The sequence below is a fragment of the Bos grunniens genome, chromosome 21 (assembly GCF_055505025.1).
Source record: "Bos grunniens cultivar Pamir isolate PY7600 chromosome 21, Bosgru_T2T1.0, whole genome shotgun sequence".
NCBI lineage: Eukaryota > Metazoa > Chordata > Mammalia > Artiodactyla > Bovidae > Bos > Bos grunniens.
The window spans coordinates 51,706,755-51,778,843 of NC_141185.1; positions in this window are offsets into that span (position 1 = coordinate 51,706,755).

Below are 72,089 nucleotides of genomic sequence, written 5' to 3' on the forward strand. Positions count from 1 at the left end.
CTAAAGGAAATAAGTTCTGAATATTCATTGGAAGGACTGATGCCAAAGCTGAAACTTCAATACTTTGGCCACCTGATGTGAAGAACTGACTCATTTGAAGAGACCCTGATGCTGGGAAAGACTGAAGGCAGAAGGAGAAGCGGACAACAGAGGATGAGATGGTTGGATGGCATCACTGACTCGATGGACATGAGTTTGAGCAAGCTCTGGACAGGGAAGCCTGGTGTGCTACAGCCCATGGGGTCACAAAGAGTTGGACATGACTGAGTGACTGAACTGAACTGTCGCCCTTCTCTTTGGCCAATTTCACATCTTGAAAGCACAGCGTGCACGCGCGTGCACACACACACACACACACACACTCACACACACACACAAACTTGAAAATCTGAAAACTCACTAGGAATCACTAGTTTATCACTGGCCTACCCTCCACGTAGCAGCACAGACACCCCTTCTCTAGTTCTTTCCCACCATGAATATTAGTTCCTCCCTAGTCCCTCTTCTGGGATCTTGTAGACATCTTCATGATGGCTTGAACAATCATGTCATCAATCCTCATAGACATAATAGGGGGACTAGTGTCCTGGAAAGTGCTTGGGATGAAACCTCTACTGGATAACCTCAAGCAACCACTTCTTCTCTCCTTAGTTTCCTAATCTATGAAATTACCGGTTGGTAAAGAACCCACCTGACAATGCAAGAGACATAAGAGACATGGGTTTGATCACTGGGTCAGGGAGATCCCCAGGAGGAGGGCATGGCAACCCACTCCAGTATTCTTGCCTGGAGAATCCCATGGACAGAGGAGCCTTGCGGGCTATAGTCCAGGGGGTCACAAAAGGTTCAGAGGAGCCTAGTCAGCGACAGTCCATGGGATCGCAAAGAATCAAACACTGACGGAAGTGACTGCACACATGCATACAGAGATGAGACTGATTCACCTGTGTTCTGTGTTAGTCAGGGAAGGCTGGTCTGTGCTGTGTAACAAATAGCCACCGATTCTAAGTGACTTAACACAGCAAAAATTCATTTCATACTCAGGCTTTAACATTAGTGGGTAGGAGGGCTCTTCTCTCTATAGCCTCCTAGGGTCCCGGGCTCCACAGAATGGAACAGGAAATTGGAATTCAAGCAAGTGCCACTAAATATGTTCACCTGAAAGTGATATGTACATTCACATCTCATGGGCATCCGCCAGTCACAGGGCCACGCCTCAACTCATGCAGGCGGAAAAGAGCAGTCCTACCATGTGTCCAAGAATTGGGGAATCAGAGTATTAATAAATGCTCCCATGGTTATTCACCCCACCCTCAACTTATTTCTAATTTAAAATTTTACAGTGAAAGTGTCATTTTCTTCCTCCCCATCCCCACCCTCAAATGAACTCTAATGGAGAATACGACATAAAGTGGGTCGAACTGAAGCTGATCTGGTTGAAATGGAAGTTGGTGACTTAGACCTTCATACTTTGGTAGCAATGTGATTTGTTTTAGGAAGATCATTTGATAATTTTGAAGATGACAGATTGAGTTTGGAGATACAGGGAAGACCAGTTAAGTGGCTATTTAGAATTTTCTAGGCAAGGAAAATGATGGAGAAGGCAATGGCACCCCACTCCAGTACTCTTGCCTGGAAAATCCCATGGATGGAGGAGCCTGGTGGGCTGCAGTCCATGGGGTCGCTAAGAGTTTTGGACACGACTGAGCGACTTCACTTTCACTTCTCACTTTCATGCATTGGAGAAGGAAATGGCAACCCATGAAAGCTGTACAGAGGATAGAATGGGAGGGTTGTATTTGTTATATATGTTGCATAAAAATTACCCTGAAATGAGTGGCTTGGAACAATACATGTAAAGATAGCATCTCACAGTTTTTAGGGGTCAGGATGTGGTTGAACTTGGTCTTTTACATCAGAGTCTCTCACAGGCTGTAGTTTAGATATTAACCAGGCTACTGTCATCTTGAAGTTCAGCTGGGGTGAGATCCCCTTTCAAGGTCTCTTGGTGGTTGATGGCAAGATTCAATTCCTCCTGAGCTATTGGACTGGGAAACCGCCCTTCTTTGCTGGCTGTTGTCTGGAGATCACCCTCAGTTCCTTACCCCTACTTCTCTCCAACAGAAGACCAAGGGAGACAGGATGTGTGAACAAGATGCAAGTCATAGTCTTTCAAAGCCTAATGACAGAAGTACATCGTATTCCCTTTGGCATATTCTGCTGGTTAGAAATCTCGAGGTCCAGTTCACACTCAAGGGGTTTGGATTACAAAAGGATGTTGAACACAGGAGGCAGGGAATCATGGGATCCAGGTTACAAGCTGCCTGTTATAGGGGGATTTGGGAGAAGTTGAGAAGCCTGAACCTCCCTGAAGGAGAGTAATGAGGTATGGGTTAAAGAGATGAAGAAGGAGCAAGTGATGCCTTCAGAACTTTGGTTTGGATAAGAATGATGCCATTATTTGAAATGGGCAAAGCAGAATCAGGCTTGGGCATTAAATGCCAACCTGGGCAGAGGTCAGGCTGGGTCCCTAGGTTCTCAGAAACCCAGTAAAAAGGGTTTCTTAACTCCCGACTGGGCACCCACCCACATCCATCCTGCTCTATTCTCTGTTACTCCTTGCTCTCCCTTCAAACTTGAGCAGACTAAAGGAATTCGGGGTGAAATTTATAGCAAGTAGAGGTGATTGAAGTGGCTTTAATGTTCCAGTCTTTTCTATGTAAATTATCAGGCTCTGACTCTTGCTTGGGCACCCCCCCCCCCATTTTCAGTTAGAACTGAGTGAGGAAAGGGCTCACGGAGTGGGATTTGCATGAGGCTTTAAGAGAAAATGAGAGAGACACAAGGGTTATACGGTCAAATCTGCCAGGCTTGGCTCTCTTCGAGACATAGGCAAGTGGCTTATTTAACTTTTTTTTCATGTGTGTGTACATTTCCTAAAAGGTTGACCCAAATGAGTTATTACCAAATCTGATAGCCCAGGACAATGGAATAATCCTTTTTAATAGGATTACAGGCTATGCTAAAAGAGGCTGGCGGCTTTCAGACTCCGCATTGTAACATGTGCTTCAAGAAAGCAGAGGAACACTGAGACAGAAAGCAGGTTTCCTTTGTGCTTTCACACCCTCTAAATGATTCCTGTCTCCAGCTCACTGTATCCTTGGCTACCCAAACAGAGCACATCTGGGATCCTCTTCTGGAATTGTCTCTAGTCCTGGGTCCTTGGGTTTCTCTGGGCCATTGTGAAAGGTGACATTGAACTAATGGATCCCTCAAGGTCAATCATGCGCTAGTGGGAAAGAATCTGCCTGCAATGAATGGGACACAAGAGACACAGTTTCTGTCACTGGGTTGGAAAGATCCCCTGGAGGAGGAAAGGGCAACCCACTCCAGCACTCTTGTATGGAGACTCCCATGGACAGAGGAGCGTGGCAGGCTACAGTTCATGGGGTCGCAAATGTCATGACTGAGCAACTGAAAGTCAATTGCAGTAACATGAACCTGATTTCTTCAGTCTATCTTTATTCAAGTTCTCTTCCAGTCTCTTATCATTTCAGGTTCTTCATTCTGTGGGATATCAGGAACAGACTGTAGACCCAATTCCAGAAGTCTCAAGATGAGGCATTGTGTTTTGGACAAGGGCTTTACATCGGACTGATGACCCCAGGCTTGGGTGTTTAATGATAATTCTCTGCAGCCTTTGGAGAAGGGATGTGTAAAGGGTTCCCCTAGCTCAAAACACCCGTGTGAATGCTTCTCTTAGGTTTGAAGAGAGAGACATGCAGGAGAACCTGATGGCAATACTGAAGCAGCTTCCTTCTAGAATAACATGTTCTGCAAACGGCAAGACTGATCAAGAAGGGAAAAAAATTAAATTCCATCCTCACAAAGGCAGGTGAGACACATGTCAGATCAGTAGCAAACATTAATTAAGAAAATATTCTAAAAAAGTGACCATAGTCACAATGAGTGAATTAAAAAATATTTAGTCAAAATTTCATCCAGTTACAGAAACACAAAGAGGCTATTTTATTAATCACCAGTCTAAATGTTTTGTAAGTGTTTTTAATACATTTTTAAAATTCTCAGTCAAGCACTTCGTCTATCTATCCAGTCCATTAGGATACAATCTACTTGTTTGAAGGTTTTTTGTTGTTTTGTTTTGTAGGTTGTTGTTCAGTCGCTTAGAGGTGTCTGATGTTCGCGACCATAGGAACGGCAGCACTCCAGGCTTTTCTGTCCTTCATTATCTCCTGAAGCTTGTTCAGACTTACCACTGAGCTGATGACGTCATCCAACCATCTCATCCTCAGCTTCCCCCTTCTCCTCTGCCTGCAATCTTTCCCAACATCAGGGTCTTTTCCAATGGGTCGGCTCCTCACATCAGGTGGCCAAAATATTGGAGCTTCAGCTTCAACATCAGTCCTTCCAATGACTATTCAGGGTTGATATTTTGTACATGGACCTCACTTACATTGAAGACTTCTCTCATTTGCTGTTGTCTGGCTTACATGTTAGGTTTTCTGGCCTTGTCCTGAGTGTGGCACTCAGACTGCTTTGCCCGCCATGACTCAAGATCAAAGATGGAAGGAGATAGTGAGATTGTAAGTGGAATCCGAGGCTGGTGGCAGGCATGGTTTGGGGAACACAGTCAACCAATTAACCAATGAGCTCTTATGATTAAGTACTTGCTGTGTGCATAGGGATACAGAAGAAGCCAGAACCAGTATATACCTGAACCTCAACTGACTTTTAGAGAAGGCAGTATTGGTGATCAACCCCCGAAGAGCAGGAATTTTGCCTGTGTTATTTGTGGCTATAAATCCAGTGCCTTGAATGATACATAGATTAAAGAAAAAAGTTATTCAAAAGATGAAATGCAAAACGATAAGAATGTAAAAAGTGTTCAGAAAAAGGAGACAATTGGTTTGGGTTCAGTAGATAGAGCATGCCCAGCACATCCATCCCTGTTTCTGGAGTCGTCCTGATTCCTGCTCACCATGGATGTGTCCTCCCTGCTTTTGTTTGTCTACCAAATTCATCCAGCACTTCAAACATCCTTTGGCACTTTATCCAAGTTATTTTCTTTGATCCTGAAGCCCAAAGAGATTGCCTGCTCCTTCAAACTCTCATAAAGCATTTATGAGGCCTTTGTTGTACACTTCATGTGGGAAGGTGGCAAAAAATGAGCCAAGGTCTTTTTGAAAGCACCTCATTTAATCTATAAAATAAACCCAGGAACAAATTATATTATTTTCTCTTTTTTTTTTTCTCAACGGTGGTGACTACCAGCACAAGGCTAAAAAATTTATTGAAGACCCCAGGGCTGTTTAGACAGGGATCTGGAATGATGTTCATGTCTTCCGAGCTTCAAATCCCATCTCACTTGCAGCCGGTCATGCTGCTTTCTCCCTTTTTCTCATTTATCCCTACAATGCTTCCCCTGGTATAGGCTTGGTTGACTCACATCTTGCCTCGTAAGTAGATTTCAGACTTGAGAAGGACCGTGAGCTTTGTGTGACCCATTCTGGATGTTGGTTACTTTTCACAAGACAGTTACTCAAACTTGTCTGCTAGATCAATATCGAATGACAGGAATTCCCTGATGGTCCATTGCCTAAGAATCCACACTCCCAATGCAAGGGACCTGGGTTCAATCCCTGGTCAGGGAGCTAGATGCCACATGCTTCAACTAAGACCCAGCACAATGTAAGTAAGTAAGTAAATACATATTTTAAAGAACAATGAATGAGATCAATCACATGTCCACAAAGTCTGTGTATGAGCCCTGATTGGACGACTTCCCTGCTTCCATTGTCCAAATGAGGTCCCCCGCTTCCTCCCCTTCTTGCCAATCATACCAGTTTGAGCTGGAAAGGCATGGGACTTCATAAAGCTAGGGCTTCGAGTATGACAGACTCACTCTGTTTAATAAGCCCACTGTTATATATATTTTAGAATTCCAAATTTAAATCCAACATATATTTGCTGAGCACTGTCGGCAGAGATATGAAAAGATTAAACGAGAGGGTGAGAGGAAATGAAAAAGAAGATTCTGTGACTTCCTGGAAGATGGGAAGGGGATAAAAGTGATTCAGAAATAAGGCTGGGTCAGACGGCTCCTGGAGACCAATTTAGCACTGGGACCCATGTTTCCTGGGCTCCAGACCATGTTACGTGGGAAGCTGTCAGTGCAGAAGCTGATATAGGCTTGCTGGGGTTCCCACCCAGTGGCCTGAACTTCCTCTTGCCTAGGAGGTGCATTTAGGCACGTTTGAGAAACAGCCTGTCAGTGGCCACAGGGCAGATGACAGCGCCTGAACTGGTGAAGTCGACCTTCAGGTCTTAGCCTCGTTGGGGCTGTGCCCGGACCATGAGGCTCTAGCTATAGAATGTAACTCTGCCCCTTTAACAGCCCAAAAGGTGAGCCCAAGAGTTGATTTAGATGAACATCACATTCATTTTCACAGGTGGCACAGTGGTAAAGAATCCTCCTGCCAATGCAGGAGATGCACAAAATGCAGGTTTGATCCCTGGGTCAGGAAGATCCCCTGCAGGAGGATATGGCAACCCACTCCAGTATTCTTGCCTGGAAAATCCCATGGACAGAGGAGCCAGGTGGGCTACAGTCCACAGGGCAGCAAAGAGTCGGACACGAGTAAGCACACACACACACATATTCCTTGATTCTGTCCTTGTACAGACTCAGTGGGTCTCCAGGTGGACAGTGGGCCAGATGTCCAAAACATCCATTCTTGGTTTGTTTTGGCTTTTGCTTCAAATTTCAGTGTTGTTGCTTTGGTTTCTGTGTGATTTCTAATCCACTCTGTCCTTCCCCCATGGTTGACTTTGTCTCCTGGTTGGAAGAGTCACTCTTTGACCTTCTAGCCATGTTTTCTTGTTATACTTCAGCTCTGGACTCCAAACCATGGGCTCAGCCTAAGCTTTTGTGTTTTGGGAACGAAGCCAGCAGGGGACTTCCCTGGTCGTCCAGTGGCTAAGACTCCTTGCTCCCAAGGCAGGGGACCATGGGTTCAATTCCTGGTCAAGGAACTAGATCCCACATGCCGCAACTAAGACCTGACACAGCCAAATAATAAATAAAAATAAACAAATATTAAAACGAATAAATAAAGCCTAGTGGTCCTGTTCCAGATCAGTTGCAGCTTCTGTAATTACAGCCTCTTTCTAAATCTCCCTTCCTGGGTGCCCACAGACCTTTGTGAGCCAGGCCAACCTCCCCTCCAGCCCAGCTTGCTGCCAAGCCCACTCTGCCCTTGAACTGTTTTGCTTGGGTCATCAAGAAAGAAACCTTTGGTGCATTTCAGTTCTCTAAGTCAAGTTTGCCGAGATGCTGCCGGGCTCCTCCTTGGTGATGATTTATGCATGGTAAGTGGAAAAGCATGCTGTTTTCATTCCTTTTAAAACCAAGTAATGACCTGGGGGGAGAACATTATATCTATATCTGTGTCAGTTCCTTCCCCTGTATATGTGTCTCTTTCTATATCTAAATCTGTGTAGCTGCATCTATATTTGTATGGGTAGGGATCCGGTGACGTGAATTTAGGAGTCCAGCAGAGCCTTGCCACAGCATTGTCTATAATTTATATTTGACCTAGTAGAAGTTGACACTTATTTGCAATGCAAAGATGCAGAGTTGCATCATACCCTTCAAGAAAGATCTGTGTAAATACAGGCCAACCCTTTCAAGTGAAGTAAAAATATAGGATGTTTGTCTTTGTGCTACAGAGATGAAGATATTCAAATCGCCTCGGGATAATTCTCACTGGGGAAAATGAGAAGAGCCGCTAACGGAATGACCTTGGGCATGTCCTTCAAGCATTTAGGACCTCAGATTCTTCAACAGGGAAAAAACAAAAAGATTTAGACCAGATGACCTTTAAGGGAAACCTATGACAAAGAAGCTTCTGATTTTTGGCTGGCATTTAAAAAAATATATTTATTTTTATTTGAAGGATAATTGCTTTACAATATGCTGTTGGTTTTAGCCATACATCAACATGAATCCGCCATAAGTATACATATTTGTCCTCCCTCTTGAACTTCCCTCCCGCCTCCTACCCCGTGACTGGTGTTTTTTGATAAGTCATTTTTAGTCCAGATCTAGTCTTACAGATTCTGCTTTGGAAATTACAACTGCAGGTTGAAGAACAGGGTCTTCCGGTTCTGGGTTGTGTGACGGTCAAGGTCTAGCTAGGAAACCCACGCAAGGTGGTTTAACAAAGGAGTGTTGATACAAGGAACCAGTGTGTTGGAAGCACTGCAGAGCCAAATGGGGTGGTGAGGAAATCCCCAAATTGGCAATAGCAGGGATTCACCACCATCTTTGGGCTGCAAGCACCGAGCGCGGTGGGGGTTTTGCCCGAGCACAAGATCCAGGGCTTCCAGGGGGAGATGGGACCACTGAGTGAGTGACACGCTGGCAAGAGCTGAGGGCACTTCAGGACAGAGTTGCTGCCACCAGTGCCACTCAAAGCCAAGGAGAGAGAAGTAGAAAGGGTCTGGCTGCTTTTTGCCTCTCAGTCGCCAGTTGATCTCGGATACTCATAGAAGCCAGACCTTGAGGGAGTCTGGGATGCATTGTTTGCAGGATCCCTGGGGCTTCTTAGGTGGCACCATGGTAAAAGAATCTGCCTGCCATTGCAGGAGATGCGAGAGTTGCGAGTTAGATCCCTGGGTCAGGGAGATCTCCTGGAGTAGGAAATGGCAACTCACTCTAGTATTTTTGCCTGGGAAATCACATGGACATAGGAGCCTGGTAGGTCACAGTCTATGGGGTGGCAAAGAGTTGGACACAACTAAGCGACTGAGCGGAGAAGGCAATGGCACCCCACTCCAGTACTCTTGCCTGGAAAATCCCATGGATGGAGGAGTCTGGCAGGCTGCAGTCCATGGGGTCGAGAAGAGTCAGACATGACTGAGCGACTTCACTTTCACTTTTCACTTTCATGCATTGGAGAAGGAAATGGCAACCCACTCCAGTGTTCTTGCCTGGAGAATCCCAGGGACGGCGGAGCCTGGTGGGCTGCCGTCCATGGGGTTGCACAGAGTCGGACACGACTGAAGTGACTTAGCAGCAGCAGCAGCAGCAGTCACGTACTGTGTTTGGTTTTTGGTAAGCGACTGAGCATGCACAAGCAAAGGTGGGGGGAGGATGGGGCCTAGGGAGGCAAGCAGTTGACTGATACAGGCAAGGATGCTATGCTATGCTAAGTCACTTCAGTCGTGTCCGACTCTGTGCGACCCCATAGACGGCAGCCCACCAGGCTCCCCGGTCCCTGGGATTCTCCAGGCAAGAACACTGGAGTGGGTTGCCATTTCCTTCTCCAATGCATGAAAGTGAAAAGTGAAAGTGAAGTCGCTCAGTCATGTCCGACTCTAGCGACCCCATGGACTGCAGCCTACCAGGCTCCTCTGTCCATGGGATTTTCCAAGCAAGAGTACTGGAATGGGGTGCCATTGCCTTCTCTGACAGGCAAGGAGGGATGCACACAAATATACAGTTGTGTATTATACTTATACACACACACACACACGGCTGAGCCAGGTGTTCGTTGCAGCATGCTGGATCTTTCGTTTTGGCAGGCGAACTCTTAGTTGCAGCATATGGAATCAGGTTTCCCGACCAGGGATCAAATCCGGGCCCTCTGCATTGGAAGTGTGAAGTCTTAGCCACTGGACCACCAGGGAAGTCCCAGAAGCTCCTTTTAAAGCATTTAAGACTGCCGTCCTAGCCTGGCTTTCCAGTGACCTGGCTGCCTGAGATGCGGCTCAGAGATGGAAAGATGTTTCAAGGCCTTTCCAACCCCTATCACTCACATTCAGATTGCTCTGAGAAACAACTTCTAGATTCTCAAACAATTTTGTGATATTTTCTATCAGTAATTACAAGTTCTGATTACTTGCCCTGCGCTGAGCAGTCTATAGGTGATATCTCTTTCTATCCTTTGACTAATCTGCTTGAAAGATATAAACACCCCTGTTTTATAGGTGAAGAAAAAAGGTCAGCGAGAAGGAGTCTTGCGCCCAAGGGCTCCGGCTGGCTGCGTAGGAGGCAGGATTGAACCCAGGGCATTGTGTCTCTAAAGGTCCCTGTCAAACAGCAGCAAGGTCAAGTCTAGTGGAACTCACTGTTTTATAAGGACCGTCAGTTTGATTTCTGGAAACGAAAGCTTTAAAATGACAAGAAGCTGTGGCAACAGCAAACTCTCAGGCAGGGAATAGCCACAGGGCTTCCAACCTTCTGAGAGGCATTGACTAGGAGGACAGCTCCCCTCCCTGCCAGCCTCTCCCATCCTGGGGTCTTCAAGGCTTCTTTTACCCACCCTCCCATTAAAAATTTTTTTAAACTTTTAATTTTATATTGGAGTATAGCTGATTAACAGTGCTGTGATTGTTAGTTTCCGGTGGACAACAGAAAGACTCAGTCATACATATACATGTATCCATTCTCCCCTAAACTCCCCTCCCATCCAGGCTGCCACATCACTGAGCAGAGTTCCCTGTGCTAGACAGTAGGTCCTTGTTGGTTATCCACTTTAAAAATAGCAGTGTGTACATGTCCATCTCAAATTCCCTGTCTCTTGGGGGCTTCAGGGCTTCTAATTCTTCCTGGCAGCTTTGTTGGACTCATGCACTTCTTGGTCCCTATAACCAGATTTTTTTTATTTACAAAATCACACTCGGTTTGTGAATGTGGCTGTGAAAAGTAGGATATTACAGATGCTATTTGAAAGCAGTTGCTGAGTAAGGCCATTACAGCCCAGAGTAAAAATGAGGTGGGGGAGATAAGTGGATTGTTTTTCTCTTTCTGAAGAGACAAAAGGCTGGTGGCAACGTCAGGAAAGAACAGTAGTTTCAAGCCATCAGGGTAAAGCAGGGTCCAGATGGAAGTGGAATATTACTGATTGGGAGACACATGGCAGACAGATGAGCCCCAGCAGCTGGTGGTTCAAGAGATGAAGACAAGAGGCAAGTGGACAGCTGCCTGGAATTTGAAAAACCCAGGCTCCATGGGCACCTGCCCGCTTCACGCCACAACATAAACTTGTTGGGATGAAGATGATGGCAATACGGATCAGGGATGAGCTTGGAGGAAGCATCCACACATATTTGGGAAGACTTGGGAAGCGTTCAGGAATTTGACCAGGGTTCAAAGCTTATGCATAGGCTTCCCCTGGTAGCTCAGAGGTAAATAATGTGCCTGTAATGCAGGAGCCACAGGAGTCATGGGTTCGATCCTTGAGTTGGGAAGATGCCCTGGAGGAGGGCATGGCAATCCACACCAGTATTCTTGCTTGAAGAATCCCATGGACAGAGGAGCCTGGCTGGCTACAGTCCATAGGGTCGCAAAGAATCAGACACAACTGAAGTGACTCAGCGTGTACACGTGCAACACTTATTCGTAGGGCCCCTATAAAGAGGATGCTTTACCTCCCTCATTCTTTTTAAAATTGATTAATGGTGTTAATAATACTTATCTAATAGGGTAGAGGTGAGGATTAAGTGAGGTAACTGACAGAAAATTGCTATATTAATTGATCAGAAACTTTGAACGGTTATTGCTGAATGTCTCCTCTGTGTGCTCAGCTGCTAAGTCATATCCAACTCTCTGGGATTCTGTGGCCTGTCCATGGGATTTCCCAGGCAAGAATGCTGGAGTGGGTTGCCATTTTCTCCTCCAGGGGATCTTCCCGACCCAGAAACTGAAGCTGAGTCTCCTGTGTCTCCTGCATTGGCAGGTAGATTGTTTTCTACTGAGTCATGTGGGAAGCCTCATGTCTCCTCTGCATGGGCCCTAAAATCACATCTCTTAAAGGTGTTTAGAATGTGAGGGATGACATATTTTCCCCTGCCAGTCAGACCCAAACCAGCCCTTGATTCAATTTTACAGGAAATGTAACCAAGCAAGAGGATGCCCCCAGATGCATTGGTGAGCCCATAGTAGCTGGGGACAAGAAGACCAGGGGCATGAAAGACCATATGTAGGACATCATTTAGGGCCATGTGTAGGATGTCAGAGTAGAGAGCTTTGTGGGATTAAAATTGCTGCTGCTGCTGCTGCTAAGTTGCTTCAGTCGTGTCCGACTCTGTGCAACCCCATAGACGGCAGCCCACCAGGCTCCCCTGTCCCTGGGATTCTCCAGGCAAGAACACTGGAGTGGGTTGCCATTTCCTTCTCCAATGCATGAAAGTGAAAAGTGAAAGTGAAGTCGCTCAGTCATGTCCGACTCTAGCGACCCCATGGACTGCAGCCTACCAGGCTCCTCTGTCCATGGGATTTTCTAGGCAAAAGTACTGGAGTGGGGTGCCATTGGGCACAGTTATTACCAATTCTTAGGCATTTAGGAAAGGTAGACTCCAGTACAATCAAAAAGAAGACTTACTAATAATTTGAGTTATCTGATGGTTGGACAGAGTGCCTTGTGAGGTAGTGAGTTCCCCATCATTGGGGGTATGCAAACTGAGGTTGAATATTATGGCAGAGAGACTAGGCACTAAGAGTTCTGGATGGTGCTGGGGACCTCTCAACAGCATCTTACTGTGATTTTTGGGGGACTCTGCCTCAAAATGACTTGCTTCTCAGTAAAGATTCACTTTGATGGTAGGAAGTGACCCAGATAAAGAGGGACCCCCAAAGAGGGTCTGACTCCCTGGTGGCTCAGTGGTAAAGAATCCGCCTGCCAGTGCAGGAGACACGGGTTTGATCCCTGGTATGGGAAGATCCCACATGCCTCGGAGCAACCAAGCCTGTGCGCCGCAACCGTGAGCCTGTGCTCTAGAACCTGGGAGCCTCAACTAGTGAGCCCACACGTGGCAGCTACTGAAGCCCACGCACCTAGAGCCCATGGCAGCCGCAAGAGAAGCCACTGCGATGAGAAGCCCGTGAGCCTTGCGTGGTTCCAGTACATGGGGTGTGGGTTCAAACTCTGGTGGGAGAGCTGAGATCCCACGTGCCTCATGGCCAAAAAAGCTAAACATAAAACAGAAGTTTTGTCTAGAACCACACCTAGAGAGTAGCCTCTGCTTGCAACTAGAGAGAAGCCTGTGAAGCAATCAAGACCCAGCACAGCCAAATAAACACATTTTAAAAAAGAAAAAAAAAAACCACCTAGAGCTCTTGACTTCGAGGCAAAGCTAGTGACAGGGGCGTCCTTGGCTTCTGGGACTAGTGAGAGCTTTCCAAGCTTTTTGATGCAACACACCTACCCCCCCACCCCACACCCTGCAGTGGTTTTGATGTCTATCATAGCTTATCCTTACAAACATCCTACGAAATAGAGTAGGCAGATAGTCATATTCCCATCTAACAAGTGGTCAACCAAGGAAGAAAAAATAAAATGTATGACTTCACAAACTGCAGGTTGGGACTGGGTGGGATCTGAGGAGATCGGTTGTGCCAAACCTCCATTCTACAGATGGGAAAACTGAGGCCCTGAGATGCAGCCCCTTGCCCAAATTCACATTGGGTCAAATCATTCTTTGCACAATATCCCACAGTTATCACTGTAGATTTGTGGGATGGATCTGATACGTCTCTCACTGGGAGAGAAGAGATTGTGGATCAAGAAGAGATTGTGGGGGACTTCCCTGGCGGTCCACTGGTTAGGACTTGGCCTAGGGTGCGGTTCAAACCCTGGTGGGAGACCTAAGATCCCACATGCCTCGCAGCCAAAAAACTAAACATAAAACAGAAGCAATATTGTAACAAATTCAAAAAAGTCTTTAAATATGGTCCACTTGAAAAAAAAGATTGTGAACCCTCGTTCTCTGACTGATGGGAAAGTGTTTTGAGCCTTTGTGGGAAAAGATTCCAGATAAATGGAGAATTTCTGGAATCCAGAAGAATTAGAGGTCTGATGGAGAAGCAACCACAGAGGACTAGGGTGATCCCTGGCCAGGTCAAAGATGCTCTCCTGTACTCTGGAGAACTAGAGGTAGAAACCTTGGAGGAAGCCTGGAGCAGCAGAGGGGTAATGCAGGCAGCGGCGAAGCAGCTGACTGGGGACAGTCTGCCACTCGACACAGCGTTATCGATGTAATTACACAAAGGACAAGTTTTCTATTTGAAAAAAGAGCCAGAGTACAGGAGGCAGCTCCCGCCAAAACAACAGCCGTGTTGGCAGCACCAGTCACTCCTGCTGCTGCTGTTGGTGTCCAGGCATCCTGGCATGAGCTGGCTTTATGGATCCCAGCTGGGCAGAATGAATGAGAAGCCTGCCCCTCTACTGACCCCAGGGAAGTACACAAGAGGTAGGTTTTCTTTAATCACTTTCCAGCCTGATCAGAAAGCGAGACAGAGACAGCTCAGAGGTTTAGAGGACCTGGCAAGACGGTAAAATGAACAAGGCAGTATTTTTATCCTGAGACTGTGATATGAAGGAGACAAAAAGATGTTTTATATATACATGTATTTTTGGTCATGCTGAGTGGCACGCGTGTGTGCTAAGTTGCTTCAGCTGTGTCCAACTCTTTATGACCCTGTGGACTTTAGCTTCCAGGCTCCTCTGTCCATGAGATTCTCCAAGGCAAGAATGCTGGAGTAGGCTGCCATTCCCTTCTTCAGGGGATTTTTCCAACTCAGAGATCAAACCCGGGTCTCCTGCATTGCAGGCAGATTCTTTACCATCTGAGCCATCAGGGAAGCCCTATTAATATATGACACGCAAAATATTTTTCAGAGTGTGTACACAGTGTGTAAGCATAATAAAAGATGTAAAACTATGTTATCTAAGTTTCCTTCTATCAAGTGAATGTAACGCAGTTCACAGAACTTCAGCATGTATTAAGAACCCAACGTGTGTAAATCATCTTGCTTTGTCCTGTATAACAGTTCCGGTGGAAACAAGCACACAAACTAGAAGGGCTTGGTCCTTCTCTTGAGAGGCTGAACACTCAGTGGAGGATGTGAGGGGGGTGTGTAGACACATTCATAGGTGACCATCACAGGAGGCAGAAGGTAGACTTAGGCATAATAGCCATATACACAAAAAAGTATGGGAGAGGTGAGGAAGAGAATCCAAAATGGTGGGGTGAGGAAGACTGGATGGACAGGGAGTTACCTGAACTGGCTTTGAAGGCTGCGTATAATAAAGTGCAGGCTCACAGCTGGAAAGAGTTACCTGGGCAACGAGAAGGGGCAGGGCCACAGCCCAAGGTGCGTGCAGCCTGTGCTTCTGGGGGGCGGGGTGGGGAGAGTGGAAGGCGTGGGAAGGAAAGAGGAACCTTTCCTGCATCTCCAGTCTCTCCCTCAACACCGTGGTGGCTTCTCTCCAGCTCTCCTGACCACGTGTAAGCGTTGAGGTTGAGGGCTTGCTGCTGCCCTGAGGCATTTGAGACCTAACCAGGTCTCAAATGAGATTCTGGCTGAGGCCCTGAACTTTGGGTTTTGTACCCTGTCTCTTTCGACCCTTTGACTCCAGGACTCAGTTTCCTCTCCTGCCACCCACACCTCGTAGTACCTGTTGCAGTCATTACATACATTAAACACAAGCACACACATTAAAAAAAAAAAAAAGAAAGAAGTGAAGCATAAATATTACTTCTCTTTGAGAAGACCAAACATGCACGTGTGAATTGTGTCCCAAAGAACCATTGTTTCCAGTTAGAATTCAGGCTTCTTTTCTACTAAAAGGGGAGGCGATGATGTGTTTGGTTGCTGCAAACTTCTTGGTACCAGAATCACTTGTTCTCTGTGTAAATCTAGTCACAGTGTTCCTATCAACCTCGGGCAAGACAAATGGTATTCTCTGTTTTGCAACTTTGTATGTCTGTAAGAACGGAGAAGTGTTATACCCTCAAAGGTCAGAGCCTAGGGAATGGGCTCTCTTGTATTTCAGGGTACAGGCAACATTCTTAACTTGCAGCGAAAGCAATAGATAAGATGGTTAAAGTAAAATAAACAGATTCAGTATGGAGTCAGGTTTATTCTTCTCTATCACAAAACTCTCGCAGAGTGCACTGAACCAGCAGCGAAGCTGGGCCAGGGTATTATCAGGAAGGTACCCCAGGCTCTTTATTGCTCACCTAGGAATTTTCTTTGCTGTATGTTGAGGATCTACCTTTCAGTTTACAGAGAAGCCATTCAGGAGGTGCAGTTATTTGCAAAATTAATTTTGAGCACTTGAACTTTTTGCCAAGGATGATATACATGGGGAGGTTGTTTTTTTTCTCTTGTGATGTTTTGGGGACAATTTGTAATGGATGAACATTTTATTAAAAAGGGAGCAGTTACTTTTCTCTCATCCACAAACTCTGCATAGGTAGCAAAATGTAACTCCGGTCTGATATGCAAACACGGCAGATATCTTGCTCTAGAATTCCATACACGTCAAGCTCATCTCATGAATTGTCCTTACTAACTCTGAAACAGGGAATAAAGAGGATCTCAAACTGCCTCCTGGATCCTGTCCAAGATATTTCAAATATTTGATATGACATAATACAAATGGAGTGTTTTATTCCCCCAGAGGTCAGAGGAGGGAAGTTCCTGACCGTATAATTATATTCTGACCTCCTGAAATTTACCATGCTGAAATTTACCCTCTTGAAATTTTCTTGTACTGTGCGTGGGTAATGCCCTGCTTTCCCTTCTGAGTGGGAGCCTTGTGCTGGATGGAAGAGAAAAGGAGATTTCTCATTTTATCCACACACCACTGGCCAAGGTAGATAGTTTCTACTCTAACAATGGTGGTCCTCTGTGTCTTTTGAGGATTTAGGGCAGCTTCTGTATCTGCTGTTAAATGAATGTAACCAATGGTAATGGAGCAAACAATAACACCCCAGTGATAAAAGAGCAGTCTTGCATGCCTGAAACACAGGCTGTGAATCAGGACCCCAATGTACATGTCGCCGCCGGCCCAACTTGTTCAGATGTAACCGTTGCAATTTCTAGAGTCAAATACCAACTGGGCTGGAAAAAAACGAGAGAGGTGGAATTCAGTTAAGTAAAGGGTTAACTGCTCTTGCATTTGCCTGAATAGATCTTGTTCTTAAAATAACTGCACAGTTGAGTTTGAATTGTATTCTTGTGTGTGTTTGGTTTTGTTTACATTTGTGGACTTTTTTTTTTCAAGTAGGGCTTTCAAAGGGTAATTTATGTCTGTAATTGCATCCTTAACAAAACTGCTTAATCACCAATTAAAACAAACATTTCAAAAATAGGTAAAGTGAAAAATAGGTTGTTTTCATTACCACCTCAGACCGTTTCAGTGAATACACCTATGGCCTCCTTAAGGCAGACTTACTCTTCCAGGTGGATGAAGAGTCCGCAGAAACAGAAAGCGCAGACACACAGAACCCCATCCAGCCATGGTTTTGGAGTCCACAAATTCTTCACTTTAGAGGGCTCATTTTTTAGGAGACTATTTCTCTGATGTTTTTAAGTTTGTAATATGCTCATATATACAAGACATTTTAAGAATAAAGTTGCCTTCCCTTAACTTCTCTAATCAGATTCCCCTTCATAGGGGAAACGACTGTGGTCAGTTTAAAGACTATCCTTCCAAACTTTAACAGATGTATAAATATTAAATCTGTTGAACTGTACCTATTGCACAACTCGCTTTTTTTAATTTAATGATGTAGGTAGGAGTTCTTTCCATGACAAAACAGGTAAGGCTTACCTCCTTTAAAAAAAAAAAAAGTACATTGAGTTCCATGATATAAATAAGACCCTAGCTTATCATGTCATTTTCTTACTGATGACACAGATGATCTTTTAAACTTTTTCCTACTATAATTATGCAATACAGATCCTTGTCTCTGCCAGTTTGCATTGATGACAAGCATTTTTCTATGTTAGGTACCTAGAAGTGAAATTTCTGGGTTGAAGGATATGCATATTTTAAATTTTAATAGAAGCTGCCAAACTCATCTCTAAAAATGTTGTACCAATTTATACTTCCATCAACAGTATTTGAGGACCTGTTTCTGTACACCTGAGCCAATACTTGCTATTATTCCTATTTTAATATTTTATAAACTGATGAGCGAAAGTGATATTTCATTGTTCTTTTAACTTGCTTTTTAATTCGGTTACTGATGAGAGTGAGCAGCTTTGCATTTGCCACAATCTTTCTGAAGCTGAATTTTTAAATTATATTTTATTTTACTCAATGAGTGCAAGTCCATAGTATAAAAAGGCAAATAACACTAAAAGAGTTATAACAAAAAGAAAATATCAGCCCTCTGGTTCCCTTTTTCTCTTGTTTCTCCCTGCAAAGACAAAACCTTTCAAATCTTATGATTACTTCTGCTGCTTTTTGCTTCCATATTTCTAACTAATGTGCATGTATTGCTGTCTTTTGATTCTTCATTTTTACCCATTATTCAATTTTACTTCTGAGGCCAGTTTTCTAGCCTAAATTTATTCTACTTTTCTTGCTTTGCATTCAATTCAGTTCAGTTCAGTCGCTCAGTCAGGTCTGACTCTTTGCGACCCCATGAATCGAAGCACGCCAGGCCTCCCTGTCCATCACCAACTCCCGGAGTTCACTCAGACTCACATCCATTGAGTCGGTGATGCCATCCAGCCATCTCATCCTCTGTCGTCCCCTTCTCCTCCTGCCCCCAATCCCTCCCAGCATCAGTCTTTTCCAATGAGTCAACTCTTCGCATGAGGTGGCCAAAGTACTGGAGTTTCAGCTTTAGCATCATTCCTTCCAAAGAAATCCCAGGGCTGATCTCCTTCAGAATGGACTGGTTGGATCTCCTTGCAGTCCAAGGGACTCTCAAGAGTCTTCTCCAACACCACAGTTCAAAAGCATCAATTCTTCGGCGCTCAGCTTTCTTCACAGTCCAACTCTCACATCCATACGTGACCACTGGAAAAACCAGAGCCTTGACTAGATGGACCTTTGTTGGCAAAGTAATGTCTCTGCATTAGGCACTATATAATAGGGGCTGGTGTTTCCAGGTAAAGAACCAGCCTTTCCTGCTTCCCTTATAGGGTAGTTGATTATTTGCATGTGGCAATCATTTAAGGGGAAGTAAGTAAGTAAGGAGATCCAACCTGTCCATTCTAAAGGAGATCGGTCCTGGGTGTCCTTTGGAAGGAATGATGCTAAAGCTGAAACTCCAGTACTTTGACCACCTTATGCGAAGAGTTGACTCATTGGAAAAGACTCTGATGCTGGGAGGGATTGAAGGTAGGAGGAGAAGGGGATGACAGAGGATGAGATGGCTGGATGGCATCACCGACTCGATGGACGTGAGTTTGAGTGAACTCCGGGAGTTGGTGATGGACAGGGAGGCCTGGTGTGCTGTGATTCATGGGGTCGCAAAAAGTCGGACACAACTGAGTGACTGAACTGAACTGAACTGAAGTAGGTAAGTAAGTGTTGGTCGCTCAGTCATGCCCAACTCTTTGCGACCCAATGAACTGCAGCCCACAGGGTTCCTCTGTCAGTGACATTTTCCAGGCAAGGATACTCGAGTGGGTTGCCATTTCCTTCTCCAGGGGAGCTTCCCAACCCAGGGATCGAATCCAGGTCTCCTGCACTGCAGGCAGATTCTTTACCTACTAAGCTACAAGGGGAGCCCCATTTAAGGGGAAACGCTCTTTAAAGGGTGATAACATATAAGTGAATTTTGACTTTCTCCCTTTCCTTCTCCTTCTTGCTTGGAACACAGATGTAATGGCTGGTGCTTGAGCAATTATCTTGTGATCATAATAGTCACACAACAAGTAATAGAATAGAAAAGTGCAAAAAATCCAAGCAAACTTTCCATAGAAATTCTCCATCTACTTAATTTTGACTTCCTTAAATTCTGCTAATCACTTATTATTTTTTCATCTGCATTTTGATTTTGTGTATTATGCTCACATTTAAAGATGTTCCCTAGTTTCATGGAAAATGGAGGTTTTGTTCCTGTTGCATTTTCTTCATGTAGTTTTATGGTTATTTTTAGAGGCTAAAAGACAAAATACCTTTTCTGTGTTACCGTAAAACTAGAATTTTGGTATATTTTTAGTGTCCTTATGTGTACTGTAATTTGATTTCTACCAAGATTATATACCCTTTCACATTACCAGCAGATTTGTATTAACATATCTATCTTAACTAATGCAGTCAACATTAAATATCATCATATTAAAAAATGTTTGCTCTTTTCATAAGCTAAAGTGGCATCTTTTAAAAATTATTATTTTATTAGTGAGATTTAAGCTTTTTAAGGGCTTCCCTCATAGCTCAGTTGGTAAAGAATCTGCCTGCAATGTGGGAGACCTGGGTTCAATCCCTGGGTTGGGAAGATCCCCTGGAGAAGGGAAAGGCTACCCACTCCATTCTGGCCTGGAGAACTCCATGGACTGTATATGGGGTCGCAAAGAGTTGGACACTACTGAGCGACTTTCATTTTCAAGCTTTTTTAAAAAAAATCTCATTATTAATCTTATATTTCTTCTTTTGTGAATTTTATTTTTATCTCATTTGTCTTCTTTTACTATTTTATCTTTAATATTTTTCTCATTGCTTTTTAAGAACTGTTTACATATTTTCATTAGCCTTTGTATTATTCAACTTTTATAAATATTTCTTTCCAATATTTCTTCATTTTTTTTTTCATTTTATTATTTTTGGTCTATGCAAGCTTACATTTTTATACAGTTTTTAGTATATTATCTGTCTTTTCTTCTATTGCTTTTTTGTTTAGAAGGTATTTTTATCATTTAGAGAGCTAGATATTTACCTGTTTTCTTCTAGAAGTTTTTACATTTAACTCTTTAATATACCTAGAATACATTTTAATGTGCATACTAGGATTTTGTTTTTTAAATAGTTTACTATTTTTGTTACATCTTCTATTGACTTTTGAAACACTTTTGCATTTCCTTATTGTACCCCCTTTTATAATTAGTAACTTTTCACTTATTCAGGGGCTATTAATTTAGTTTCACTGGACTGTTTCTTGGTTGTTTGGCCGGTGTCATGGTTATTAAATGACCACAGCTTTATAAGATATTTGTGAGGGCAAGTGAATACTTCATTTCCCCCCAAATATAGCTATTGCTTTTCTGTTTGTTTCTAGAACATCTTAAAATAACTTTGGTAAATATTCAAAATATCTACATGAAATTTTGATTTAGATGATTAATCTTGTTCTTTATTTTTATGAAATGTTAACATATTGGAAAAATTATGTCTTCCCATCCAGAAACATTATTTACTCAAATCTCTTTTCTGTTTCCAATTTTACTATTTCCTATATATAGAGTTCTCACACAACTTTTAGGTCTTTTTTTGTAGGTAGTTGATATTTTTTGCTTACTATCATAAATATAATCTTATCTTTCAAATTATTATTGTTGGCATATAGGAAATATGATTTTTTTTGCATTTTTATATTTCTTAATACCACTAACCAAAATCTAATAAATTCTGGGAGCTTTTAGATTGGTTCTATAGTGTATACTGGGATAAAATCAGGTTTTAAATCTGGCTATCTTTTAGCTTATAATAATTTTATTAATTGCTCCTGAACTATGTATCTTAATCTCTTTTATACTTTCATACCATTATGGAGGGTGGGGGCTATGGGGCAGTCTTCAATGAACCCCTCACAGGGGGAGAGGCTAGGATTAAGTCTTAGAAGAAGATTAAAATGCTGTCAAGATGAATAGAAAGCATTAGTCGCTCAGTCATGCCCGACCCTTTGCAACCCTTTGGACTGTAGCCCCCCAGGCTCTTCTGTCCACGGGATTCTCCAGGCAAGAATATTGGAGTGGGTTGCCATTCCCTTCTCCAGGGGATCTTCCCAACCCAGGGATCAAACCCTTGTCTCCTGGATTGCAAGTGGATTCTTTACCAGATATGTTAAGGAGATGGTCAATAGTTTGGTATGACTGGATATAGGGATTATGAATCAGATTCACATTCTTGGTGTGATCTGTTGTTCCTGACCTTGCTTTCCCTTTTCACTCTGATCCCATCTACCCCAAGTTCTCAGTATATAATCCAGGAACTGGCCACAGTATGCTTCCTGCTCTTCAGATTATCTTTCCTGATCACATTCATGTTGCAAACTCTTACTCTACCTTGAATGCTCTACGCAGTAGGTTTCTGGGTCCCTAGGGATAAATAAAGCAATGATTAATCCTATGGTAACATATTTTTTATACATTAAAAAATCTATTTATTGGGGGTACAGTTGCTTTACAATGTTGTTAGTTTCTGTTGTATAACAAAGTGAGTCAGCTATATGTATACATACACCCTCTCCCTCTTGAACTTTAGTTCTCCCTCCCATCCCATACCTCTAGGTCATCACAGAGCACTGAGCTGAGCTCCCTGTGCTATATACAGCTTCTCACTAGCTAGTTTACATGGCATATATGTGAATACATGGTAGTGTATATATGTGAATCCTAATCTCCCAATTCATCCCACCACCCTTCCCCTGCCTTGTTCAAATGTCTGTTCTTTGTGTGTGCATCTCTATTCCTGACCTGCAAATAGGTCCATCTGTACCGTTTTTCTAGATTCTGTATATATGCATTAATACATGATATTTGCTTTTATCTTTCTGAGTTATGCATGCTGTGTAACAAGACTCCAGCTCCATTGACGTCTCTACAAATGATCCACCTTCCTTCCTTTTAATGGCTGAGTAATATTCCGTTGTATACATGTACTGCATCTTTATCCACTCACATCTCTCTCTCTTGTCCTGACCTGTGTGCAAAAACTGTCTTACTTATCTTCTTTTAGTATCTAGCAAATGTTTAAGCACATGAAAAGCAGATGAATTTAGGATTACTACAATTAGATATTCCAATTGCCTGTTTTATGCTCATGGTATTTCTTTTCTTGATTTAGTTATTCTGATGGACACCCAACATTTTGTTACTTTTTGTTATTCTTCTGTAGTTTTCTCCTCAGAATCATATTTTTTATTTGTTGTTGTTGTTCAGTTGCTCAGTTGTGTCCAGCTCTTTTTGACCCCACGGACTGCAGCATGCCAGCCTTCCCTGTCCTTCACCATCTCCCAGAGCTTGCTCAGAACTCATGTCCATTAAGTCAGTGATGCCATCCAACCATCTCATCCTCTGTCGTCCCTTTATGTTGTTTATAGCATTCTCCGTTGTTTACCAGGCACAGCTTCTGAAATACTGTTTCTAGCCTTAAGGTAGAAGGAACCAGAAAAAGTTCTTATTATTTTTCTAAATATGAGAGACACAGACGCGTGTATTAGGAGAGTCAGAGAGGAACAGTTAATCAAGTGTCTGTGCCTAGCATCTAGGGCAGTGCATTAAAGAGCACTAGTAAAACTAAAGGGCTTGGACTTATGATTTAAAAAAAAAATGTTTGCTTTTAGAAAGGAGTTCAGCTTTGTTTAAGTAACCAGAGGGATGGTCATATGTAAAATAAAGACTCAAAGTTATTTTACTGAGGATTTCTTTAAGGAGAGTTATTTCTAATGAGCTACTAATGACATGTACTCTTGAAATCCTACAATGGCATCTCTACAGATTTATGGGAGGGAATGAATCTGAAAGATCTAGCTAAATCAAGGGCATACCTATATCTACACCATCTTTTTAAAGACAATACTGGCATTATGTGTTCATGTGTGCTAAGTCACTTCAGTTGTGTCCAACTTTTTGCAATTCCATGGACTGCAGCCCATCAGGCTCCTCTATCCTTGGGATCTCCCAGGCAAGAATACTGGAGTGGGTTGCCATTTCCTTCTCCAGAGCATCTTCCCCATCCATGGATTGAACCCGTGTCTCCTGTATGTCTGCACTGCAAGCGGATTCTTTATCACTGAGCCACTGAGGAATCCCATTGGCATTATAGATGTCTTTAAATAAAATAATATAGATTGGGTCAAAATAGATAAATTAAATCAAATGATTAGCTCCATCCAGTGCTAGCGAACAGTTGGGTTGGATATTGGATTGAGTCTGACATCTGGTTTGGAGTTCATCCAGAGAGATCTGGTTTGATTCTGATGGTTAATTTTTCCTCCTGAGAGGCAAGGCAGGACCAAGAGGTCGCTGGCTCCATGTGGCTCGCTGTGGGAGACAGAGGAGTGAAGTGGTACCTGGGGTGACCGGATGCAGGTGGAGCTGGAGCCTAAGGGCAGAATCACATCCATGAAGGAATGCAGTCGGACCCAAGGCACAGTCAGACAGTGATGGGGGAGGAGTATGTTGTGGGAAGAGACAAGGACCAGGGCTTCTCCTGGGGCCCCCAACACCTTCTTGATGATCACAGGCTCTGGAGGGGGGGCAGTGGTGAGGAAAGACTTTGAACAAGTAAATGCTGCTTGATCCCTGGGCAGACTGATAGGCATGATCTTAATTCTTCAACCAGCCCCTTGATGAAGATATTAAATCTTATCAGCCTTGCAAGCCCACTATGAGGGACATGATTCTATTTAAACTGGATGATAGGTACTTTGGTTGATTGTACTTTGGGTGAATGTTTACCCAGCTGCTTTATGTTAATTAAGTGAACTAAAGAAGGCAAGAAGGGACTAATGTGGGTTCAATTTCGTACCTGCTTATGCTTGGGTGTGTGTGCTCAGTTGTGTCCAGCTCTGTGACCCCATGGACTGTAGCCTGCCAGGCTCCTCTGTCCATGGGAGCAAGAATACTGGAGTGATCTTCCTGGGGGTCTTCCCGATCCAAGGATCCAACCTACCTCTCCTGCGTCTCCTGCACTTACCACTGAGCCACCGGGAAAGCCCTATTAATACTCAGTGTTATCAAGTACAACCATCTGGATCCCACTACTGAAAGGTGGACTGGCTATTAGTTATGAGTTTGAAGAGTGAGGATGGATTGTGTTATGATCACAGCATAAGTCCAGGAGTTAACCTCACAGAGGAGAGAGACCTGAGCTACTATGAAAGGAAGACACATGTTCCTACGAGAGTGTCCTACGACGTGGAGAAGAAACAGGCAGCTTCAAAGCCTGTCATGATATCATTCTATGACCTCACCTGTCATTTATGAATAACAATGAGAACTGGAAACACTTTTTGGATGCTTATTATATTTTGCATGTGTAAACTGTTAGTCTTAACAACATCCCTCTGAGTTAGTGCCTGTGATTTCATGCTACAGGAAAGGAGGTGCAGGGAGGCTAAGCAGCATGTCCAAGGTCACACAGCTGGTAAAAGACTGAGCTAGAATCAGACTCTGTGCTGAAAGCTTTTATCTGACTCTCTGCTACCCTATGGACTCTAGCCTGCCAGGCTCCCCTGTCCACGCGTTTCTCCAGGCAAGAACACTAGAGTGGGTTACCATGTCCTCCTCCAGGGGATCTTCCAACTCAGGGATCAAACCCACGTCTCCTACATCGGCAGGCAGGCTCTTTACCACTAGCATCGTCACTTGGGAAGCCCAAAAGCTTTTGCACATTCTTTTATTTAAGCATTTCCTGAGAGAGATAGTAGTGCTACCCTCCATTTATAAATTTGGAAATCAAGGTTTGGAGAGGCAAAGGAAGCTGCCAGAACTCACATGGTAGATGGTAGATGGTGAATTTAGGTGAAAGGCATTTGAGTGTTCATTGTACTACTCTCCCAGGTTTCCTGTACGTTGGGATTTTACAGAGTATAAAAGTTGGGGGAAATATTTATGTCTGATTCCCTGACTCCACTGCTTGACCTCTGCTCTCTGCAAAACTCAGTGCTGATCATCTGAGCCCCCTTAGAAAGATGGATCATGACCACCTCTGACGATGATGGGCATCACTTCACATTTACTGTGTATTCAATCAGCAAATGTCTTCTTGATCATGTACTATCTATCAAGCATCTCTCTAGGGCCCGAAGATAAAATAGCGCTCAAAGTCCCTGACTTTGTGGAAATGGGGAAACCAGCCAAACAGACAGAAAAATAAATATTTCAGTGAATAAATGTTTCATAGTATTTCAGTTGGAGATAAAGCAGGATGGACCTCAGAAAAGTGATGGAAAAAGATGTAGGCTGTTTAGATAAGTGTGATCAGGAAGGCGTCTCTGAAGAGGTGGTTTGGGGGCTGAAACTTGAATGAGATGAAGGAGTGAGCCTGGGGCAGGCGTGGAAGAGAAGTGTATTTCAAGGAGCTGACAGAGAGCATCCCAGGTACTTCACATCTCATTTAATCTTGCTATTATCTTTCTGTGTTTTTGCTCCATTTTGTTTATTTTTCAAAATGTGTAATCTGCTTTAGCAGCATTCCCTTAGAAAGAGAATATAATGACACTTTTTCTTTAAAGTGCAATATTTTGTTTTTCAGAAAATGTAGGCTAAGAAAAAGATGTACTATTGAAAGACGTTCAGGTGCAAGGAAATGTCATATTTCTTTCCCATTTGACTAAAGCTAATAGATTTTTCCTCTCAGAAGAGAAATAGTTCCAATCCCCTTTTCTGGAGTTGCTCTAGTTGACTGGATCCTATACAAGTCTGGAGATTCACGTGCTGTGGGCCACTTGGGGAGGTGACTCTGAATTTGTGTCACCTCTTGTCTGCTGAAGGGCTTCCCTGGGGGCCTTTCTTTAGTGATGTGGCAGGCAATATTTTTCATTCACATTACTAGTTTGGAAGAGTACTCTATACACTACGCTGATCAGTTTTACTTGATGTTGAGTTGGCCAAACAGTTCATTCATATATTTTCATCTGCTCTTACAGAATGAGCTTTCTGGCCAACCCAGTGCAAACAAATATTCTCCCTAATCCATCCCTGGTCATTCAGCTTTGTCTGTCGTGACAATTTCTACATGTATTGTTTTGATTTGTATGCCCTCAAGTCTACCACCCTTTTGTTTTTTGACTATAGCCTTTGACAACCTCCTTTTAAGGTCACAGAAGTAATTACTTCTGCTTTTTAAAAAGTAATTTTTATAGTTTATTACAGTTAAATCTTAATTTTTTTTTTATAATTCATGTTGATACATGGTAAGAGACAGGGATCTAATTTTATTTTACTTCCAAAACCTCACAAAGTTTGTTGAGGATCAAGAAAGATAATACAGAGAAATAGAATTTTTATAGTTTAGGCTTCTTGGTCATAAATGCCATATTCACAACAAAATCTTATATAAGAAGAATTTGTGGTAGTATAATTCATGTTTAAATACATAAGGCCTTTTCAAGGAAATAAAGCTTGAGGCCTGTAGTCATGAGTGAACTACTAACAAGACAGAAATAATTTTCTTTTCTTGAAAACAAAGCAGTAAAGTCGAGAGCCCTAAGTGAGACAATCAGTGACATTTTACCCTATTAACAAGTAATAGAAGACAGTCAATTTTCCCTTACTCACCTTTGTTGCCTAGAAACTTTTCAAGACTTCATTCTTTGCAAATTTACTAAGGTGTTTATAATTTTCTAAAACCATTTAAATGTTATGCAGGGTATGAGACGTTATTTTATGAAGCTGGTCCTACACTGAAAATTTCAAAATATTTTCTCTTTTATTTAAAAAATGTTTTACTTATTGTCGTAGATGCTGCAATATACATTCTATGGAAATCAATATAGACTACAAATGCTGGAGATAAAAATGGCTTACATTACCACCATTCAGAGACACTTAATGGTATTTATTCGTTTTATGTACTTCTAATCCTTTTTCCATGTACATTCAGTTTTACAGAAACTTTATTATTATTATGTTTTTTTAAACCAAGTGTTGGTTTAGTCAGTACTGTGGGAGAGAAGGGCAGACTACTTTATGTCCTGTGATTAATGCGAATGTGTGGCCGACGTGAATAGAATGGAAAAGAAAAGAAGCTTAGAACTTTCACCTAAGACTATTCATAGGCAGTGGCTTGGCATGACATGATGGAAAAGAACTATGATGTTTTGTAGTCTGAATTCTTGTAGAATATGTGCTTTTAAATATCCTAATAGTCGTTTATTGTGTGTCTACCACTTCTTGTTGTTTGGTAACTAAGTTTTATCCTACTCTTTGCAACCCTCTGGACTGCAGCACGCCAGGCTTCCCTGTCCTTCACTATCTCCTGGAATTTGCTCAAACTCATGTCCATTGAGTCGAAGATGCCCTCCAACCATCTCATTCTCTGTTGCCCCCTTCTCCTCTTGCCCTCAATCTTTCCCAGCATCAGGATCTTTTTCTATGAGTCAGTTCTTTGCATTAGATCAAAGTATTAGAGCTTCAGCTTCATCATCAGCCCTTCCAGTAAATATTCAGGACTGATTTCCTTTAGGATTGACTGGTTTGATCTTGCAGTCCAAGGGACTCTCAAGCGTCTTTTCCAGCACCACAATTTGTAAGCATCAGTTTTTCAGTATAAAGGCGCTCAAGCTTCTTTATGGTCAACTCTCACATCCATCCATGACTACCATATGCAGGTCATTTTACACACATTAGTTCTAAGCTGCATAACAGTTTCCAGAGTAGGAAAGTAATAACCCTCTCCCTGCTACTGTTGTATGTAAGAAAAAGGAGATTTAGCTGCTGGTTAGTAATAATCTAGTTTGCTACTCTTAGAGACAATGTTCAAAATATTGAACAACTTGGCCTTCAATCAAAACCAGTACCCAACCAACCAACCTTATGATATTCTGCCCACTGGACATGGTGCAGGACCGCTACCAATCCCTATGGATCAAAATTTTCTTGATTATGTTTTATATACTGTTTGGTAATCTTTTATTTACCCAACTCAATAATGTACTGTGACATCTTTGCAAGTTATTAGATGTCATTTTACTGTATATATTTTAGTGCAGTTTAATTTAATAACTCAGAAGGGCTTGTGACTTTTATATACTCAAACTGAAATTCTCTCTAATGGGTAAAAAGTACACAGAATTAAAAATCACATATAGTTGAATTTTACATAATGAGAATTCACAGTAGGAGGGGAGTATTGTAATGAAAATTAGTGATACTAAGTAGACTAAGAAGCATCCTAAAGGCTGAGCGCTTCCTGTTGAAAACATTTTCCAGTGGTTTTTCGGTGCGCAGATAGAAAGCATGTGGCTGTGTGCAGGTGTGCATGTTCCTGTCTTTGTAAACAAATTACCTCTTAAAAACTCCCTCCCTCTCTGGCCTCAATCCTCTCTCTATAAAAGAGCATGAAAACAAATAGCAAATTAAGGCAATTTAGGAGGAAAAATTGAAATGATTTGATTTTGAAAAATAGAGTCCTTTCACAAAAGAAAACAAGAAGTTCCATAGTTTAATGACAGAAGACTGAGAGGAATATAGAAGTTACTAAAAGTCTTGTGTCTCTCCTAATTATAAGATAAAGTAAAGCATGACTTAAGTTGTAGGAAGAAAGAGTTCAACTAGGCATAAGAATGAAACTTTGACTCATTAAATTCAGTGCTAGAATGTACTGTCTAGAATCTTTAACTGGAAAATTTCAAAATTAGAATCTACAATTGGGAATCTTTACATTTTAAGTCCCTAATTGTGTGAGTCATGAACCAGATAGAAACCTGTGGAAATAGGTACAATTTACAGTTAATTTAGAAACTAGGGAAAATTTGAACATAAAGAACTAAAGTGACCAATTGTATAGACCTGTCTCAGCCAGTACCCAGACACTTCTACATGGAATTCTTAGCTTGTAGGTTTGACTAACACCATTATTATTATTATCTATTAATTTTGCAGTATGTCATGAGGATTTCCTCTATCTTTAAATGCTTTCTGAGGATCAGCTTTGTAAAAAAATGTTTATTTGCTTGCTTATTTATTCACTTATTTAGCTGCCCTGGGTCTTAGTTGTGGCACACAGGAGCTTTAGTTGCAGCAAGCGGGATCTAGTTACTTGACCAGGGATCGAACCCTGGCCCCCTGCACAGGGAGCATGGAGTTGAAGCCATTAGACCACCATGGAAGTTGCTGAGGATAAATTTTGAACAGCTGGTGTAGTATTCCACAGTGGGACTGCGCCTAGCTTTACCCAGCCTTTTGATTTCCCACTTAAGCGTCAGTCTTGGGGTTGGGAGGGGTTTGAGAGTTTGAGGAAGTTCTGGTGCTGATGTTTGGGAAGACCATCTGCCTTTAGTTGTGATCCTGCCTCTTCGACACACGCCACAGGCAATTCCCAGAGCGAGTGCTCTTTGCAAGGCTCCTTGGCTACATTCACAAACATGTATTTCACGTTCCCTTGGGAAAACTATTACAGATTAAAAAAAAAAAAAAAGATCCTATCCTCAGTATGGTCTCAAGGCTTCTGAGAACCCAAAGGAATCTCAAGATTTAAGACGGGTTTCCCTCTGAACCATGTTCACTCCACACAGGCATTCTGTATTTTCTCAGACTGGGCTCCAAAGTCACTTGTTTGCTTCTGCTGTCAACACACTTAATATAAATTCATTTTTATTAAGGAGCTGCATGTTCAGGCTTGTCAATAATCAACTGCTTTCTGAACAAGAAATGGCATTCCCAGGGTAAACAAGGAATGGAAAAAATGTGGTCAGCTGAGAAACCAGTGGCTAAGCCTCCATGGGTCCTGCTCTGGGATTTGATTATGTCATTTTTAGAATTCTGTAGCAGAGATTTTTTGGCCTTAAACACACCCTGCCTTTTCTGGAGTCAGATGGAGAATGCAGTATCTTCCTGCTTTATTGAGATCCAAACATCTCTCTATAAGACAAGAAAATGTTCCACTTATCCAGCTTAGTGGTGTTTTGACACTTTGATGTCCATAGGACCTTGGGTATTTAATTCACTTTGTCAGTGAGAATCTCATGTGACTTTTCGGAGTGGATGTAGTGCATACAGTATGGTGAACTTGAGATTCAATAAAAGGAATTACACCCGAATCTTAAGAAAGTGGTGTGATCTGACAAAATTCCTGGAAGAGATGACACATATGGGCAAAGCAGGAGAATTTATTTTGAATATTATAGGCACTTCTTGTGTGCAGTCATGTCTGACTCCTTGCAACCCCATGGACTGTAGCCTGCCATGCTCCTCTGTCCATGGGGTTTCCCAGACAAGAATATTGGAATGGGCTGCCATTTTCTTTTCCAGGGGAGGATCTTCACAACCCAGGGATCAAACCCATGTCTTCTGCATTGGCAGCCATATTCTTTATTGCTGAGCCACCAGGGAAACCATATGCACTTATAGTTGCCCAGGTTTAAAAGGATGATCAGACACGGAAACATGGTTGAAGAACTCCTTCTGGCCACAAATAATGATGAACTCAGGACATAGGTGATTCAATATGAATCAATAACCTCAGATATGCAGATGACACCACCCTTATGGCAGAAAGTGAAGAGGAACTCAAAAGCCTCTTGATGAAAGTGAAAGTGGAGAGTGAAAAAGTTGGCTTAAAGCTCAACATTCAGAAAACTAAGATCATGGCATCCAGTCCCACCACTTCATGGGAAATAGATCGGGAAACAGTGGAAACAGTGTCAGACTTTATTTTTCTGGGCTCCAAAATCACTACAGGTGGTGACTGCAGCCATGAAATTAAAAGACGCTTACTCCTTGGAAGGAAAGTTATGACCAACCTAGAGAGCATATTCAAAAGCAGAGACATTACTTTGCCAACAAAGGTTCGTCTAGTCAAGGCTATGGTTTTTCCTGTGGTCATGTATGGATGTGAGAGTTGGACTGTGAAGAAGGCTGGGCACTGAAGAATTGATGCTTTTGAACTGTGGTGTTGGAGAAGACTCTTGAGAGTCCCTTGGACTGCAAGGAGATCCAACCAGTCCATTCTGAAGGAGATCAGCCCTGGGATTTCTTTGGAAGGAATGATGCTGAAGCTGAAACTCCAGTACTTTGGCCACCTGATGCGAAGAGTTGACTCATTGGAAAAGACTCTGATGCTGGGAGGGATTGGGGGCAGGAGGAGAAGGGGACGACAGAGGATGAGATGGCTGGATGGCATCGCTGACTCGATGGACGTGAGTCTGAGTGAACTCCGGGAGTTGGTGATGGACAGGGAGGCCTGGCGTGCTGCGATTCATGGGGTCGCAAGGAGTCAGACACGACTGAGCGACTGATCTGATCCAATCTGAGAGCCAGCATTTTGCAGGATACATAGTAACAATGCATACTGATTTGAATCAAATTCTGATGTGTAAGTCAAATCGGTATCAACAAGTCAAAATTGCTGCCCTGTCTCTAAATTGTCTGATCTCTTTGTGGAACTCAGCCTACCATTTATTCCACAAGGGGTTGGGAGTGGATTGGGGTTGGCCTGAATAGAAGTGATAAGTCACTGCTCACTTTTCTACTTTAGAATCTTTCTAGCCTAGAGCTCTAGGAAATTCCTACCAATAAATCAGATCAGATCAGATCAGTCGCTCAGTCGTGGCCTCCCTGTCCATCACCAACTCCCGGAGTTCACTGAGCCTCACGTCCATCGAGTCAGTGATGCCATCCAGCCATCTCATCCTCTGTTGTCCTCTTCTCCTGCCCCCAATCCCTCCCAGCATCAGAGTCTTTTCCAATGAGTCAACTCTTCGCATGAGGTGGCCGAAGGACTGGAGTTTCAGCTTTAGCATCATTCCTTCCAAAGAAATCCCAGGGCTGATCTCCTTCAGAATGGACTGGTTGGATCTCCTTGCAGTCCAAGGGACTCTCAAGAGTCTTCTCCAACACCACAGTTCAAAAGCATCAATTCTTTGGCGCTCAGCCTTCTTCACAGTCCAACTCTCACATCCATACATGACCACAGGAAAAACCATAGCCTTGACTAGACGGACCTTTGTTGGCGAAGTAATGTCTCTGCTTTTGAACATGTTAATAAATAGAGTTGGCTTATGTTGAAGTCAGTTTCCCGACTCTACATGGAGTCAACTCAATGGCCCCTTCCATCATTTTCTATCTGTGATCTATTGTTTGGAGTTGTAAATCCCCATTTCTTGTACCAATATTTTATTTGTCAGTTTTTCCTTTTTTTTTTTTTTTAACTTTCGGAGGGAAGGAAGACTCCCTTCAGGGTCTCAGAATGGCTTCTGAGTTCTGGGGCCAGTCTTCTTGGAATGACCAGAAGTTTCTTTGCTTTCTTGCTTTCCACTTAACAACAATCTAGTTCCTGACATTTAGGTATGTTACCTTAGGATTATTCTTGTTGTTGTTTAGTCACTAAGTCATGTCCTATTCTTTGCAACCCCATGGACTGCAATACACCAGCCTCTTTTGTCCTCCACTATCTCCCAGAGTTTCCTCAGATTCATGCCCATTGAGTCTGTGATGTTATCTAACTAGCTCCTCTTCTGTTGCCCCCTTCTCCTTCTGCCTTCAATCTTTCCCAGCATCAAGGTCTTTTCCAATGAGTTGGTTCTTAGAATCAGGTGGCCTAAGTACTGGAGCTGCAGTTTCAGCATCAGTCCTTCCAAGGAATATTCAGGGTTTATTTCCTTTAGGATTGACTGATTTGATCTCCTTGCTGTCCAAGGGACCCTCACGAGTCTTCTCCAGCACCATAATTCAAAAGCATCAATTCTTTGGCACTCAGCCTTCTTTATGGTACAACTCTCACATCCATACATGACCACTGGAAAAACCATAGCTTTGCCTACACAGACCTTTGTCAGCAAAGTGATGTTTCTGTTTTTAAATATGCTGTCTAGGTTTGTCATAGCTTTCCTTCTAAAGAGCAAGCGTTTTTTAATTTCATGGCTGCAGTCACCATCCACAGTGATTTTGGACCCCAAGAAAAGAACATCTGTCACTGCTTCCACTTGCTCCCCTTCTATTTGCCATGAAGTGATGGGACCGGATGCCATGATCTTAGTTTTTTGAATGTTGAGTTTCATACAAGGTTAGTAAGTCACAAACCCCTGGAAGGGTTGGGATGCCAGGAACTAGGCTGGGGAGCTCTCTAGCAAAAATGAAATAATCCCATGTGTTTTCTAAGTAGAAGATAAGAAAAGGAATTAACCAGACAGAATGCCTTTAATTTTTTTAAGTACCCACATTTTGTCTTACGACTGTGACACTTACTGTTTATTTAAGCCAATATCTAGTATGAGGAGGTTATAATTTAATTTACCACAAATATATCTCTTTGGTTATTACAAGTTTAATATATTAATGTCCAAAAATGTTCCCCAAAGCCCATTGCAGGTGCTTTGCAGTTGAATATGCTTGAGAATCATTTCCCTGGATTGTTTGCATTTGGAAAGTGGTGGCCATGGTTGGGTGAGCCTTAAACCAAAGTGAACATTGTAATTTTTCCAGTTGCTCTCTGCTTGAGAGTGTGTTGGCCGCCAATGTAGACAGTGTAGATTGGACCTAGAATGTGAATATGTCTCAGAAACTAGAGTGACTGATCCAACTCAATAACTATAACTTTCCTTGTTATAGATGTTATAATAGATCCCAAGTGAAGATTATTGGCAACCCTAGTCAGGTCATATGTACCTACAGAAGCGACCTCCAGGTTCAACTCTGCCCAAACTCTGAGACACTGGGGGTGATGTCTTCCACATCCTAGAACCATAGTGATGTGACTGACAACCTCTGATGTTGATATTCATGTCTAGAAGTTTAGACTCTTCAACCCTGGCAGACATACAGATTCAAGAGAACTCTCTAACTTCTGTCACTCATAGCCCCTTACTCGAAGTATTTATGATGGGTTCTTTTCCAAGCTCTGGATGTCAACTAGGAGAATCTGAAACAAAACTAAAGAGCATGGCTTTATCTTCTGACTGTTCAAAGATTTTCTTTGCTTATTTTGAAAACTATTCATTCCTTGAAGTACAGATTCTTTTCCTTCCTTATATGACAGAACTCACTGGGCTTGCCTATAGATCTTGGCTCGTCCTCTGGGTACCATGACTAGTTCAGATGTCTCTAGTATCCACGGAGGAAAGAATATTCCTGTCCTCCAGCCTTTTTTCTGCAGCACCTATCTGGCACCAAATGTTTTCATGCCTTCTCCAGGTTGGCATGATGAACAGGTAATACGTGGTCAACATAGTCCTGGGAAGACGATTTTGTGCATTGGAAAAGGAAACTCAATTCAAGAAGACAGCTGAAGCACACCTGTTAAGTGAGCTAACTGGACAGGTGTAGATGTCCTCTCTCCTTGCGTGGTGCACTGTAACACATTTCGATTGGCTGGTGAGTCCCTGCCAATATTGAGCTACTCAGCTAGTAGTACCACCCTTAAACTCAGGCTTCCATCTCTCCAACTGTAGTCTTCCAATTCTCAAATGGCCAAGGACTCCCTTTCAACTGTCCAACTTGCAACTCAAGTAGAGATCATTCTGAAAGGAGATCTTTGAACTCTGAAGGTCAGTGTTCACCTGCTTTTTCCCTCCTGATGACCTTCTTCAAGCTTCCTCATAGAAGATGCTGGCTCATGGATCCTGAGAGTGGGATGGACTCTCTTCAGCTGAAAGAGCACAGGAAAGATCTAGAACACTTTGTCCAGGTATGGCCATGTGCATTTTCCTCTGTTGGAAATATGGAACAAGGCAGACTCTTTCTCCAGGAAGAAGGCTGCTCTGATTCTGCTTGTTACACAGGCCACAGACTTTCTGCAGGAAAAGAGCCCACCTGCCCTCGTTTCACTCCCTCAAGTGTTCAAGGGAAATTTTGATCATTCCTTCCCAGAGATAGAGATAGTCACAGCACTGAAAGTGAAAGTGTTAGCTGCTCAGTTATGTCCCACTCTTTGTGACCCCATGGACTGTAGCTCACCAGGCTCCTCCGTCCGTGGGATTCTCCAGGCAAGAATACTGGAGTATTGAGACTGGAGTAGCCATTCCCTTCTCCAGGGGATCTTCCCGACCCAGGCATTGAACCCACATCTCCTGCACTGCATGTGGATTCTTTACCATCTGAGCCCCCTGGGAAGTCACAACGATAGATAATGTTTATTAAGAATTTCCTGTGTGCTGGGCACTGTTCACAACTCTTAACATGCATTATTCGATGTACTCCTCACAACAGCCCTGTGAGCAATTCCCATCTGATGAATGAGAGGACTGAACCACAGAGCAGCGAAGCCATCCTCTCAAGGTCACAGGGCTTGGCCGTGGCAGAGACAAGAGTTGAATCCTGGACCCATTTTTGAAACCACCACCCAAACCACGTCATCAGCCATTGTTCTTCCTTGGTTCTCCATGGATGGGACACAGAGGGACGCCTACAGTGATTGAGTCCTGCTTTGTTTCTTTAAAAAAACATGTCATTACATTCTCTCTCCTGTGTGAGAGGATGCAGTGCTCTGCGTGTCACTGTCACCATTTCACAGTTGGGCAGCCTCGCAGGAGATTGGTCAGGTGGACATGTCCAAAGTCACACACCTACAGAGCGACAAGGTGGACTTTGACCTCAAATCTTTCTATTTAAAAAAAAATGCTAAAAAAAAAAGCCTACGCTGCTTTCCTGGGAGAAAGGGAGACAAGAAAAGACAACATATGCTTGTTAGTCTTCTCATTCAAGTTCTTCATCTTCTCATTCAACAAATATTTACTGCTACTACAAAGTGCTGGCACTTCCTAGGTAGGTAGGAAGCACTTTTAACATCAGAGTCTCTGTAACTCAGATACTCTCCTTTCACAGTGGGAAATTTTTTTTTTTTCAAACAATACCTGTTCAAATAATAGGTGAACAGTTTTTTTTTGTCAAAACTTAATAAATTTTATTTATTTATTTTTAATGATTTTTTTAAACAGTTATTTATTTGTTGGCCTGTGATGGTTCTTAGTTGTGGCACGTGGATCTCCAATGTTCACTGTGGCAGCAAGACCTTTAGTTGCAGCATGCAAAATGTTAGTTGCAGCATGTGGGATCCAGTTCCCTGTTCAGTTCAGTTCAGTTCAGTCGCTCAGTCGTGTCTGATTCTTCACAACCCCATGAACCACAGCACGCCAGGCCTCCCTGTCCATCACCAACTCCCGGAGTCCACCCAAACCCATGAGTCTGTGATGCCATCCAACCATCTCATCCTCTGTCGTCCCCTTCTCCTCCTGCCCTCAATCTTTCCCAGCACCAGGGTCTTTTCAAATGAGTCAGCTCTTTGCATCAGGTGGCCAAAGTATTGGGGCTTCGACTTCAACATCAGTCCTTCCAATGAACACCCAGGTCTGATCTCCTTTAGGATGGACTGGTTGGATCTCCTTGCAGTCCAAGGGACTCTCAAGAGTCTTCTCCAACACCACAGTTCAAAAGCATCAATTCTTCCATGCTCAGCTTTATAGTCCAACTCTCACATCCATACATGACCACGGGAAAAACCATAGCCTTGACTAGACAGACCTTTGTTAACAAAGTAATGTTTATGCTTTTTAATATACTGTCTAGGTTGGTCATAACTTAAATTTTAAATGGAAGAATAGTTGACTCACAATTGGCACAGTGGTAAAGGATCCACCTGTCAAAACAAGAGGTGCAAAAGACTCATGTTTGATCCCTGGATCGGGAAGATCCCCTGGAGTAGGAACTGGGAACCCACTCCAGTATTCTTGCCTGCATAATCCCATGGACTGAGGAGCCTGGTGGGCTACAGACCATGGGGTCGCAAAGAGTCAGACATGACTGAACGACTGAGGCTGGGCACAGCAGCACAACCATGTTGTGGTAGTTTCTGATGTATATCAAAGTGATTCAGTTCTACGTAGGTGAGAAGATTCTTAATGATTCCTGGGATAGGCAGACTTGATCCTGTTTATGGGGAGAACTCTGTTCTCTCGGATTAAGAAACTATGTCTCTATCTAAAGAACCTTGGAACTGCTGGTTTCCCTGGTGTTTTCCCAGTGCTCTTCTTGTCAAAATCATGCTCATTTCACTGGCGTTCCTAGGGTCTGATTCCCCTTTCTCCTCTTGCATAGTTCTTCAGCTATGCAGGACTCCTGATGGGTCCTGCTACAGAACATTTCAGGCTGTGTTTTTGTCCAAGTGGGAAGAAGCATGAGGGTAGAAAAACAGGATAAGCAGGGTATCAGCTATTTTCCATGCCTACTGGACTCAAAGCTCACCGACACCAGCATCCAGATGTGTTTATTCACGTGACGGGGGACCTGCATGGATGCAGGCACTGGCTAAACACTAGCTAAACACACACAGAGATCAACAAATAAACCCTCTGATTGCTAGGGTGACACACTCATAGACACACACACTTGCACGGCAAACACAATTTTGCAACGTTGTTAAATGCACACAGTTACTCTTGGTCCTCATCTCTTCCAGAATTCCTGAACTTGTAAGATGCAGTAAGCCCTGAGCAGCGGTTGAAAGAAATCTCCCAAGTGTATCACGTCTTCCACCCACCCACCAATACGGTGGCTGCTTATTATTTGGTGGTTATTCTTGGTTTCGAGGAAGAGAGTCTATCTCATTCAAGCATCAGGGGAAAGTAGGTGCGGTTCCTCAGTCACACCTGACCCCAATCCAGGGGACAACCAGACACCTGGGGCCTAGCCTCCCTTTCCCTTTCCATCACCAGGCGCATGGAGGAGCCTCTTTTACAGCAGATGGAGATTCACCCCAACCCCTTGCTCTCATCCTCCTGAAATGAACAAATGAACCAGTCGGGAGCTGGCTTCAGAACCTTCTTTCCCTCCAGGTGTCAGGCGGTTACCAAATCTCAAAGACCTGCCCCTGATCATTTCACATGGGCCAAACTCCCCATGAGTAGGATGCTCACACCCTAGGGTGGGAGGGGGAACCATACCCTGAGACTCGGCATCTACGGGGGGGTGGGGGAGGGGCTTGCCTGGGGGTCCGTGCCCCCCCATCCTGGGACAGACCCGCCTGGAGGCCCCACCAGTGTTTTCACAGCTGTGGCTGGGAGGCTGCTCCCCAAGCTCCGTGCATACAGTTGGCCTGCGCCCGAGCAGCTGTGCACACCCCGGCATGACTTCAGTCCCTGCAGGGATAGGGGGGCCCTGGCCCGTGCAGCGGGAACTGGGGAGCAGAACTGACTCACCTCGCCAGGCTGGCTACATCTCGTTTTCCTGAGCCGCTTTGTTAACATGGCTATTAAGAAGTTCTCACATGGCTTCCCCGGTCTTCTCTAACTTCCCCGGGCAGCAGTGACAGCCTTATTAACGGCAAATGGCTTCTCATGGCAGTGTTCCATTTCTAATATTAATAATCAGCATTTAATAAAAACAAAGCAGGGAGAGATACAGGCGGAAAAAACCAGACTGCTTTGCCCTTCGCATTTATCACCCTGGCAGGAGTTATCAGCGATAGTCCCTGAGTGGTTAATCCCGCATCAAAGACACGCCAGCATATGCACACATGTACATACACATGTGAACACACGTGCGTACACACCTGTTCTGGGAACCGCACTTCATCCCTCACTTGGCCAAAGTCAGGCTTAGACCCTCCTCCCTCCTTCCTGCCATCCCCACCCTCCAGCTCCCCCATCTGAGCATCTCAAGTGACTTTGATGGTTCAGAGTCATGTCATGAACTGATGTCTTTCAAGGAGGGGAGGTAAGGGAGGCGGGCGGGCTGGCGGGAGCTGCTGGCTCTTGCATTGGTACCTTTCTCCGTTTCCTTCTCTCTCCATCAGGCCAGTCATCCGTAAGACAAATGGCCCCCTCCTGCCAAGGCTGAGGAGACTGGAGGTAAAGATGTAGTTAATTACATGTACTCAAAAAGGTCAACTCTCAAGATTAGGAGCTGCGTTTATCACCACTAAAAATAAACAGGGCTGGGGAGGACAGGATGGAAGAAATGGGAGTGGAAAGGTGGATGGGGGTGAAGAGGGACTTGGGGCTTTGGATCCTTGGACGCCGGGCTGATATTTAAAGACCTTTGACTTTGTGGAAGATCTCAGCAAGCAGCTGACATCTCCTGGGGCCTGGGGAGGTTTTCATGATAACAAACAATCCCACCTGGAGGCTGAGAGGACTAGTCCCCTCTCTGGGTGTGCGGAGGCTGTAAGAAAAGGAGATCTTTGTTTGCGGTGAGAAGTGCCGTTCTTTTATTCTCTCCTTCACACCCCAGCTAGTAGTCCTCATTCCATTCTCGTCCTCTACTTCTGAGTTGTGTGGACATGAACTGGAAGCTTTACAGAGAGGGCGCACAGGCAACTGTCTCAGAAGGAGAGTGCTCCCAGGGCTTGCCTTTCCCAGGATAGTAAGTTCCCTACATACAAGCAAGTTCCATTCCAAGAGCTAATTTTTTAAGTCCAGTTTGTTCATAAGCCCAACAAATTTAGCCTAGGCACACAACTAACACAGTTATATAGTCCTGGACTGTAATAGGTTTATACTTTTCACACAAATAATATGTAAAAAAACCACCGCAAGAAATAAAGCAAATATTTTTAATCTTACAGTATGGCAAGAATCCCTTAGAAGAAATGGAGTAGCTCTTATAGTCAACAAGAGTCTGAAATGCAGTACCTGGGTGCAACCTCAAAAACAACAGCATGATCTGGGTTCATTTTCAAGGCAAACCATTCAACACTACAGTAATCCAAGTCTATGCCCTAACCACTAATGCTGAACAAGGTGAAGTTGACCACTTCTACGAAGACTTACAAGACCTTCTAGTGTGCCTAGTCACTCAGTCATGTCTAACTCTTTGTGACCCCATGGACTGTAGCCCACCAGGCTTCTTCTGCCCACGGGATTGTCCAGGCAAGAATACTGGAATGGGTTACCATGTCATCCTCCAGGGGATCTTCCTGACCCACAGATCAAACCTGGGTCTCCTGCATTGCAGGTGGATTCTTTAACATTTGAGCCACCAGGGAAGCTCAAGACCTTCTAAAACTAGCACCAGAAAAGATGTCCTTTTCATCATAGGGGATTGGAATGTAAAAGTAGGAAGTCAACAGTTACCTGGGATAACAGACAAGTTTGGACTTAGAATACAAAATACAGCAGGGCAAAGGCTAACAGAGTTTTGTCAAGAGAACACACTGGTCATGGCAAACACCCTTTTCCAAAAACCCAAGAGATGACTCTACACATGACTCTACATATGGTCAATATTGAAATCAGATTGATTATGTTCTTCAGAGCCAAAGATGGAGAAACTCTATGCAGTCAGCAAAAATAAGACCTGGAGCTGACTGTGGCTCACTCAGATCATGAGCTTCTTACTGCAAAATTTAGGCTTAAATTGCAGAAAGTAGGGAAAACCACTAGGCCATTCAGATGCAACCTAAATCAAACCCCTTATGATTATACAGTGGAGGTGACAAATAGATTCAAGGGACTAGATCTGGTAGACACAGTGCCTGAGGAACTGAAGACAGAGGTTCATAACATTGTACAGGAGACAGTGATCAAAACTATCCCAAAGAAAAAGAAATGCAAGAAGGCAAAGTAGTTGTCTGAGGAGGCTACAAATAACTGAGGAAAGAAGAAAAGCAAAAGGCAAGGGAGAAAGGGAAAGATATACCCAACTGAAAGCAGAGTTTCAGAGAATTAGCAAGAAAAGATAAGAAGGCTTTCTTAAATGAGCAATGCAAAGAAATAGAGAAAAACAACAGAATGGGAGAGACTAGAAATCTCTTCAAGAAAATTGGAGATTCGAGGGCACATTTCATGCCAGGAGTGGCACAATAAAGAACAGAAATGGTAAGGGCATAACAGAAGCAGTAGAGGTTAAGAAGAGGTGGCAAAAATACACAGAAGAACCATACCAAAAAGGTCTTAATGACCCAGATGACCATTAATGACCCAGATAACCACAGTAGTGTGATCCCTCACCTCGAGTTAAACATCCTGGAGTGTGAGGTCAAATGGGCCTATAGGAAGCATTACTCTTGAGCAAAGCTAATAGAGGTGACAGAACTCCAACCGAAATATTTAAAATCCTGAAAGAGGATGCTGTTAAAGTGCTGCACTCAATATGTTAGCAAATTTGGAAAACTCAGCAGTGGCCACAGAACTGGAAAAGTTCAAATTTCATTCCAATCCCAAAGAAGGAAAATGCCAAAAAATGTTCAAACCACCATACAGTTGTGCTCATTTCACATGCTAGCAAGGTTATGCTCAAAATTCTTCAAGCTAGACTTCAGCAGTATGTGAACTGTGAACTTCCAGATGTACAAGCTGGGTTTCCAAAAGGCAGAAGAACAGAGATCAAATTGCCAACATTTGCTGGATCATGGAGAAAGTAAGAGAGTTCCAAAAAAACACCTACTTCTGCTTCATTGACTACACTAAAGCCTTGGACTATGTGGATCACAACAAACTGTGGAGCATTCTGACAGAGATGGGAGTAACAGAACAACTTACCTGTCTCCTGAGAAATCTGTATGCGGGTCAAGAAGCAACAGTTAGAACCAGACTTGGAAAAATGGACTGGTTCAAAATTAGGAAAGGAGCACACCAAGGCTATATATTGTCACCCTGCTTATTTAACTTCTATGCAGGGTACATCAGCTGAAATGCCAGGCTAGGTGAATCACAAGCTGGAATCAACATTGCCGGGAGAAATATAAACAATCTCACATATGTAAATGATACCAGTTGAATGGCAAAAATTGAAGAGGAAATAAAGAGCCTCTTGATGAGGGAGAAAGAAGAGAGTGAGAAAGCTGGCTTGAAATTCAACATTCGAAAACGAAGATCATGTCATCCAGTCCTATCACTTCATGGAAAATAAAAGGGGAGCAAGTGGAAGCAGTGACATATTCCATTTTATTGGGATCTAGAGTCACTGTGGATAGTGACTGCAGCCATGAAACTAGAAGACGCTTGCTTCTTAGAAGAAAAGCTGTGACAAACCTAGACAGCATGTTAAAAAGCAGAGACATCAGTTTGCTGACATAAAAGTTATGGTTTTTCCAGCAGTCATTTAAGGATGTTAGAGTTGGACCATAAAGAAGGCTGATTGCCAAAGAATTGATGCTTTTGGACTGTGGTGTTGGAGAAGACTCTTGAGAGTCCCTTGGACTGCAAGGAGATCAAACCAGTCAATCCTGAAGGAAATCAACCTTGGATATTCATTGGAAGGACTGATGCTGAAGCTGAAGCTCCAGTACTTGGGCCACCTGATATGAAGAACTGATTCATTGGAAAAGACCCTGATGCTGGGACAGATTGAGGGCAGGAGAAGGGGGCGACAGAGGATGAGATGGTTGGATAATAAAATCATTGACTCAATGGATATGAATCTGAGCAAACTCTGAGAGATCGTAGATGACAGAGGAGCCTGGTATGCTGTAGTCCATGGAGTTGCAAAGAGTTGGGCAAGACTTAGCGGCCAAACAACAACATCATAGTACCTTGAAGAGTACAGTAGTACCAGCTGCATCACCGTTGCTTTTATGCTTGTTTCTGGACATCCTGGACTTGAAATAAAAATACTGAGCTACTGTACTCTATACAGGGAAGTGAAATCGCTCAGTTGTGCCCGACTCTTTGCGACCCCATGGACTGTAGCCTACCAGGCTCCTCCATCCATGGGATTTTCCAGGCAAGAGTACTGGAGTGGGTTGCCATTCCCTTCTCCAGAGGATCTTCCTGACCCAGGGATCGAACCCAGGTCTCCCGCATTGTAGGCAGACGCTTTACTGCCTAAGCCACCAGGGAGGGCCTCTGTGCAGTACTATGCAGTAACGTGCACAAGAGCACGACCGCTTGTAGAGGATGCACACACGCCACAATGTACGCCAGACACGTGAACTAACTTACGTGATCTGACACATGAATGCAAGTTCACATCTTTGAAACTTCCCAACTTGAAGGTTTGTATGTAGGGGACGTACAGTATATTCCAGACCCTGCCTGGCCAGGGCATATGCTCTCCTTTCTTGGAGGCTGAAAATTCTCCTGACGGGCCCATGAACATAGGTACATGGCTGCCCTTAGAGATGCACTCAACCAGGCTCACTGTGCTGACATCTGTAGCCTGAGGTCGGGATCCAGAGGCACCAGCTTGCCCAGGAGTCACTCCCTGGACTACCAGCTCTTTCATCTTCCATGACCTGGCGTCTGCTGCTCTCTTACTGTAAGGCTTCTAGTCCTTCCTCAAAATCCTTCGCAGGTAGGTGTCATGTCCTCCAACCCTTCAACACCAGTTCAAACACAAGTCAAAGCTGATCTTTCTGTCCTCTGGTAGTTGAACGCTAACTCTTATCATTGCAGGCTTTGCCTTCTTACTTCTGTGTGTGTGTGTGTGTGTGTGTGTGTGTTAGTTGCTCAGTCCTGTCTGACTCTTTGCAACCCCATGAAGTCAAGCCCGCCAAGCTCTTCTGTCCATGGGATTCTTCAGGCAAGAACACTGGAGTGGGTTGCCATTCCCTTTTCCAGGGGATCTTTCCGACACAGGGATCGATCCCAGGTTTCCTGCATTGCGGGCAGATTCTTTACTGTCTGAGCCACCAGGGAAGCTGCCTTCTTGCCTCCTCTGTCCTCAATCATGAGCATCCTAGAGGACGTGGACTTCATGCCTTTTCATCTTGCTTTTCCCCAGCCCTTTCTGTAGTGCTCCTAGAGGTAGCTCAAAGGAGTTGAGGCCCCAAAGGGGCAGCAAAGGTGGGCAGCATCTCTAGGGTTTACATTCTGAGTTAACCCCAGATGAGTCTGACATCAAGAGCCCCGAGAGTACATCCACATGTCAGTGACTATTGTCTTGACTTGAAAAGTGGCTGTCACTCTCCTATTCTGAGATTTACCTTGGAAACATGCAGAGAATAGTCAGTACCTTTCAAATTAATTTACTTACCAAAGTGTCGTTCTGCAAAAGCCGTTTGTTAGCTGTGAGTCTCTCTAAGTTTCTTTTTTTTGAGCAGGCAGCCTTCCTGTTTTAAATGTGAGCACACAGGGATGCTAGGAGCTGGGGCCTGGGCTGGGAACTCAGAATCCCTGAGGCAGAGGTGGTTTGCTTGGACTGAAGCTCAGGCTCAGGCATTCATTTTTCATACAGATTCCCCTCTCTGGCCTGCAGGGCTAGAATAGAGAGCAGGAAAATAAACTTTGGCAGGAAGAGGGAAGAAAAAAAAAGAATCATTTCTAATGGAGGCGATGACAGAGCACAAGATAGATATAAGCTCAAAAAATTGTCGTCTACCATGATATTAATGTCCTTACTTTTTAGTTTCATATATTTAACATTCAGGTAAACCCGACTGTGTAATAAGGATGTACTATGGAAACGCCAGTGCGAGGTGAAGACAGGATCAACAGGGTTTCTTAATCTCACAGTGCGCTGCGCTGTCTGTCTCCCAGTCACACAGACACAAGGGTGAAGCTTCTTAGCTCCTGCTGGCTGTTCTGCAGAAATTAAAAACAAAACAAAACAACAGAAAACAAGAACCAGTCTCTTCTGCTGCCCCAAATCTGGGCCAGTTTCTTCAGCTTCCCTGGGAGAATAGCAGGCAGTCAGAACATACTGGAACACAGCTTTCTGAGAACTTTGCCCTGCTCTCTGGAGCTGGAGAACATGCAAGATGGCTGCCAGACATTCCCCCATCCTGGAGAATTCTCAGTTTCTGCTCTGGAATATGGACCTGATACTCACACTGAAATGAAGGGCTTGTCACATGCTTTTTTGACTCTAGACACACCATTCCTCTGTAGGGGACATGCCTTCTGCAGGTTCACCTTTGCACTGAGGGAGTGAGAGCTGTGCAGGAAGCCTAGGTTCAATCCCTGGGTTGGGAAGATCCCTTGGAGAAGGGCATGGTACCTTGCCTGAAGGTATTCTTGCCTGAAGAATCCCATGGACAGAGGAACCTTGTGGGCTACAGTCCATGGGGTCACAAAGAGCTGGACATGACTAAGTGACTAATACTCACTCACTCATGCTCACCTGGGTATGTGTGTTGAGCATACAAAGGGCGTGATGTGCTTTAGAGAACCCTGGAAGAGGAAACAGCAATCGATATGCCTGTCCAAACAATTAGAAAGAGATGTTTCTGTGAGTCTCCTAAATCTCTTTGGCATGTGTTAGACCCACGCTGTCAGTTCAGCTGCCATTAAACAGCTTCTAAATAATGCAAAGACAATCAGATGTACAAATAAGCAGTTCAGTCTGGGTGATTGATTATTGGGATAATGCTCATGCACCCGAGGCGTGACATTTCCAATCACATCTCCATTTCATTTCTCAGGCAGTAATGATCTTTCTACCTCCAGTGATCTCATGGCTGGACGATCTGGGTATGGGCTAGTATTCTTGGGTTCTGTGATTAGCTGGTCATCTTGAATGTTGGTTGAATGATCCTTGGACACTTGAAACAAGAGTGTCTCCTTTGAATCCTTTCCATAATATGGAAATGCCACCAGCAACGGGCTATAGTTTTTCACATGTGAAGTACATGTTTAGGAATCTTTCAAGGTCAAGGTCTTGCAGATGACCTTAATGTGGCTTAGTTTTTTCACTCTGTCCTTCCAAATTCTTCAATCTTTACAACACCTGGAGAAAGCACACTATATCCTGCAGTGCTTACTATTTATCATGTTTTTGTCTTTTTTAAAAAAAAATTTTATTGAAGCATACTTGATTTACAATGTGTTAATTTCTGCTGTAGAGCAGAGGGACTCAGTTGTGCATACATACATATATATATATATATATATATATATGTTCTTTTTCATTCTGGTTTATCACAAGATATTGAATATAGTTCCCTGTGCCATATTGTAGGAGCCTTGTTGTTTATCCATCTTATATACAATATATTTGCAAAGCATTTTATTTCAAAAGGATGCTTATATAGTAAGAGGGTCACCATAGAATTCAAAACTCAGCTCAGGCACCACTAAGTCATGTCTGACTCTTTGTGACCCCATGGACTGTAGCCTGTCAGGCTCCTCTGTCCATGGGGTTCCCCAGGCAAGAATACTGGAGTGGATTTCCATTTCCTTCTCTAGGGGATCTCCCTGACCCAGGGATCCAACATGAGCCTGCCTGCACTGCAGGAGGACTCTTGACCACTAAGCCTCTGGGGAAGCCCTTTAGAACTCATACCTTTAATGGTTTCACCACAGTGCATATACTAGGAAGCTTGTTTAAGTAGAGACATTTTAGAAGAAATAGTCTGAAAGAAATAGGTGCCTCTGGTAGCAGAATTGAAAAATGAGGGATATACTGGGGAGAAATATTAGATTTCCAGTATATGGCCTTTAGTAAGTCTTGACTGTGGATCTCATGCATTTCAAGACAGCTAATTCGAATCTGCTGTATAGCACAGGGAGCTCAGCTCTCTGCTCTGTGATGGCCTAGAGGGGTGGGATGGGGGTGGGAGGGGGGAGGCTCAGGAGGGAGGGGATATATACAATTAGCTGATTCACTTCCTTGTACAGCAGAAATGAATACAACACTATAAAGCAATTATGCTCCAAATAAGTTCAAGTGAAATCTCATTAAAACAAAAACTCAAATAAAAAAAAAGACATAAACATATAGCTTTAAAGGAAATATCATGGACAGAGGAGTCTAGCGAGCTATAGTCCATGGTGGCAGAAAAAGTCAGACACGATTTAGAGACTAAACAACAGCAACAACAAAGGAATAAAGATACTAGAAGATCACCCTAATTTTAACATTGCATCTCCTCTCTTCAGGACCTGTTGGCTCCAGATCCAAAGGAAAAATCAAACTGATTTCTAGGATAGTGAAAAGAGCCCTGCGGACTCTCAGCAGTGATTTCTCCGCCCCTCCTCCCTCCAGGTCCCCAGGCCCAGGAGACAGAGAGAACACTGCACCACTGTCTGAGAATTCATTCCTTGTTCAAAGAGAAGTTTGCACTCGAATAGATTTTAGCCTTTTGCAATTATGTCATTAAAAGCATTCTGAACTTCAGACTTGAAATGAACTCCAGAAAGGGTCTGCCCTTTTAGCTTTCTGGCTTTACATAATTTATGGTTTTGAATCTTATTGAAAAATGCAAAAGGGATTCAGCAAAGGTTCCAAGCAGATACCCACAAAGGCACATACCTCTGTCCCTCCCAGCGTAGTCTTTATAAAATTTCTGCCCCTAAAGGGAGGGGCACAGTCTTTGGGATTAGAGGGTCTTCAGTATGGCACGGAAAGAACACAAGCAAGTGGAAATTGTAAGGAAATTCCTCCTGTTCATGTCTTTGGTTTGTCAGTTAGCAGCTGTAATATTCCTGTCCTGCATTCCTTTCTCTAGCATCCTCCTCTCAGTCCCCTCCCTCCCCCCGACACCTTACTCCCCTGGCACACCTGGATCTGGAGTATCATTTAGCATTTAGGGGAGTAGATGGTGTTACCGACCAGGGTTCTTAACCTTCCTCAATCAATAGAAATTGACTAGAGGCCAGACCAGAAATACAGGCAAGGCTTTATTGGAGCCTCTGCTGCAGTGGGGTGCAGTAAGAGCAAACAGCAGGTTCCCTTGCTTGTTCCCTGAGGGAGGTGAGCATGTTCCTTATATAGGATGAGGGGAGGGGTGTGTCTGGGGGTCGGGCCTGCGGCTTAGGTGTTTGGCCCACCCCTTAGGTGGTGGTGTGTGCGGGGGGCATGCGCAGTATGCTGCTTTTGCTCCAGGCTCTTCAAAAGTGGCAGTTGGGGTTTTTGGTCTCTTTGTATCTTTTGGGTCCAGAATTTTCCCCAACTGAGCATGTACGCTGTTGTTTTCAGTCCCATACAGTTTCTTTGTATTTTGTTGTTCCAGGAGAGGTGTGTCCAGGTGCAAGCATTGCAGCAAAGGGTCCCGGTCCCAGCCCATCTCAATGGGCCCGGAGGAGAGCGAAGCCAGAAGTCATGTCGTCAGCCTTCTACTCCTTGTTCTCCTACCTTCCAAACCTGGGTCTCTGCACAAGTCACTTTAATGTTTTGCAGCTCTGTTTTGCACATTTGCAAATTAAGGCCAGTAGTTACATCTATCTCTCAAGTTGTAGCTTGGATTAAAGCTCAAACTGAAAGTAAAAAACTTAGCACTGTATAGTAAGCACTTAACAAATACTTGCTTTATTATTTGGGAGGCAGGACAGAATGTTGTGGGTAGGATCTTATTCTCTGGCAGCTGACTGTTTGAGCTTGAATCCTTAGTCTGCCATTTAATCATTGGGTCATTTTCAAAGTCATTTCTGCTCTCTGAGGTCAGTCGTCTCATCAGGGTGATGCGGACAGAGATGCCGTTTATCTGTAGGATCACTGTGGGGAAAGAATGAGATGAAATATGTAAGTTCTTAGCACAGGGCCTGGTCCATTGCAGAACTTCCATAAATTCAGACTGTTAGTGTGGGGAAATGTGCCAAGCAATGAGAGACACACAAACAGTAAATATATTTCTCGAATCCCCTGAAAATTACTGCATCTAATTGGGTAAAAGGGTGACCTCACCCTCAGCCAGATTCCTGGCTGCAGATCCAACCCTGGGCTGAATTCATGGCCTTTGGCTGTGCTGCCTGACAGACAAGGCTGCCCACCCCAGACCTGTGACAGCTTCGGGGTGAGAAAGATGTTCACGTTTTTACCTGGCAACCCCCATCTCTCCATTTCTGTTGGCCTTACTCCTCTAAATATCTTTCCCTCGATGGCCAGACATCCCAGATCCCCTGCTCCAGTTCCAGATAAGGAGAGCAGTGACTGGGGTGTGTGTGTGTGTGTGGGAAGAGGGTAGAGGTGTTGGAACAGAGTAAGCTGATGGGAAAGACCCCAGTCTCTGGTTGTCTCTCAGCCTGGAACAAGCTCAGTGGGGACTGTGGCTTTCCACCCAGACCCAGAACCTGGTTCTAGATCTTCTGGCTGTGGATTCAGGCTGAGTTCCTTAGCGTCTCTCTACCAGTCTCAGTTTTCTCTGCTGTGAAACTGGAAAAACAACAGTTGCTGTTGAAAAATAATGCCTGTAGAGTGACTGGCTCAGCAAATGATGGAAGGGTTATAATGGGTGTAACCTTGAATAGTGGGTCCTCAAAATAGCCAACAGAGGGTCCAGGTGGATGGGGAGCCGGGGAAAGAGGGCTCATCATTTTCTTTCTTTTCTCTTTATTTTTTGAAGTTTAGGAGACTTACAATGTTGTGTTAGTTTCAAGTGTACAGCAAAGTGATTCCATTATATATATATGTATATATTTATATTTATATACACATATACATATGTATCCCCTGGAGGAGGACATGGCAACCCACTCGAGTGTTTTTGCCCAGAGAATCCCATGGACAGAGGAGCCTGGTGGGCTACAGTCGATGGGGTCACAAAGAGTCAGACATGACTGAGTGACTAAACACATACATATGTATATTATTTTTCAGATTCTTTTCCATTATATGTTATTACAATATACTTTCCATTCTATCCATTAAGTTCTCATTGCTTATCCATTTTATATATAGTAATTTATGTCTGTTAATCCCAAACTCCTAATTAATCCCTCCCCCACCTTCTCCTTTGGTAATTATATGTTTGTTTTCTGTATGTGAGTCTGTTTCTGATTTGTAAGCAAATTCATTGGTGCCATATTTTAGATTCCACATAGAAGTGATCATATGGTATTTGTCTTTCTATGTCTGACTTACTCCTCTTAGTCTGATCATCTCTAGGTCCATCCAGAGTTCTATCATTTTAAGGTTCATATCTGAGGTTCACAGTGCAGTTTCTCCTTTCTGAACTCACTTCTCTAGGTGTTGTCCTAGGTTCCGTGGGGATAGTCCAGAGCAGGTTCCTGGCAGAAGGAGACCAAGGATGAGGGGAGAGAAATGAGGTTGAGCTGAGCTGGCTGTGGTTCTAGCAACCCGGCTCTGCCAAGCCTCCTCTGAATGCACCAACAGACCTTCTTTCTGAGGGTGCTGCTCAAGCCAGGAGCCTCAAGTCATGTCTCCTGCACTTGTTCCCTGCTTGCCGAATGCCTTCTCCATACAATGAGTAAGACGTGGCATCTCATTTTTTAAAATAATTTAAACCAAGCAGGTGTTCTGTCTCCATGGTAGGGGCAGACTCAGGGGCTGTGTCTGGCACAGCCTTGCTGCCTTTCTGCTCCAGGCAGGATCAAAGCTCCCTAACCTTGCAAGCTCTCAGATCCAGTCCCTACTTTTATTTCAGCAGCCTTTAAAGTTCTTTCATTTTCTAGTAGTGCCTTGGAGCGGAATACAGAATCACAAACTACCAGAGTGAAAAGGGACCTCAGTTGATCATCTCTGGAGATGACCAACTTCCAGTCCATGGCAAATCTGATTCACAACAACATTTCATTTGGTCCAACACAGATTTTCTTTTAAATGAATGACGTGTCAACATTTAAAACCTGGGAGTTTTTCCTGGATGTCCAGCTTCTCTTATAAAGTCATAAATCTGGCCATGCTGGCTTGAGTTTCAACATGGCAGCATTTGGATGAAAAGGGTCATGGCTGACCCCAGCCTCCTTTTTTTTTTTTTACTCTTCTTTTAAAATTTTTAAACTTATTGATTATTTAAAATGCAATTTTATTTTATCATTTTATTTTTTTTAGGCCATGCAGTGTAACACGTGGAGATCTTAGTTCCCTGGCCAGGGAACCTACACCCCTTGCATTGAGAGTGAAGTCTTAACCACTGGATTGTCAGGGAAGTCCAAGTGGCTTCCCCCTTTGCCTTGTACCTGAACTTCTGTCCACCCTAGCCCCTTCCACTCCCCATCACATCATACTTGTCCCTTTGGTTCATCCCTTTGGTTCATTTTCTTATCTGTGTGACCCCAATTGGCATTTAAGTTCGCAAGTTCTAATCTAGTTGCAGTCATGGTACAGATGGGAAATCTGAGGCCTGGTGAGAGGAAGTGCCTCTGCCAAGACCACCAAGAAGTAAATTCTGGGGGTGGGATTTGAGTCCAGCTCTTTCCATCTTTTAAAAATCGAAGTACTGATCTACAATGTGTGTTAATTTCTGCCATAAAGCAAAGTGATTCAGTTATACATATACATACATCATTTTAAAATAATTCTTTTCCATTATGGTTTTTTAGCTCTTTCCTCCATAGAAGCCCACCTATTGAGGATGGACCAGCTCATGAATATGGCATCTTGGTCCTGATATTCTCTCGGAGTCCTGCCTCTCTGGCCTTTGTCTGTCACTGAGTCGCAGGCTTAGGTTGGGGAGGTTTTGGCCTGAGGGCAGGACTCCTGAGTGTCGCCTGATGGTCAGAATCAGTAAAACAAGCCTGGAGAGTGTCCGGCTTGCTGTTGCCTATTTCATTCCCTCGCTTTGTCATCTCTCGTCCTTTTCCATCACTCCAGTTAGAGAAGGCTGGCATGACGTTCTCAGGGTGTCATAGAAACTGTGGTCAAAAGGGGTAAATTACTGTGATGCAGGCTGCCCTGCAGCTCCAGAACTGTCTCCTTGCCTCTTACCCCTATTTACAGATGAGGTCTTCAGGCCCAAAGGGTGACACGATATTGGCCCTCCAGAGCCAAGATTACAGCTCAACCCTGATCTTGCTCTCCCAGCGCTCAGCCCTCAGGGATACAGCCAGCGATGCCATGAATGGCCAGAACCGACTCCAAACAGGCAGAGAGGAGGCTGGCAGATAGCAGCCACAGTGACCTCTGCCTCCTCCTGCCTCCCTGGGGGCTCCAGGGCCCTGCAGAGCCTGTGACAACAGGTGAGGGCTTGGCAGGGGAGGGAAATGACATCTCAGTGTCTGGCTGGTCTTGTGCATTGATGTGGGTGCCCAGAGGCCCTGTGGGGGCTGTCCGGGGCTGGCCCTACATCTCCATTCTCTTCAGTCAGCTGTAAATCTCTGTCTCTGAAAATGAAATTAATAGGCACAGCTAGGAGATAATACAGACAGTAGATCCACACATAAAATGCCTCCCCGTCCCTCTGATAAGCCTGCCCCTAGGACAAGCAACAGGATTATACAGTAATTTTATTATACAGGGTCTGCCAAGGGCAAAGAAAGGGTCACTTTTCTGTGCATGGTGACACCATCCCCCACTTTCCTTTTCGAAGCCGCCGTCCCCATCCACTGCAAAGCTGTCCATCCTCAGGGAGCAAGGCACGATCATGCATGTGTCCTGGGCTTCTCTCAGGCCAAGGGGTTTCTAGTTTCCTCCCTGTCTCAATATGCTTCACAGGCTGTACCCAGCCTCAGAGACTTTCCCACAGCAGAACCTGCTGCTGGAGTTCTGATTCCATCATCTGTCAAAAGAGAAAGCTGGATAAGAGGGGTTAAATGCATCCAGACCAGACATTCCCGTGTCTGGTCCATCCATGTGTTCTAGTAGCACAGGGCTTATTTCTCTCTTCTGACTACCTGACAAAGCAAAAGATCCTTCTGAGCTTCTGGCCCAAGACACAACATTAAGAGGAATGAAAGTGAGAGATGAAGTCTTGCCGCTAACATTTGGTTTAATTGGAGGATAATTACTTTACAGTGTTGTGTTGGTTTTTGCCATACAATAGCATGAATCAGTCATAATTATATATCCCTTCCCTCTTGTGCCTACCTCCCATTCTACCACTCTAGGTTCCTTGCCACTAACTCCTAACTTCGTTGCCTGCTTTCTGAGTAACGAAGTATTAGGAAACCATGGTTGGCCCCTACCCAGCTCCCTCCTTTTTTGCTGTCAGTAAAATTGAACTCCATCCACTTTCCTGATGGATCATACCTCTGGAGGAGAGTTTGTATGGTGCCAGGAGATGGATGGACTTGGCCACTGGCATTGAAAGTTACCCAAGGATGGGAAAATGCACAGATTTTAGCTAGTGAAAAGTAAGAAGATCCAGTATTTACAGAGATTTTTACATGAAAACCTGAGGCAATTTATATTATTGTACTCAGTTCTGTTCTCTGTGCCAGTGGATGGGGAAAAAATAGATCATGTAAGAGAACGGTAAAACCATTGTTTTGACTTTCGCAAATATTTCATTTCTTTGTAATACCAGAACACCAGTGTGTACATACATCTCATGGAGTCATTGTTTTTGTCTTGAGCCATTGGAGGGACTTCCCTGATGGTCCAGTGGTAGAGATCCACTTTGCAATGCAGAGGACGTGAGTTCAATCCCTGATCAGGGAACTAAGATCCCACATGCTGCAGGGCAACTTAGCCCATGCACTGCAACTGCTGAGCCTCCGTCACAGCTAGAGAGTCTGTGCCCCAGGAAGGATCCAAATGATGTAGTGAGGATCCCGTGTGTCACAACGAAGAGCTGACACAGTCAAAAAAATAAATATGAAAAAAAAAAAAGAGAGCAATCAGAAACCATCGAGGGGTTTTACTTGGGTGAGTGAATGGTTTGGATTTCCCTTTTTCAAGAATTACTCTGATTACTGTGGAAAGAGTTGAATCAGAGGGTCTCAAGGACAGCTGGCAGTGCTTTCAAGCAGCGTGGTGATGGTGAAGATGGCCAGAGGAGAAATAGTTGAAGGAAAGTGTGAGAGGTGAAATAGGGAATTCCGCAAATCGTTGGAGGAGAGTTTCCTTTATGAATGCAGGACGGATGGGGTGATAGTTACTGACATGGGCCGTTTTGCAGGAAGAAGGTTGGGGTTAGGTGGGAGCGGTTTTTTGTCAGTCATGCTGATTTTTGTTACTACTTATTGGACCCATGGACCCCAGATCTTTCAACTTGGCTGAACCAGCTCAGACAGTTCTCATAGTGTGTGTTACTGCCGTCCCTGTTGGTACTCTCTTGTATAGTTTGGATCTCATGCAAGAGTATTGGGTCCCTTGGTCTCCTACACAATTAGTTCCTGCATGTCTGAATTTCTCGGTGTGAAGGTTGTTTATCCTTTTGGGAAGCTTAGGGCATCAGCACTTGCTTTCTCCTTCCTTGTTCTTCCTTCTGCACCACCCTGGTGACTGTCTACAACTTCTGATGAGCAAGCCAGCTGTAGTTGTTCTCCAGACTCCTTTTTCCTCCTTTATCTAAGAGTACAATTAGTTCTGTCCTTCCAGAATCCCCTAAGTGGGCCATTTCTCCTGAGCCTATTGTGAACTTGGCCTTGTTTATTAGGCAGGGATGGACCTCAAGGTTATGATCAATGTACAAGCAGAATTTTTCAAAATTTCAGGGATATTATCTACTTATATTTCTGCCCTTCCCCCCTTCTTGCTCTTTTTCCTTGTAAAGAAATTCTTCCCTGATACACAGAAAGATGTTATTTGTTTATTTATTTGTCATGCCACAGCATGCAGGATCATAGTTCCCTGACCAGGGATCAAACCTCCTCCCCTTGCAGTGGAAGCTCAGAGTCTTAACTGCTAGACTGCCAGGGATGCCCCCGTCCCAAACTCACCTTCTTGCTCATTGGGTTAAAGTCCTAATAGTTCCAATGTTTGTAGCACTATGACTGAAAACAGAGGAATGTTATAAAACTCAACTCACAAGGCCGTTGTCAAGATTTCATGGGAATGAGCTTTCTGGATGACCTGAGGGCAACATTTCTCTGTCTTCTCTCTTTTTCTCATCATCTGTGAATAATTGGGGCTGTGATTGAATCCATGGCAGTGATTTCCAAACTCTTAGACAATGTCAGATTCTGGATATGAGAATAAATTCCATCCAGGGAAACTCTAAGAGTAATTCTCTACTCTTTCCAGAAAACCCAGCTTCAGAAAAGTCCCAGGAATATCCCAGATCAAGAGCCAAAATCCTTCTTTCTTCACCTTGAGGCACAGGAATTTGATACCCTTTCATTCTTTTTCCTGCTTTTCCCTCTATGAGAAGAGCATATGTAAAGCATGGTTGCATCTGAAGGACACAGAGAGGAAAAAAATACCCCACAGTCAGAGGAGGGATGGAATGAGCAAAGTGAAATTGAAAGTGTTAGTCACTCAGTTGTGTCTGACTTTTTTCAACCCACATTGACTGTAGCCCGCCAGGCTCCTCTGTCCATGGGATTCTCCAGGCAAGGATACTGGAGTGGGTTGATTTCCTTCTCCAGGGGATCTTCCCAACCCAGAGACTGAACCCAGGTCTTCTGCATTGCAGGTAGATTCTTTGCCATTGAGCCACCAGGGAAGCACAGAATGAGCAAGTTCATTAAAATATTATTGGCAGTCCAGAGGAACAAGGCAAAATCCCATCAGCTCAGCAGTCCTGGATTATTTCACTACATGACACTAAAAATGAACAACATGCTAACCAATTAGTTTTTTTTTTTTTTCCTTCTTCATGAGTCTTAGTTAGAATGGGAACATCTGGAGTTTGGAATCAATTGTCCAGAACTAGCTGCTGTGCTAATTAATATTCATTTAAATAGCATTCCACCAAGGTGTCCCTTCTTGCATCTCTGTTCCCGGCAGGCATCAGTCACTTCCCAGAAACTGTGTCCTTTTAGGAGAACTCTGGCTGGCCGCTACAAGGAGGGGGGGGGAGTCAAGGGTGGTAAAAGAGCCTGCAGCAAGCCATGCCCTTCTGTCTGAAACCATGGATGGTCCACCGGATGAAGTGCTGGAAAACAAGCCCAGAGCAGGAAGACTTCTGCCAGGTGAACAGGAGATTTAACTAGCAGGGTTGCCTCCCTCCTCTCTCCAGCATAGAAGAGGATGAATCCCAGAATGATTTCATGATTACATCTTGTCAAAAGAGGGCAGAATTTAGACCCTTTCTTTATTATTATTTTTTTAAATATAAATTTATTTATTTTAATTGGAGGCTAGTTACTTTACAATATTGTAGTGGTTTTGCCATACATTGACATTAATCTGCCACGGGTGTACAAGTGTTCCCCATCCTGAACCCCCCTCCCGCCTCCCTCCCCATACCATCCCTCTGGGTCATCCCAGTGCACCAGCCCCAAACATTCTGTATCATGCATCAAACCTGGACTGGCGATTTGTTTCACATGTGATAATATACATGTTTCAATGCCATTCTCCTGAATCATCCCACCCTCGCCCTCTTCCACAGAGTCCAAAAGACTGTTCTATACATCTGTGTCTCTTTTGCTGTCTTGCTTACAGAGTTATCGTTACCATCTTTCTAAATTCCATATATATGCGTTAGTATACTGTATTGGTGTTTTTCATTTGTATTTCTGATTCAAATGTATTCTTTTTAATGGCTGAGTAACACTCCATTGTGTATATGTACCACAGCTTTCTTATCCATTCATCTGCTGATGGACATCTAGGTTGCTTCCATGTCCTGGCTATTATAAACAGTGCTGCAATGAACATTTGGGTACACGTGTCTCTTTCAATTCTGGTTTCCTCAGTGTGTATGCCCTGCAGTGGGATTGCTGGGTCATACGGCAGTTCTATTTCCAGTTTTTTAAGGAATCTCCACACTGTTCTCCATCGTGGCTGTACTAGTTTGCATGCCCACCAACAGTGTAAGAGGGTTCCCTTTCTCCACACCCTCTCCAGTATTTATTGCTTGCAGACATTGGAGTATAGTGGAGTTTACAATGTTGTGTTAGTTTCAGGTGTATAGCAAAGTGATTCAGTTATACACGTTCATATATCTATTCTTTTTCAGATTCTTTTCTCATATAGATTATTACAGAGTATTGGGTCAAGTTCCCTGTGCTGTAAAATAGATCCTTATTGTTTATCTGTTTTATGGATAGTAACATAATTGATACCAAACTCCTAAAAATTTATCCCTCCCTACCAAGACCTCTTCTTTAAAGATAGACTCTTCTGGCTTAGCCACAGTTTCCTTTTGTAGTGATGAACTGGTATAAATGCGAGAACTGTCTGGGAAAGTCACTATCTGCAGGAATCTATACAATTCTGAGTCCACTGCACTTGGCTCTTAGGATAGCTTGCAAGAGTCTCTTCTTCACTTCCACTTCACAGTGAATAAATTAAAATAAATTCAATTGGTTTCGATGTTAATGCCCAGTGCACCACTTCATCCAGTGCACTGGCTGGTTTGGTGAGTCACTTTGCAGACCTGCACTGGCTAAAATGGTAGTTAACTGAAATGCAGTTAGTCTGAGTTGAGATGTCCTCTAAGTGTAAAATATACACTGGATGTCAAAGACAGTCTGAAGAAAAGAATGCAAAATATCTCCTTAATTACATTTAGGCCGATTACATGTTGAAAGGTAATGTTTTGGAGATACTGGATTAAATAAAATAGAGTATTAAAATTTCTTTTTGCCTCTTTAATGCGATTACTAGAAAGTTTAAAAGTATATGTGTAGTTTACATTTGTGGCTTGCACTATATTTCTATTGGATAGTACTGATCTAGAGTCTTAAACTTCAACTGATGGAATTGCCTTCAGCTCTCTCTAATAAAATAGCTATTATTTACTGATAACCTTCCCTGGAGTACCTACCCTGGGCCTGCCCCTACTTAGTGAAAAGTGGTGGCTCAGACAGTAAAGAATCTGCCTGTAATGCGGGAGATCCAGGTTTGATCCCTGGGTCAGGAAGATCCCCTGGAGAAGGAAATGGCTACTGACTCCAGTATTCTTTCCTGGAGAATCCCATGGACAGAGGATCCTGGTGAGCTACAGTCCAAAGTGTTGCAAAGAGTCAGACACAACTGAGCAACTAACACTTTCACACCTACTTAAGGCACTCGTAATTACCTTTTGTAGTCATGGCAACCCTACAGTCTGGTGATTCTCAACTTCCTTTTACAGATGAAGAAGTTGGGCTAAGAGAGGACATGTGATTTCACGGATCCATTTGACTAAAGTCAACAGCCTTGACTGAGCACCAACTGTGTGCTCTACATTTTGCCAGATTCTGGGGCCCCAGATTTGAAGGTTTACCACCCATAACTGACTTGATTGAAACCCAGATGTAAATAACTCTTTCCTGGACACTATGTGAGTTCCCTGGTAGTTTCTCAGTGTGAGGAAGGTGGAGATTTCCCATCTGTTTCATTGTTTCACTTTTTGCTTCTCTTTTTCAAGGGGACTGATGGGTGCAATTGTTTCCCAGGTGGCTCAGTGGTAAAGAATCTGCCAGCCAATTCAGAAGACACAGGAGATGCGGGTTCGATCCCTGGGTTGGGAAGATCCCCTGGAGGAGGAAATGGCAACCCACTCCAGTATTCTTGCCTGAAGATCCCACAGACAGAGGAGCCTGGAGGGCTATAGTCCATGGGCTTGCAAACAGTCTGACATGACTGAGCATGCACGATGGATAGAATTAGAGCCAGGGTCTGGGCATGAGTGTGGAGCTCTCTGCCTAGGTAAAGCCTTTCCAGCATGAATTGGTGTTCTCAGGGGTCTACGAGTGTCATCAGCTGAAGCTTTCAGCCCTGGGTTTGATATTTATATAAATCAACACCATGCTAATACAGAAGGAGCCAGGATGTGATAAACTATGCAATGCTGGGATAAGAAGTTGCATCTGGGGAACTGAGGCGAAAAAGCTTTGAGACATAAGAATATGCAATCACTATGAAAAGGGGACATATGAAAAAGGGGGACTATGAAAAGCTAGGATTTCAGGGTGTGCGGGCTTCAGTAGTTGTGGTGTGGGCTTAGTTGCCCGAGGAAATGTGGCAACTTCCTGGACCAGGGATTGAACCCATGTCCCCTGCATTGGCAGGTGGATTCTTAACCACTGGACCACCAGGTGAGTCCACCTGTGGTTTTGTTTTGCAATAGGTGTTTAAGAATCTTGATGAAAGAAAGTGGTGGTCCATGGACATGTTCTTGGGAGCTCTTTGAGTTCTACATCTCATTTAAAATTTGTGATTTTACATTTATGCCAGATTATATGTTGTAGAGATTTTCTAGAGCCTTGAAATGGTCACCATTTAGAATTGATTGCCATTATTTCAGTGACTATCTCTACAGTTTAGAATCACATTAAGGCCAACTAACATTTTTCCAATTGCTTGGGCAAAGGAAGAGAGGACAGAGGTAGATTAAAGCATAAAAGACATCTATCCAAATGATGTCACTGCATTTTGAACCAAGGGGTGGCTTGCAAAGCTTTGGCAGTAGCTTGCAAAGAAAAAAAAATAGCAATAGGAAAATTGAGTCATCACAGAGCCCACATTAGTATTAGCATGCTACATTCAAAATAATTTATTCCACCACAGTCAGCATTATATGCACATTATGAGCTGAAATTTAGTTTTAGCAAAAGAACCATATCCATCACATTAAATTAATATTGTTAATTTAAATATTATTGGCTTTGTTTGTATTTGATTTGTGACTCTGTTTTGATTTTATAGTTGTATAAGAGTTATAAGAATAAAGAATATATGCTTAATTTTATGTCCCTACATATTTTAGTGTGTCAGGAATAAAAGAGTAAAGTGTGAATACTCACCTTGTCTTCCTGTCAAGCACTGCATAATAGCACCCAAACCTCCTATTTCCCTGAGGTGGTGTCTCTAGGTGTCCCCAATCCTGAAAAGCCCTAGAACTGTCTTGGATTGGGAAGCCCCTCTTTTGAATCACTGGATGGATCTGGATTTGGAGCAGGAACCATATTCTGCAGGACATAGGCTTTATAAACTTTCTATGGATGCCATTGCAGGCAAATTGGTAACTTGGTTGAGTTTGATAGTTGAGGATGACCTTGCTGACCTCCTGCATCATGACCCTAGAGGATTTTGCCCCTTCAAAGAGACACTACAACAAAAACCAAAACAGGTATCAGAGGGGAAAATAGATCCCATTAACAGTTACATTCTTCTGGTTCAAGAGCACATGGTCTAGCCACATGATCTTCTCAAGCTGATACCAAAGGTAGGGACTGTGAGTGGTTCCTAGAGAAAACACTGCATTCTAGATTCCTATAATGAAGGAAGAAAGACAGAATGTACAATTCTGCCTTCTATAGACTCTGGACTCTAAGACCAAATGGATGGTCACTTCTGCACATTAACCATGGGAAGCAATATTGATGCTGGTACCTGGGTCACTGCTGCCGCTGGCTTGGTAACAACTGTACAGAAGAAACGTAGAATGTAGGAGTCTGAGTCAGCCTACTTCCTGGACATCACAGCTCTAAAGCTTAGGTACCTTTAAATGAGCCTTGGAAGGAAGAAGAGTTGAGCAAAAGGATGCTGCTGTACTGTTCTCAATCATGTCTGACTCTTTGCAACTCTGCAGACTGTAGCCCATCAAGCTCCTCTATCCACGGAATTCTCCAGGCAAGAATACTGCAGTGGGTTGCCATTTCCTTCTCCATAAAAAGGATGCAGACCAGGTAAATAATGTCACACCAGTGCCTGGAAGGCCTCCCCTCCTCATGACACACCTACTTAGAGGCAATTACAATGTCCACAGCCCTGAACTCCACTGAACCTTCTCTCTCTCTCTCTCCACTTGAGGGACCTGGGCCTGGTGGTCTGGACCATTCCCTTGACTTGCAGAAGTATTGACAAGTGGAAGGACATCCACAATGGGGCCTCCTCTACCCCTCTCTCCTCCAGGTTCTTAGACCTGTGTTCAGGTGCTGATTAAGCTTGGAGGATCCTTAGAAAGTAGGAGGTCTTCAGGTTCCCACTCTCTTCTTTGCCTCTAGGCACAAGATGCCTGTCATACCCCCATCCCCAGTGGTGGCATCCAAGAATATCTCTAGACATTATCAATGTCACTGAGGGGTTGAGAGACAGACTCTCCCCCTGTTGAGAACAATTGATGGAGAGTTAGAGATCTTTGTCTACCTGTAGGAAGATTATAAGGAGGTTTCTTTTTTATATTTGCTTCTCTAGGATCTCCTAACTTTTTTTTTCTTCTTTAAATTACCATTTTTTATTTCTTTATGGCCATGCCATGCAGCACATGTGGGTTCTTGGTTCTCTGATCAGGTATCAAACCTGCACCCCATGCACTGGAAGCGAGGAGTCTCAGTCACTGGACTGTCAGGGAAATTCCCCCTCCTAACTTCTGACAATGACTTTTCTGCATAGATCTTTCATCGTACCTACCCCAAGCAGAATCAATAATACAATTCAGTGTTGATATTGCCTCACCCCAGATCTCTATAGCTGACAACTAGAAGCAATAGCTCACCCAATCAGGCTCCTGGAAAATCAACAGTGTATTCCAGAAAACCCTATGTTTGTTGGGTTCCTATTAAATGCATTCACTGCTGTTATTGTTCAGTCGCTCAGTCATGTCTGACTTTGCGATCCCATGGACTGCAGCACTCCAGGGCTCCCTGTCCTTCACTATGTCCCAGGGTTTGTTTAAAATTCATATCCATTGAGTTGGTGACACCATCTAACCATATCATCCTCTGCTTCCCTCTTCTCCTTTTGCCTTCAATCTTTCCTAACATCAGGGATGTATCTCTAATTTTTTCAACTCTCCTACAGGTAGGCACTAATATCTCCATTTTACAGATGAAAAATGTGAGGCTCAGAGCAGTTAACTTAGGAGAAGGAGGTGGAGTTTCATCACAGTTGGAGTTTGCTCCAGATCTCATGTGACACACACACCCCTGCCCCGTCTCCGTGACTACCCCACATTGTCTGTGATGGAGTTCTGCACCATGGAGCTCTGGAGTAGTGCAACTCCATGCTGCCATCACCCCTAGGGCCCCACAAATTGTGCCACACACAGACAGGCTTCCAACTTTCAGCACACTGTCAGCCGAGTGCCCTGGGGACCTGCACCAGCCCTCCCAGACTGACCCTGCAGTACTTTCTGGATTCCCCTGAAACCCGAGCACCACTTTTAAGAGCTTTGCTGTCTTTGGATATTGGCCAAACTTTCTTCCCCTTGTCTTGTTTGAGTTGTGACTGTGATAAAAGCCTTCCTCCTTCAGGGAGTGAGGTAGCCTGATCTGAGCTCACTATTCTAGAGGTGCCTTCTGAGAAGCTGGGCTCTCGAGACAATCTTTTGTTATTTCAGTTTCACTAGTGGATTCATCTTCTCCAGAGTCCTCAAATCTTGGGAGGTCGTATCGCTAATGTAAACTTAGAGCAATTATATATAAGTTCCAAACAGAAGTCTTATTGGCTTCAAAACCCTGAAAGGTATGTTAGTGGGGGGAAAAAATTAGACTCTCCTGTGATTAATTGTTTAAATCCCCTTGGTAATGTATATTCACCTCTCATTTTTCTACTTTAGGCAGAACTCTCTTTGCCCAAAATGATGGCATAAAACTGAAATATAGTTGTGAAAACAGTGGCTCAGGGGTAAAGAATCCGCCTGCAATGCAGGAGCCGGAGGAGATGTGGGTGTGGCCCCTGGGTCGGGAAGATCCCCAGAGAAGGAAATGGCAACCCACTCCAGTACTTTTGCCTGGAGAATCCCTTTGACAGAGGAGACTTGCAGGCTACAGTCCATAGGGTCACAAAAAGTCAGATATGACTGAAGGGACTCAGTACGCACTGGCAAGTGATTTCTCTACAGAGAACTCGTTAACATTTCAGTGGATTCTTACCAGTTTTTTTCTCTCTCACTCCTTTTCCGATGCCTCTGGCTGGCTTCCCAATTCTTCATGGTTTTTTAATAATTTGTAACTCTGATCACTGTAAGTGGTTCAGCACGTTAGGCAATTTCCTTAATTCTCCAGGAGTCAAGCCATCAGGATTTATCGATTTGTATACATTCATATTCCCCAGTCTCTTTTTTATCTAACTTTTGACAACCACAGTTGGGGTAAGGATTTCATAACTTCCTAATTCCTCTGATTTCTTTACTTCCTCTCATTAAAGACATTTAGAAAATGAGGTCCCTATCTCAGCTTTTTCATCTTGCCCTTCATTCTTTGTCCCTTTCTTCCTTCTTTATTGCCTGGGCTGGGGTCTCTAATTCATTCACTCACTTCCTTATTAGGTAGAGAAAATCTGTTTCTACCTTTTAAGCAGTCATTTTTCTTAAAGAGATTTGGACAAGTAAGAACAATTTTTTCCAAACTTTCTGTCCCTCATATATTTCTCTCCTAAGCTGTTTGCAGACCCTCCTCACTATCATTGTATTATTATTTTTTTAAGTTCAGCCGGCAGAGATAAATAGAAAGCTCAAGTCCAGAGCTACCACAAACATCATGTTGTATTTTGGGCTCAAGCTTCAGAAATAATCCTTGTTTTCAACTGCCTTTTTATTTATTTATTTATTTTAGTTTTATTTTAGCATCAATTCTGAGCAAACACTGCTGAAAATGAGGCTTCAAGGCACTCTCTCCTTCTCTACTCTACAAAGCAGAGTGTCAAAAATGGAGAAGGTAGAGAAATATATTTTTGAATCTTGGAATGTTTTCTGAGCCCCAGTAACACTTTAAATTCACTTTCCCTGTCTCTCAAGAGGTGGATCCTATGTGCTGGGTAAATGAAGGCATTGTCTGTTTGTTGGTGTGTGCCAATGGCACCCCACTCCAGTACTCTTGCCTGGAAAATCCCATGGACCAAGGAGCCTGGTGGGCTGCAGTCCATGGGATCGCTAAGAGTCGGACACGACTGAGCGACTTCACTTTGACCTTTCATTTTCATGCATTGGAGAAGGAAATGGCAACCCACTCCAGTGTTCTTGCCTGGAGAATCCCAGGGACAGGGGAGCCTGGTGGGCTGCCGTCTATGGGGTCGCACAGAGTCGGACACGACTGAAGCAACTTAGCAGCAGTAGCAGCAGCAGCCTGTGTTCTCAGGAACTTAGTCGTGTCTGATTCTTTGTGAGCCCATGGACTGTAGCCCGCCAGGCTCCTTTGTCCATGGGATTTTCCAGGTAAGAATATTGGAGTGGGTTGCATTTCCTTTTTCAGGGGATCTTCTTGACCCAAGGATCAAACCCAAGTCTCCTGCGTCTACTGCCTTGGCAGGCAGATTCTTTACCATTGAGCCACCTGGGTCTCTTTCTAATGAACCAGCTGTCTAACTCTTGAAATATTTGCCTTTTCTCTGAGTGTACTTGTGTGTTTATGAGGCCTGTATGCATGTACACTTGTGTGAATCCCCACTTGGTAACTGAAATGGGCTCTACCTGAGGTCCACATCTACATGAAATCAGGACTCCTTGCAGCCATTTCTTTTTTTAAATTTTAATTTATTTTTAGTTGGAGGATAATTGCTTTACTGTGTTGGCTTCTGTCATACATCAACATGAATCAGCTATAGACACACACATGTCCCCTCCCTCTTGAACTTCCTTCCCACCTCCCACCCTACCCCACCCCTCTAAACAGTCACGGAGCACTGGGTCTGAGCTCTATGCATCGCAGCCATTTCAAGGAGAAAGTTCCAAACATCTGGAGGTTGGAAATTTGGGACCGGAACTCCTGGATCCTTGTACGACTACTTTTTATCCCTCTGGTTTTCATCCTTTGGCTTGGGGCTGGTATAGACCCCACCTTGCTGGTTCCTTTTGTAAACTGAGCCTTGTGGTGCTGGTGTGTAACCGAGGTTAGCCTGGGAAAGAGTGTCAGGGGCCTCAGTGGGACGTTGCTGGACAAGCCCCAGACGATGTTAGGAAACAAACCCTTGTTTCCAGGGTGGAGCCCTTGCTGAATGACCGGTAGGACATGGTTGCAAATCAGAGGACAGAAATAAAACATTTTTAATTTCTGGGAAAGTCAGGGTTCGGACTTCAAGAGTGAGTTATGAAGGGAGGAGAGGCTGTCCCTGGGTGGGGAGACCTGGCAGAGAAAGCTTGATAGCTTTCCCATCTGGGGCTGCTTCATCACCCTGGGGACCGAGCTCTGTGTTTGGGGCTTTGGAATAGAAGGAGCTGGGCTTCCCAGGTGGCTCCGTGGTAAAAATCTCCTGCAATGCAGGAAACACAAGTTCGATCCCTGAGTTGGGAAGATCCCCTGGAGGACAGCATGCAACCCACTGCAGTATTCTTGCCTGGAGAATCCCATAAACAGAGGAACCTGGTGAGCTGCAGTCCATGGGGTCGCAAAGAGTCAGCCATGACTGAGCCACTGAACAACAATGCCCGGGTTGGAATTGATTCACATTGTCAGAGCTCATTCTTTCATTCATTCACTTATTCAACTGGTATTTACCGAGTATCTGGGCACTGCTGCTGCTGCTAAGTCGCTTCAGTCCTGTCTGACTCTGTGCGACCCCATGGACTGCAGCCTACCAGGCCTCTCTGTTCATGGGATTCTCCAGGCAAGAACACTGGAGTGGGTTGCCATTTCCTTCTCCAATGCATGAAAGTGGAAAGTGAAAGTGAAGTCGCTCAGTCATGTCTGACTCTTAGCGACCCCATGGACTGCAGCCTACCAGGCTCCTCCATCCATGGGATTTTCCGGGCAACAGTACTGGAGTGGGGTGCCATTGCCTTATTTCAAATCCCAGCTGCAACGCAAAAGTTGAACAAGTTACTCAAGCTCCACAAGCCTTAGTTTACTGTCTGTAAGATAGAGATAAAAATACTAACTATCTCTCTCGGAGGCTTTTGTAAAGATTAAATACTGCCGTTCAGTCACTCAGTCATGTCCAACTCTTTGCAACCCCATGGTCAAGCTCCAGATTAAATAAACTAATGCTTATGAAGACTCGAGCATAGGCTACTCTGGGCAGGCACTTCAGCATCGGATGCTGTGGTCAGCATCACCATTATTGTCGTTCAGTTATTATTATCCCCCTTCCCATGTGCATGCTTTCTGCCCCCAGACTTAGCTCTGCCATCCATGCAACCAAGAGCCTCCTAGATGTACAGGCACAGCATATTTTGCATTCCGTTTACCTCTTGTCAGCAATGGGGTCTTGAGCAGAGCAGACTGCTTACTCAATGTGCAATTCACAGATTTCCTGTTTCTCTCCCTGTAAGCTGCTAAGAGGTAAGGAGGAAGCTGTTTCATTACAGTCTCATTTACACCTCTCCCTGTCTTCCTGCTTCCTCCAAGGAAAGTCAGCTCGCTGTGTTCTGCACAGACAGAGCCTGGCATGCAGGATTCCAGGCTGCACTTTCCCAGGGAAGTCTCCTCAGTGTCGTTGCTGCTGCCCAGAGGGTGAAGTGATCACCCCACCCCCACCACACATGGCACTTTCGTGTGCTAATGTTGTTGGTCCATCTCTCAGTCGTGTCTGACTCTGCAACCCCATGGACTGCAGCACACCAGGCTTCCCTGTCCTTCACTATCTCCCAGAACTTGCTCAAAGTCATGTCCATTGAGTTGCTGATGCCATCCAACCATCTCATCCTCTGTCGTCCCTTTCTCCTGCCTTCAATCTTTCCCAGCATCAGGGTCCTTTTCAATGAGTTGGCTCTTCCCATCAGGTGGCAAAATATTGGAGCTTCAGCTTCAATATCAGAACTTCCAATGCATATTCAGGGTTGATTTCCTTTAGGATTGACTGGTTTGATTTCCTGGCTGTCTAAGGGGCTCTCAAGAATCTTCTCTAGCACCACAGTTAGAAAGCATCAATTCTTCAGCACTCAGCCTTCCTTATGGTACAACTCTTACATCTGTACCCTTTCTGAGCTCAGCAGATGCTGGGCTGTGTTCTGCAGGAAGAAGAAAAGAAGTCAGAGGGAACACCCAGCACCTGTCAAAACCTCTGTCCTTATTTGTGCTGCTTCCTAACTTATCATATACCCTGTTCTTCTTGGCCTCTTGAAATACCCCAGCCTTAAACCAGCAGGGCTCTGCTGCCTGGTGTAAGATGTAGGGTAACAGTAGAGAGAACCATGAGGAGGTGGGTAGAGGTTCTGCTAAAGAGAACCCTGAATGCCAGGCTGAGGCGTTTACATGTAGATCAACAAAGATGAGTCATCCAAGGTTTGAGCTGAGGAGGATGGGATTAAAGGGCAAAATCATTTAAATAAAATCACAAGTCCTTGTCCTCAGTATTGCTCTTTTGTTTTTCTCTAAAAGTAAAATCCAAAAAAAATTCATTCCAATCCCAAAGAAAGGCAATGCCAAAGAATGCTCAAACTATCGCACAATTGGACTCATCTCACACGCTAGGGAAGTAATGCTCAAAATTCTCCAAGCCAGGCTTCAGCAATACATGAACCATGAACTTCCAGATGTTCAAGCTGGTTTTAGAAAAGGCAGAGGAACCAGAGATAAAATTGCCAGCATCCGCTGGATCATCGAAAAAGCAAGAGAGTTCCAGAAAAACATCTATTTCTGCTTTATTGACTATACCAAAGCCTTTGACTGTGTGGATCACAATAAACTGTGGAAAATTCTGAAAGAGATGGGAATAGCAGACCACCTGACCTGCCTCCTGAGAAATCTGTATGCAGGTCAGGAAGCAACAGTTAGAACTGGACAGGGACCAACAGACTGGTTCCAAATAGGCAAAGGAGTACGTCATGGCTGTATATTGTCACCCTGCTTATTTAACTTCTAGACAGAGTACATCATGAGAACACTGGGCTGGAAGCAGCACAAGCTGGAATCAAGATTGCTGGGAGGAATATCAATAACCTCAGATATGCAGATGACACCACCTTTACGGCAGAAAGTGAAGAGGAACTAAAAAGCCTCTTGATGAAAGTGAAAGAGGAGAGTGAAAAAGTTGGCTTAAAGCTCAACATTCAGAAAACTAAGATCATGGCATCTGGTCCCATCACTTCATGGGAAATAGATGGGGAAACAGTGGAAACAATGTCAGACTTTATTTTTCTGAGCTCCAAAATCACTGCAGATGGTGATTGCAGCCATGAAATTAAAAGATGCTTACTCCTTGGAAGGAAAGTTATGACCAACCTAGGTAGCATGCTTAAAAGCAGAGATATTACTTTGCCAACAAAGGTTCGTCTAGTCAAGGCTATGGTTTTTAAAGTGGTCATGTATGGATGTGAGAGTTGGACTGTGAAGAAGGCTGAGCACTGAAGAATTGATGGTTTTGAACTGTGGTGTTGGAGAAGACCTTTGCAAGTCCCTTGGACTGCAAGGAGATCCAACCAGTCCATCCTAAAGGAGACCAGTCCTGGTGTTCATTGGAAGGACTGATGCTGAAGATAAAACTCCAATACTTTGGCTACCTCATGCGAAGAGTTGGCTCATTGGAAAAGACTCTGATGCTGGGAGGGATTGGGGGCAGGAGTAGAAGGGAACGATAGAGGATGGGATGGCTGGATGGCTTAACTGACTCCATGGACGTGAGTTTGAGTGAACTCCGGGAGGTGGTGATGGACAGGGAGCCCTGGTGTGCTGCGATTCATGGGGTCACAAAGAGTCAGACACGACTGAGCGACTGAACTGAACTGAAAAGTAAAATCATCCCTTGGGCTATACAGAGCAATTTTGTTTTTATTTTAATTTTTACTTTTTGACCATGCTGTGTAGCATGTAGGCAATTAGTTTTCCAGCCAGGGATCCAACCCATGGCCCTGCAGTGGAAGTGTGAAGTCTTAACCACTAGACCACCAGGGAAATCCCACAAATTTTAAAAAATGAACATTTCTGACTTTCCTGGTGCTTCAATGGTTAAGATTCCCTGCTCCCAATTTGGGGAACACAGGTTTGATCCCTGGTCGGGGAACTAAGATCCCACACAGCGTGGCTAAAAATTAAAAATAAATATTTCCTCCTGATAGACATTCCACAGCTTTGCCAATGCCCATTCATCAATCCCTTGACAAACCTATTGTTCAGACCAGATCAAAAGATGCCCCAAATTTTCATATAGATGAGAAGGGAAGTTCAGGAGACAACAAAAGGCAAGATGTCAAGAGAAACCCAATGCGTGGGTAAAAGACAGGGCATTCCATTAGAAAAAAATGTACACTGAGAGGATACATACAGAATAGGAAGCATGGGGGGGAGGGGAAAGGGGGATGGAAAAAGGCATCAAATTACTAAATCTACACTTCCTGCCTGGCCTGGGATTTTAACTAAACAACTACACAGTGAATGACATTCATATTCTAATTTTGCTGATGGACTAGGTTCATATAGGTAAATAACTTCTCCAACTTTCTGGGGCAAGTAAGTGGTCTCCTGTATTACAAAACCCATCCTCATTGCATCGCTGGCACCATCACGTGATTCGGCTCTACAAAGATGACCAAGAATTAGTCCTTGTTATAGTCCTTGTTATGAGCAAGGGAGGGAGCAAACATACCCAAGTAATGACTAAAAATGAACAAAAGTGCAGAGAGCTCTGTGGAAGATATAAGACACTGGACAATTTCAGACCAGGGCATGAAGGATCATTTCCATCCAAGTGGTATAGGAAAGATTTTTTGGAAAAGATAGCAAGTGAGTTACTTTTGGGGTTGGTAGAATTTTGCAAGTAGAAATCGTGAAGAGAGGAGTACTAGGAATTCCAGCCCAAGAAAACCTGAAACACAAAACCATGGAGATGGGAAATGTGGGTGTATTTTGGAGATCAGATGATGGATCATAAGAGAAAATATTGCAAAGACAAGATGGATAAGGGAGGACTTTGAAATATTCCAAATGCAGGGGTACTGTTTTTTTGTTTGTTTGTTTTTAAATTTTGTATTGGAGTATATCCAGCTAACAATGTTGTGATAGTCTCTGGTGCACAGCAAAGGGACTCAGCCATACATACCCATCTATCCATTCTCCCCCAAACTCCCCTCCCACCCAGACTGCCACCTGACACTGAGCAGAGTTCCCTGTGCTCTTCAGTAGGACCTTGTTGGGTATCCACTTTAAATATAAGGCAAAGGTGAGTCAGTGTGGGTGTCTGCACAGGGACAGATGTGGTCTGAGTGGGGCTGAAGGAAGATTAATGTGGCCAAGTGTGTAGAGCAGTGAGCAGAGGCCAGTGTTGGGGGGCTTGGTGCCTCTACAGTATTCAAGGGCCTCTTAACTTCGCATTAATGCAAACAATGAGAATAGTGGACGGGGTCTAGGCTAAGAATGAGGACCACTGAAGAGGCTGCAGAAATAATCTGGGGTTTTCTTTGAGTGGAGAGCTTCCTGGGTCCTTGAGTAAGATCAGATATAACAGAGAGCAGGCCATTTGTATGGGGCAAATAAACCCGGTGTCACCAAATAGTGGGGAGGAAATCGGTGATGGGGGAAGCAAGGATCATAGAGAGGGCTCAGAGCGGCTCGTGCATGTGTGCTCATTTGCTTCAGTCGTGTCCGACTCTGTGACCCCATAAACTGTAGCCTGCCAGGTTCCCGTGTCCGTGGGATTCTCCAGGCAAAAATACTGGAGTGGGTTGCCCTCCTCCAGGGGATCTTCCCAACCCAGGGATCAAACCCGGGTCTCCTGCATTGCAGGTGGATTCTTTACCCACTGAGCCACCTGGGAAGCCCAGGGCTGCCCAGTGACCTCTTTTGCAGAGTGTTCTCTGGTTCAAAGAGTCTCTCTTAGCTAAGAAGATTTTTTGCAGCATTCTGAAGACATGGACTCCCGTGTCGCAGGCCTAGGACTGCAGATACCTTGCTCCTGGCCACGCTGCCGGCAGCTCTTTCATTAGGGGACAGGGAATCAACCACAGAAGTGGTGGGAGCTGCCACATTTTGGACGAGCCAGAGAACAGAATTCTGGGCTGCTGGACTGACCTTGTGGTGGCCTTTGTTCATTTGCTCCTTGGGTTTATCACCCATTTGGGCTTATCTCACCACCCTGAATGGCTAAGGAAATTGATCTCCAACATCTTTGTCAATTAAGTTTCAGTGAGGGTGCATATGCACCTCAGCTGTGACAGGGAGGATGATGGATGGCCAAAGGCTTGTTTTTGATTTGGATTACAGATTTGGATAATTTTCATGATACTGAAAGGAGCAGGGGAGTCTGAAGTGTTTAAAATAGACTTACTAGATTTTTGACTCTTGTTAAGATGGGCCAGGATGGGCTGAGTAAAGAGCAGGCTTGGGCAGGACTGTAAGCTGCCAAAGTGTATGCCAGAAGTGCCATCAGCACCCTCGTGAGCCCTGGAAGACCCTACTAGGATTCGCGTCTATGAATGGAATTGGAATTCTCCACCGAGTCTTAAATTTTGCAATAAGGGGCAACTAGAGAAGCGAAAAGCAAAGGAGAAAAGGAAAGATATAAGCATCGAATGCAGAGTTCCAAAGAATAGCAAGAAGAGATAAGAAAGCCTTCTTCAGTGATCAATGCAATGAAATAGAGTCAAACAACAGAATGGGAAAGACTAGAGATCTCTTCAAGAAAATTAAAGATACCAAGGGAAAATTTCATGCAAAGATGGGCTCGATAAAGGACAGAAATGGTATGGACCTAACAGAAGCAGAAGATACTAAGAAGAGATGGCAAGAATACACAGAAGAACTGTACAAAAAAGATCTTCACGACCCAGATAATCATGATGGTGTGATCACTGACCTAGAGCCAGACATTCTGGAATGTGAAGTCAAGTGGGCCTTAGAAAGCATCACTACAAACAAAGCTAGTGGAGGTGATGGAATTCCAGTTGAGCTATTTCAAATCCTGAAAGATGATGCTGTGAAAGTGCTGCACTCAATATGCCAGCAAATTTGGAAAACTCAGCAGTGGCCACAGGACTGGAAAAGGTCAGTTTTCATTCCAATCCCAAAGAAAGGCAATGCCAAAGAATGCTCAAACTACC